This window comes from Tasmannia lanceolata, unplaced genomic scaffold (assembly GCF_043159265.1).
Source record: "Tasmannia lanceolata isolate RefF3 unplaced genomic scaffold, GAP_Taslan_0.1 ptg000008l, whole genome shotgun sequence".
NCBI lineage: Eukaryota > Viridiplantae > Streptophyta > Magnoliopsida > Canellales > Winteraceae > Tasmannia > Tasmannia lanceolata.
The window spans coordinates 69109232-69181320 of NW_027518685.1; the positions used below are offsets into that span (position 1 = coordinate 69109232).

The window sequence follows — 72089 nt, forward strand, 5'->3', positions numbered from 1 at the left end:
TTGTTGAAATGCATGTGGAATCCTATTTGGCACTCTTGAGGTTGTCTTTTACTGTTTAGTTCATAGATATCTGGGCCCTCAGAAACCATCCTTGCTTGTCTTAAAGGCTAGTCAAATCCTCAAGAGGGGGTTAGGCTTAACTATCAATTCTTTGGTGGACAAGAATTCAGCCAAAGACCATCATTGTTTGTTATAGCTGCTGAAATTCCAACTTCCATGTGTTTGGCTTATGGTTTAAACCAATACACACAGCATGTTTGATCAATTCCATTGAAAGACATCCCCTCAATATGAATTCCATTCCTTGCTATTTGCATCAAGTGGTATAAACCTTGAAGCCAGATGTTCTCCGTCTGAAATCTCTGAGATGAAAGGACCGCCGTGTTACACTTCTTTAATTGGTAAGGGAGACTCTTTGGAATAAAAGAATTGCCACTAACTTTCCAGCCTGAATGCATGTTTAATGGCCTTGGATTATGTGAATGGAAAACCACTGTGAGATATAGAATTCTATGAGAGCAGATTCTTGTTTTCTCAATTTGTAAACAGCAGCACAATAAGCCTTGGACTTTGAGCTGAGACTCAGTTCACTTTCTGCATTTTGGTGATTCCCAAGCCTCTGAACAATGCTCATAGATTTAGCTCAGGTTATGGTTTGAGCTTCTAATTTGTTCTGAAAGTTGCCGCTACCAACAGACAATAGTCTTAACTGAATACCTTGGAACAGAATTAAACTTCCAAAAGGAGCTGCAACCTCTGTGATGCTCTAACCTGAGCATAGTTAATGTCCAATACAATCAGCTACAAGATACTTAACCCAAGGTCATTTGAGTTGCTGACTTCAGAGCCAATCACAAGTCATTTGAAATTTCCTTTTGTTGTCTGAATCTCAACTGAATTCCAGCAGGTGCTTCCACCGGAGTGGAGTACTGATAGCAATTACCCCTTGAAGTAAAGAGGTGCAGGTTCACTTTCAAATGAGAAATCTGTTACAGTTCCCACAAAGAGCTGCTTCATCCCATCTTGAGACTTTGCACACGTCTAATTCCCACCATTGAGAATTCTTTGGTATCTATTGACAACCAAGTATTGCTGCTGAGCATGGAAGGCATCAAGGGTATAGCTGATGTAAAGAAAACTGAGAATTCCACTTTGAATTGCTTATGGGTCAGCTGCTACAATTAAGGAAGCTGAACCTGTGAATTTGAGATAGAATCCCTGCCTTGTCTTGCGTATTATAACTACAAGTCTGAAGGGCGTACTTCATATATCTTCACCAACAAAGGGAATATTTGTCGCAGCGGGTTGTCAAAACAGAATTTCATTGTTGCATTGCAGGTTTTGATTTTCAACAAGAAAATTCAGCTACAAGAAATTTGTTTCATGACAGCACTAGACTGAATTGTAGTTAAAGAAATAAGTCATTTGCTCTCTACTCCAACATTGAGCATTGATCCACACAACCATCTATGGAGCCACCATTTGTTCCTCATGCTTATGGCTATGGTGATGTTGAAGCTGAGTGCATGAGTTGGGTCGACGCCCTCGATGCATATCACATATACTATGGCTTCAACCATCGTGAGACATTACGGCATGCCAGAGAGACTGTCAGACTAAGTGCAGAGTCTATGTGGATGCTCATAGAAAGAGAGCGTCGTGACTTGGGTAAACCTCCATTCCACCGATGGGAGCAGATCCGTGATCGCTTGTTGAGGATTTATGCTCCGGCAGAGTATCGACGACGACGTGATGAAGAGAGAGCCCAAGAGGACCAATGGCTTGGCCCAACATCGCCGAGAACGGGAGGATCACCATAAACAAAAAGTTGATCTTGAATATTCCCTCACCAGACAGTTGCAAAGACTTGAGAGACAGAGACACATACATCTCGTTCTCCATCCCTAGAGAAGGGGAGGGAGAGGTTATGGCAGATACTGAGGATTTACATGGTCAGTTAGGAGAGGTTGTTGGAACCATCATTTTAGAGCCAAGCGGTGATAGTGGTGAGCTTGACACTAGCGTTATTGTTGGTACTAATGGTGAGCCTGTTGTCCTTGATAGTGAGGCCGATGATGACGACAATAATGGGGCTATAACAGAGCATGTTGAGATAGCGTCCAGCGCATCGTTAGTGACCACAGTTGTAGATGAGGAGCGTACACTTGCAGATGTTGTAGGTGACATGACCATTACCACAGTTGCAGAGGAAGTCTTGGAAGATGGTGTTCATGTTGAGATGTGTTGCCTATAACTATTACACCTGACATAGATGAGATGTTTGGTAAGATTACAGCTGGTTGGCATGACGGACCACTATACCACTGCCACTTTCAGCAGATGCTTATTTTAATATGGACTACTACCTCTCCAAATTGCCACATTTGTAGTGATGATCCATTCTTGATGAGATGCATGGAACAGGCTGACTTCTATGGATTACTACTCTCCCTGAGAGAGTGGATAATCTACATTTTTTATCTTGGCGGAGTCCTTCCCCTGCAAGGCTGATGGGAACTCGAGGACGAGTTCTTTCAAGAAGGGGAGTTTGATGTAGGAGCATCCCCTAGGCATTTTATATCAGCCTTCATATCTCCTTAGGGTAGTTGCATTATTAGAATACCTAGTGATTTTCTATCATTTTTAGTTGTCTTTACAAGTCAATTTTGCATTTAGTGTATGTCCTTAGTGGTCTTTTCCATATTAAGGGTAGTTTAGGAAGTAATTTTGTATTAGGGTTGAGATATAAAGCCCCTAATTTTCTCTCATTTGCTTAGTTTTTGGATGATTTGAGTTTTAGTGAATTTTCTCTTTTGAGAGAGCTTGGCTCCTCTTGTATTTTCATCTTCTTCCTTGAGATAATGGTGTTCCAAGCTATTAAATGTAGCCTTTCTTCCATTTCCCCCATCTAAACTTGTTGAATGCAAGAATTTCATTTCGCCGACTCTGCGCTTGATTGAACCTCGTGCGTCCCCTCGCTTGTGGTAAGATCGAGCTCCTTATCCCTCTAAAAAAATCCCAAAAAAATTATAGGTTTAATTTCAGTACAATCTAGAAATTACGCCTCCGATTGCGCTCTACATCACATTTTCAGGGGTCAACAGTGGTTGATCCGCCTGAGAATGTTTAACAAAATTGGGAGTAGTTGTTATTTTATTTATGGTCTTCTTCGATGAATAAAACTGATTTTGCTTCCTTCCTATCTTGGGATAGTGCAACCATCAGCGACCTTTTAGGAAGGTTATATTGTTGAACCTTCAGAGGCAACCACATTTTCTTGTTCTCTTTTTTTTTGGGCGGATTTTGTTGGAGGGGAATTCCATTGAAAAATGGTCAATGAAGTCTCCATGTATTTTGGGCGCGTCAATTTTTCATGAGTTGAAGGCCCCGCCATATTTGACAAAACTAAGTTTTCCTCACCGTGTGAGGCTTTATGAAGTTGTTTTTTCCACAATATATGGCATTGTGAAGTTCTTTCCATATGCAGCGATTTGAAGTTAACCCACAATATGCGGCAGTGTGAAGTTCTCCACCATATGCAGTGTTGTGAAGTTTTTTTTCCCTTTACCGTACATGTTGTGGAATTCTCTCCGCCATATGCTGCATTCTAAAGTTTTCCCCCACCATGTGCCTTAGATAAACTTTGCTCCACCATTTGTCCCTCTGTGAAGTTTGCCCCCACTATATCCAAAATTGTGAAGTTTTTTTTTTCCCACCATAGCCGGCATTTTGAAGATTTTTTTTGGCAATATGCGACATTGTGAAGTTTTCTCCACGATTTGTTGCAAAGGTGTGAAGTTTACACCGTCACTTGTGGCGTGCTGCTTCCTTTGCCCGCTATGCGAGGGTAGCTCCACTATTTACGAAGTTGTGAAGTTTACTCTGCCATTTACAAAGTTGTGAAGTTTACTCCACCATTTGCCGCGACGTGAAGTTTGTTCTACCCTTCCAGGTATTTTGAAGCATTTTATTTTACAATATGCGGGTCACACAGTTTGCCTTGGTGATGCAAACGGAGTGCTTGCAGGGGCCATTGTTTACTTTTCCTACGTCTTTCTACACCAAAACTTTTGTTAGGCAAGGGAACAATCAGTTGTTTTTTAGTTAGGGAACCTCTTAGACTTCAAGATGAGAGGAGAAGTGAGTCCCACTGGGCGTGCCAAAACTTTGTTTGCAACAAATTTCATATGCATGAAAAGGAAAATCACACACATAAAATAAATTGGGATCAGATTTCCCTCTTGCGAGAAGATATTTTATTAATTTTGGTTGGGATCATACACTTCCGGCTCTATTGGCCGTTAATTACATTTTTTGAAGAAGAAAACACCTCTGATTATCCATCAAGAGGTTCCCTATCTAAATACAACTTTTGTTAATTGTCCTCCAGAAAGAAGGATTTTTGAAGATTTGATTTTTTGTGAACTTTTGGGGACATGTTATCTTTGTTGTTTTCCTCCTGGAGAAGAAAGATCTTCTCCCTTTAGGGAGTTTCTGGGAAGAGATCCTAAATGGACCTTTAGAGAGAGATTCTCTAAAGGGATTTTCCTCCGTCTTTCTTTTTGGGAGCCTTCATCTTTATCATCCTTCTCCCGGAAGAGAAGAGCTTTCTCCCTTTAGGGAGTCTCTGGGAAGAGATCCTAAATGGACCTTTAGAAAGAGATTCTCTAAAGGGATTTTCCTCCGTCTTTATTTTTGGGAGCCTTCATCTTTATCATCCTTCTCCTGGAGGAGAAGGGTCTTCTCCCTTTAGGAAGTCTCTGGGAAAAGATCCTTCCTCCGTCTTTCCTTTTGGGAGCCTTCATCTTTATCATCCTTCACCGGAGGAGAAATGTCTTCTCCCTTTAGGGAGTCTCTGGAATGAGATCCTAAATAGACCTTTAGAGAGAGATCCTCTAAAGAGATGTTCCTCTTTCTCCCGAAGGAGAAATGTCTTCTTCTTATCTCCTTTTTAGTAATCTCTTCTCACCTTTCTTTTTCCTCCTTCCTCTTTTCTTCACGTCGCTTTTCTTTCGCGAAGATCCGATCCCTTTCCTAAAGGACTTTGAGTCTATTTATAGAACTCTCTTGAAGTGGTTAGCAACTGCCCCCTCACCCCCTTTTTTCTCAACTTCACGATCCCTACTTTCTTTTTGTGGAGAGTTGCCTAACTTCTTTTTTGAAAAGTGGGTGACTCAATTCATTTTTTTTTTTTGCGAGAGTTATTCCCTAAAATTTAGGGATTTAACTTTTTATATTTATCCCTTTTTACTTTAGGGATAAGGTGATGCGTAACCACCCTTTTTCTCTCTCTTCTCATTTTTAATAAGGGATTTTACTATTTTGCGCTTGTTGTAAAATTTCGAGTCCAACAACGCACAATAATACGAATACACCATATAAAGTCAGAAATGGTGTTCCTCAATTTCGGCCCATTCTTTCTTGTGGTGATCAAGGGTGTGTAGTCAAGAATGCTGTTCTTGTAGACCATCTAGAGGCAATCCATATGGTCCTAGTCCGACATGGACATCGCATCCCTCAAATTAAGGCCAACAAATATCAAAACTTTAGCTTCTTTTAGTTGAACATCATACGGGACCTAATAAATCAAGGGTTAGGATTATCTAATCATGTTTGGGAAAACAACAACAGGCCGGATTAGTGTTAATTTTGGGTCGACGAAATTGGTTACATCTACATGGCACAAGCAGCCCCAGAAAGTGATTAAAAAAAATTAAGGGTGACTCTTTTTTTGGCATTTTTCATATGGCACAAGCAGCCCCAGAAAGTGAAATCCCGCAATTTTGGCCGAAATTCGGTAAAGACACGAAATGTCGTTTTTTTGGGCCGAAAATTTGGATGAAATTTCGGTAATTTCAGCTCAAATTTCGGAAAGGTATAAAAATTATTTTTTTTTCAAATTTCGCCGAAATTGATGAAATTTCCGAAATTTTTACCGAAATTTGGTACGTTTCGCCAATTTTGGTTTCGGAATGTTTCGGTTTCCGTCTTGACCAAAATCCTAAATTTCGGTGTGAAATTTCGGATTTTAGACGAAAGTTAAAACCTTGCATCCAATGTGGATGTTATGTGTCAGATATATAGACTGATTATATATGGCATATCACACACACTAAAGAGAGATAATATATGGTAAAAACTAGTCCCCATGTATGATCTATCATCACACTCAAAAGTAGCTTCATATCACATGATACATATCTATAACAAACAATATAGAATACCTTGCTCAAAACTTTCTACTATCTAGTCAATCCATATAACACAAACTCATCACGATATATATCATTTACCTTAGTCATTGGAATATAGTAAAGGGAGATGATAAATTTGTACCCCTTGTAGGATGATTTGCACCCCCTTTAAGGTGAATTGACGTCAAAAAGCGTCAGACTTTAACACTTTTTTGAGGTCAATTCACATTAAAGGGTGTGAATAATCCCACAGCGGGTGTGAATTTATCATCACCCCATAGTAAATCCACAAAATATGCCAAAATGGTTGAGGTCAAATTGTTAACTATCTATAGCCATCAAAATATAATGTAGGGAAATATTATCAGGACTACTGTATTTTGATGATCGCACTCCTCACTTTATTAGAAGTACGATATGGCCCGCACCATAGGATGATCCAAACCGTCCATTAGATGGGCCACAACCTAAATAGGTTGTGCCCCAAAAATCATTTCCATAGGTTCATCCTAACCCTCAATCTGACTGATCAACTTGATCTTGATCAGACGGCTCATATTAAATCTGGTAAATTTTAAGCACTCCAATTGCTCCTAGCAATGATGCGAAGTGCACCAAAAGAGCGCCACTAGCGCCCTACAGGCCACGCCACTCCTCCCTAACTCAAATCGCTAGAGAGAGAGAGAGAGAGAGAGAGAGAGAGAGAGAGAGAGAGAGAGAGAGAGGGGGGGGGGGGCAACCCATGCTCTTTGAAATTGAGAAAAGTAATAAGAATAAAAAGTCGAACCGACCCCACTCATCCCTAACTCCAATCGCTAAACGCCCTAAAAAATCAAATTGGAAGGTAAACAAAATATCTCTTGGACTTCATATCCCGTGGAGACTACTTTGAGTCATGTGGGCCTGTTATCAATGAATGTAAGGAGGAACTTACTAACAAGTGATTGTGATGGTCATGTGGCGTATATGACACGGCATTGACTATTGAATTTTAATTGTTTAAATCTCTATCAACAAGACTGCTTTTTCACTAGTAGACATTAAATACAGTCCGACCCACACTCCACGCTAGAGACTAGACACAACCGTCTCATCTTCCATCGAAGGATGATCAATCCCACAAATTAAGATTTTCAATCTTCTGGGAGATGATAAATTCGCATCCACTGGCAGACTATAACCTTTTTTTACGTGTAAAAGGGGTGCGAATTTATCATCGCCCTTCTCTTATCCTTTTCATAGGAATGAGAGTCGTCCACAGGAGATGTCCTTTCATTTTCAGTTGGGTCCCATATGCTTTTACTAGTCACAAGCCATCAACGAGGGAATATCTGGCTAAATATTTTGTACAATAATAGTACTTATTGAATTTTATTAAAAGTTAAAATTTAACCATAAGGAATTGAAAACTTAAAATACCTTTCCCTTTAAATACATCTGCTTGGCCCATCCTGCTAGCTGGCACTTGTTTTTGCTCTACCCCATACAAATTTTGTATAACTCAACAAATAGGAAATTTATTATGAAAACATAGTTCTAAATTTTAAATATGATGTATGTGCTTAGATATGAGTATTTTTCAAAAAAAGTAGGTCCCGCTTTGTTCAAAGATCCAAACCCTTCATATGGATTACCATAACATAAATATGTTGTGCCTCAATAATCATCTCAACGGGATGATCCTAACCCCAGATCATTACAGAAAATGATACAAATCAGGTGGGCTGTCCTCATTATCAAAACATTGTCGTGGAGATACCGAGATATCAGTCCCACCAGTTTTAAATATGAAGTTTATAAGAAGGCTATTGATTTTGGCACTGCTGTGTTTTGATATTTGCACTAAGTTACCTTGTGTTTTGATATCAGTCCCACCAGTTTTAAATCGTGATAGCCATTGACAGCTGGTTGAATAGTACTAGACAATGTGAGTTAGTGAAATTATCAACACATTTTCCCAACCGAAATCTTTCTTGTATGCATGCATTACAATATGTATATGCCATCTACCTTGTTCAATCTGGACCAAATCATCATGGCCCGGTTTGGATTGCAGGAATTTTATGAAAAATGAAAGGAAACACTGTCCAATTTTTCCTTCTTTTCCATTGTTTGATTTTATATGAAAAAAATAACTTGAACCTGTTCAATTTTTGGTGAAAAAAAACTTTCAATTTATGATGTATTTTTCTAAATAAGCCGTAGCGATATCATTTTCCTCTATTTTCATGAAAGGAAAGAATTCCTGCAATCTGAACAGAGCCTATATTCAAACAAATCCTAACGGTCACTTTTGTAGATAATCCATCGGTAGGTTTGACGGGATTAGTATCATGGACAACTCTGTAGTTTTTTGACGGTCTAGATTGAACAAAAGTGTCTTTGATCTAATTCTCATTTTGTAATATATATACCTGCATCTTCTTTAAATAAATAGAAGATAAATAAATAAAGGTTACACAAAATGATAATGAGTGTGAGACCTACCACCCTTTAATTATTGATGAGTGATTTAGAGTGTGAGGCACGCAGTAGAAGTATTCTCTTGACTCTCATGTTAGACGGATAGAAAAAGAGACGACCTTTCCTGTCACACTTGTGGGTCTCACTCTTTATGAGATGTCATTATTAGTACGCGTTTTTCCCTTATTTGAGAGCTCAGCTTCTACTTTAGACATTTGGACGGTCCAGATTTATGAACGGTGAGGTGGCGAAGACTGGGAAGACTTTGGATCCACCTTCCACCTTTCCTTCTCTCTCTCTCTCTCTCTCTCTCTCTCTCTATATATATATATATATATATATATATATATATATATATATATATATATATATATATATATATATATATATATATATATATATATGAGGGCTTTTAGTTTGGAGATAAACTCGTTAAAAATATGAGGGGTTTACACGCGTATAGTATTGTTGGGGTGTTGTTGTCTGTGAGTGTGTTGTAAATACCCGAATTTACCCCTTCCTTTAAAATTTGTCCCCCTTTGTTAATCATTCTCTCTCTCTCTCTCTCTCTCTCTCTATATATATATATATATATATATATATATATATATATATATATATATATATATGAGGGCTCTTAGTTTGGAGATAAACTCGTTAAAAATATGAGGGGTTTACACGCGTATAGTATTGTTGGGGTGTTGTTGTCTGTGAGTGTGTTGTAAATACCCGAATTTACCCCTTCCTTTAAAATTCGTCCCCTTTTGTTAATCATTCGGTCATTAAGAATTTAATTAGAATTAGGGCTTCTTTAGAAAGCCTATAAATAACCTCTTAAGGAGAATTTCACAACCATTAAAAATGGTTCCAAGAGGTTTTAAAAACTTTATAATGATGAGAATCCCAAAATACTAAGAAGAACCCTAAGGCGTTTCGCCAATTCTTTCCTAAAGAGGCACCAAAGGGTGTCTCGTGTTAGTAGGGATTTGCATATGCCTTATAGGAGTGAAATTAGCGATAAGACTCATGAAAATATTTATACTTTGATTGTAGGTGATTATAAAAAGGGAAGTAGTTCGATTTTAAGGTACGTAATTTCGTACTACTTTGGTGCTGCGATTTACCTTTAAAATTTTGCACCTTATTTGTTTTTAGCCGTGCATAACTCGTATATCTACTTTAGAAAAATGATCAAAGCAACTCTCTCACATAAAAATGACAAAAATACTCATATCCTAACGGTCACTTTTGTGGATAATCCATTGGTAGGGTTTGACGGGATTAGTATCATGGACAGCTCTGTAGTTTTTTGACGGTCTAGATTGAACAAAAGTGTCTTTGATCTAATTCTCATTTTGTAATATATATACCTGCATCTTCTTTAAATAAATAGAAAATAAATAAATAAAGGTTACACAAAATGATAATGAGTGTGAGACCTACCATCCTTTAATGTAAGGTGAAGGAATTATTGATGAGTGATTTAGAGTGTGAGGCACGGCAGTGGAAGTATTCTCTTGACTCTCATGTTAGACGGATAGAGAAAGAGACGACCTTTCATGTCATGGTTGTGGGTCTCACTCTTTAAGAGATGTCACTATTAGTACGCATTTTTTCCTTATTTGGACATTTGGACGGTCTAGATTTATGAACGGTGAGGTGGCGAAGACGGGGAACACTTTGGATCCACCTTCCACCTTTCCTTCTCTACATATATCAAATTGGAAGGTAAACAAATAATTATACTCTCTTGATCATACCCAAAATATCTCTTGGATTTTAGATACCGTGAAGACTACTTTGAGTCATGTGGGCCTGTTATCAATGAATGTAAGAAGAGACGAGTGATTGTGATGGTCATGTGGCGTATATGACACGACATCGACTATTAAATTTTAATTGTTTAAATCTCTATCAACAAGACTGTTTTCTCACTAGTAGACATTAAAAACAGACCGAAGTTGAATCGAACGGCTTGGGAGTTGCCGAGTTGGGACGGTGGGAGCGGGAGTTGCGAGTAGTTTCCAGACAAAGGAAAAAAGAACTGTGTTTTTTTTAGTGTGAAGTTCAAGTTAGGGTTTACTTTAGGGCAGTGATATTTTCCCAATTCCCCCCCACCAGCGTGATGGATAAAATCACCCCCCTTGAGTCATTGACATTTCCCTTTAAGTTTCATAGGTAAAGGAAAACGTCAAAAGTGGAGAATTTATCCTCGCGCAGTGAACCAATCTCACGATTATCATTGCCCTTACTTTATTTTTATATTTTGCTACTTTTCAACTGTTGTTTTCTAGAAAGGCATAGAAAAACTTTCCAAAACTTTTAAAACATGTAATTTATTTAGTTTTTTGTTTTTCAACTCATGGGGGGCAGCTGCCCCCTTATTACATATGTGGCTCCGCCCCTGGCCCCATACAAATTTTGTATTACTCAACAAATAGGAAATTTAATATGAAAACATGGTTCTAAATTTTAAATGTGATGTCTGTGCTTGACATGAGTTTTTTTCAAAAAAAATTGGACCTGCTTTGTTAAAAGATCCAAACCCTTCATTTGGATTACCATAACATAAATATGTTGTGCCTCAATAATCATCTCCACAGGATGATCCTAACCCCGGATCTGTTACATTACAGAAAATGATACAGATCTGAGGGTTAGGATCATCCTAAGGGGATGAATTTTGGGGCACAGCCTACCTACATTTAGGTGACCCAAACGAATTATTTAAATAGAGAGGAATGATAGATGCAAGGACGCTCTTGTATAAAGAGCTGGAAAGGGCCCTTGATTGGATCCACATCATTAACTAAAACCGAATTAAAGTTGAATCAAATGTAATCCACTTATTAACCACTTATTTAAAATTTTCCTCTTTCTAGGCGTGCACCCAAACAAATTGCGCACCCAACTATTCCTTACAAGCGTGCATTGCACCCTAGTTATCTATTATAATATAGCTGGATGGGGGTTTCACTGTTCACGCACACGTGGACAGTCGCACCATCCTGCTTTTGATCCTACGTGGCATCCTCTTTTGATTTAAAGCAAAAAAAATAAAATAAACACCAATCTCCTATTATCACTAATATTGGATTGTTTCTTACAATATCATGATTTAGGTATTAGTAAGAAACTCCTATAAAATTGTTTCCTAAAATATTGAAATTCCAAATCTTTTCAATCTCACCTATTTCCTATTTTTTTGTCTAAAATATTGGGAGAAAAATCTAAAATGGCTAAAACTGTTTAAAATTGGAAATTAGGACCGAATCAAAGATCTATTCTTCCACTTCCTATCATTTTCTAACTATCGTGCTGGGTTTTTAATCTTTTTGTTTCTTTTGTTTGCTTGCAGAGTGGGGAGATTTGCTATCTACATTGAAATCCAATCTCTCTTATCAAAGGAGAGATCTCAAGAAGAGGGTAAAAAACACAATGGCGATGGTGGCTTTTACACTTCTTTACCTTTTGTTTATGGTATTTCTTATCTTTTCATGTTTCTGTATTTTTATATCCCCTCTTTTGGGTTTTCTTCTTTCAGGATGCTGATAAATTCTCCCCCAAAATGTATTGGATGTGGCTGGTAATCACTTTAATCGTTTCTTACTATCTCTTTCCTGTCAAAGAACATGGATTGAATTATCGTTTCTTACACATGTATTATCGAAAAAAAATTAATTATATAGAACGAAGAAGGAATAGAATTATCATGCTAATCTTTTTTTTCCATGCAATCGTATTCACACATCAATCACTTTAATCGTTTCTTACTATCTCAACATCTCTTTTCTGTCAAAGAACATGGATTGACTCTTACACATGTATAATCGAAAAAAAATTAATTATATAGAACGAAGAAGGAATAGGATTGGTAAGCATTCAAGAAGTGCCACCATCATCATTAACAGGCAATTAAGTCATTGCACAAATAACCACCTTCTACGGTTGAGATTGATTGGGACCACCACAACTCAAAGGATTAATAGAACATCCACGGTGGTGATTGAAGGGGACACCACAAATAATAGTGTTAGGATCATCCTCTTCATAAGATGTTTGGCTAGAACCTATCTAACTAATGAATGGCTTAGATTGTCCAACTTGGTGGTCCCCACTCTAATTTTTTCTAAGTATTTTGTGTTGATCCACTAATCACATCTATGGTGGAGATTGAAGGGGCCCACCATTTTAGCTGTCTCGGAAAATTAAGGAGCTTTCTACAATTGAGCCACACCATTGGATGCATTAAAGTGAATGGCTAGATCAATCTAACAATCCAAATCATCCGATTAATGCACTTATCATCATCGAATATGATCAAACGAATTATTTAAATCTAGAGGGATGATAGATGCAAATAACCAAAGTACAGCTCCTTAAAAAAATGTAAAACCAGGTGGGTTGTCCTCATTATCAAAACATTGTCGTGGAGATATCAGTCCCACCAGTTTTAAATATGCAGTTTATAAGAAGGCTATTGATTTTGGCACTACTGTGTTTTGATATTTGCACTAAGTTACCTTGATGGGATTAGTATCATGGACAGCTCTGTAGTTTTTTGACGGTCTAGATTGACCAAAAGTGTCTTTGATCTAATTCTAATTTTATAATATAATATAAACCTGCATCTTCTTTAAATAAATAGAAAATAAATAAATAAAGGTTACACAAAATGATAATGAGTGTGAGAGCTACCATGCTTTAATGTAAGGTGAAGGAATTATTGATGAGTGATTTAGAGTGTGAGGCACAGGTGGAAGTATTCTCTTGACTCTCATGTTAGACGGATAGAAAAAGACACAACCTTTCCTGTCCAGAAGAACATAGGCAAAAATAAAATAAAGCTACCCAAAAAATACACTTTAAAATTTAACACTTTCTATCCAGCAAGGAAGAAGGAATGCTCTTATACATTGAATTCTCTTGTACAACGTTCTGAATTTTGTTGTACATGGAATTTTCTTACATGTCCATTTGTATTGATTTGAGTGCAATATATAGGCCTCAAATTATGGCATATGGATAGTTTTAGTCTATGTGGGACTAAACATCATATAATATATATGTAAAACAGAATTCTGGATGACATGGGGGCACCACATGGCACCCCTTCCATACCCAGTTTTCTTTCTCCATAGAATTCACGATTAGAAAAAGTAGCTATTCCTAAAAAAAACTCTAAAAAAAAAAAACAAAACGTTTTGGTGTTTTTATTCAATGTATTCCTAAAATAGCAGTTGCGAAGATAAAACCATCATTTCTGCAACGAATGTCTTTTGGATGGTTACGGTCATTGGCTCTATGTGCTTTTGGTAGGCCTATGACAGTATGAACGTCTAGATTTCCGAGGTGAGATTTAATGTGAGTCTAATTTATAACACGTGTAATCTTCATAGTTTCTTTACATAATTATTTTGGGAAATTATATTTTCAGCCCCTTCTGTCCTTGGCCACACTCTTTCTAGTGTATTTAGGACTACTTTTTTTAACACTAGAAAGGGGTGTGGCCCAAGGGCGAAAAGGGGGTGAAAATATCACTTCCCTTAAAAAATATGGGATACACCAAATGTTAGTTATTGAGACTATCACTCCTCACGTATGCTGAGAGGCAATATAAAAAGTGATGGGGGTTGCTAGCAAGATGGGATCCGTGCTAAAAAAAGCACAAGATCCTCTATCGTTACACGTGCTCAAGAGAGTACTGGAATAAGTACTCAAAATGCTAATTAGTGGGACTATTTTCTATGAGGGTCTGTTTGGTTGCTTGGCATAGGCTCGGAGAGTACTGGAATAAGTAGTCAACATGGAGGAGACAAGCATTGGATTTGCCTGGAATTACCTCGAAGAATAGTCGTTGAAAGTTTTCGGTTGCGCAGCATAGGCTCGGAGAGTAGGGGAATAAGGAAGGGGGGTCATTCCCAATGCATAGAGAGAGAGAGCACTGCTCTTAAGAAATTTAAAGCGAAATTCCACCTTTTTGGGTGTGTTTGATTGCACAAAGCCAGGATAGTTTAGGGGTTTTACTTTGCATTTGGGTGCCACATCAGCAAAATCTCTTGTTTGGTTGCCAATGTAGCATCGAAATCTCTGGATACTACAAGACAAGATTCATAGGTCATAATTGCATGTCTAGTGACATGGCATCCATGTCCCACCCTTATACCTTCTGAGCCATGTCTGGTGACATGGCATCCATCTCCCCTCCTTATAACTTCCAAGCCAAATTTCTCAAAAAAGGTGGATTTTGGCTCGGAGAATAATGCCTTTTCTCTTTCTCTCTTGCTCTCTCTTTCCTTTTTATACTAGTAATGACACCCCTCCCACTACTCTAAAAGGTTGGCAATCAAGCACAACTTATCACTATTCTAGGTATATCAAATGTTTGTCTCCTCCCTATTTAGTAGTCATTGTTGGAGAAAATATGTCGGTGGTGATGGTGGAAAATAGAAAAGAAAGAGATACTTCAAAGTGCGTTGTCGCTTTCCTTAAGATAATATTCGCCCCCACTAGTTTGTGTGCAAGGGTATCATGAATTTGCCTCCAACATACAATGAAGCCTGGTGTTATCTATATCTAATGTTTGTTGACGCTTTGTACTAAATGGAAACAAACTCTAAATCACCTTTGGATAAACAAGTATGTGAGACACCAGTTACTGTTTCTGTAGAAAATAGTACACTAGAATGGATTTGTGAAAAGAAAGCAAAGAACAAAGTTGAGAAACATCCAAGAGAGTAATTTTGGCTATGGATTTACTCAAACTCAAGTCCCACAAGTGTAATTTTTGTATTTTATTTCAAAGGCTGCTACTCTTTTAATAGAGTATTTGGCAACCTTTCTGTTTGATTTGCACCCCTACAAGGGCACCTTTTAAAAGCAGGTTGAAATTTGGCCGTTAGATCTCGCCAATCGACGATTCTACAGTCCAGAGCAATCTTGGAGTGATTATTGGTTTGTGTAAAACCTTTGTCCTCCCCTCTAACTGTTAGATCAATGATCCAAGGTGCGGATTGTACCCTTTGGCTTTTGATCGTTGGGACGCGATGGGACATAATCCAACAGTCATCATCACACCTTATCACCCACTAGCCGTTACACCACGATCTGACGCTTTGGATCGTACCCGCTCAAGCACTAGCCATTGGAGCGTGTTGGACCAAAAGATCAACCACCCATATGACCAAAACCATGGCCCAACCCGACCGAGTGGGACCTTGATCGATCCAACGGTTCATTCGGCCACCTATGCGACCGATCCATGGTCAATCCGAGCGATCAACTGATCTTGATTAGATGGCTCATATCAAATCTGGTAAATTTTAAGCGCTCCAATCGCTCCTAGCGATGATGCGAAGTGCACCAAAAGAGCGCCACTAGTGCCCTATAGACCACGCTGCACGTGCGGATGGTGCGTTGCACCGTGTCGTGGGTCCACCTGTTGTGCAACAAAACAATAGAGAGAAAGTGGATAACGCTATATATACCATTTTCCAACTCTTTGAACTTCCAATGTGGGCCTATCCCCCCAAAGCACTTTTAACCACTTTTCCAAAGCACCCACTTTTACAAACCAAATGCACTTTTCTATATAAAACCTTTTCAAAACACTTTTACTTCAAAAATACACTGACAGTTATACCACTAACCTGCAGCCAAGAGCCACATCTACTTGCAAAATTCTTGTATGTTGCAATGCACAAGAATGTCATATCAACATACATGCAATAATTACCCAGGCTACATGTTAGGGAGTCTCCAAGGAGTTCAATGCTATATTGCAACCAAGAATGAAGAATTTTGCCGACATGCACCCGGATGCCAAGCAAAATCCCTAAGCCTCCCCTGCTTTTGTGCAACCAAACTCACTCTGAGTGTAAGGATGTGAAGATCGAGGGGTGCCATTCTTCCCTTGAGGGTCCCACAGACTGGAGTGATTGAGACCTAGTAATGAGTGATTGAGATGGTCATATGGAGTATATGGCACGGCATAGACATTTGGTGGGGTGTTCTTTTCATGAGAGGAATATAATGGAAGAGAAATTATATGGTGCCCGAACGTCAACTAGTGTCAAGGTGGTACTTCAAAAGTACCACCCTTGATCTTTGATCCAACAGCAGCCTCTTAAAAAGTGGGCTGCTGTTGGATCAAAGATCAAGGGCGGTACATTTTTTACGCTGCTGACGGTCGGGCAACATGTAAAAACTCATAATGGAAACTGAGAAAAAGAAAGTAGATGGGTTTGTGTGTGTGTGTGTGTGAGAGAGAGAGAGAGAGAGAGAGAGAGAGAGAGAGAGAGAGAGAGAGAGAGAGCAACCCATGCTCTTTGAAATTGAGAAAAGTAATAGGAATAAAAAGTCGAACCGACCCCACTCCTCCCTAACTCTAATCGCTAAACGGCCTAAAAAATCAAATTGGAAGGTATACAAAATAATTATACTCTCTTGATCATACCCAAAATATCTCTTGGATTTTAGATACGGGAGACTACTTTGAGTCATGTGGGCCTGTTATCAATGAATGTAAGGAGAGACTTACTAACGAGTGATTGAGATGGTCATTTGGCGTATATGACATGACATCCACTATTAAATTTTAATTGTTTAAATCTCTATCAACAAGACTGCTTTTTCACTAGAAGACATTAAAAATAGTCCGACCCGCACTCCACACTATACACAACCGTCTCAATTACTCATCTTCCATCGAAGGATGATAAGTCCCACAAATTAAGATTTTCGATCTTTTGGGAGATGATAAATTCACACCTCCTGGCAGACTATAACGCTTTCTTACGTGTAAAATGGGTGCAACTCATCCTACAAGGGGTGTGAATTTATCATCGTCCTTCTCTTATCCTTTCAATAGGAGTGAGAGTCGTCCACAGGATATGTCCTTTCATTTTCAGTTGGGTCCCATATGCTTTTACTAGTTACAAGCCATCAACGAGGGGATACCTGGCTAGATATTTTATAAAATAATACTTATTGAATTTTATTAAAAGTTAAAATTTAACCATAAGGAATTAAAAAACCTAAAATACCTTTCCTTTTAAATACATCTGCTTGGCACCATCCTTTTAGCGGGCACTTGTTTTTGCTCTGCCCCATACAAATTTTGTATAACTCAACAAATAGGAAATTTATTATGAAAACATAGTTCTAAATTTTAAATATGATGTCTGTGCTTAGATATGAGTATTTTTCAAAAAAAGTAGGTCCCACTTTGTTCAAAGATCCAAACCCTTCATATGGATTACCATAACATAAATATGTTGTGCCTCAATAATCATGTCCACGGGATGATCCTAACCCTGGATCAACAGAATGACGAAATTACAGAAAATGGTACAGATCGGAGGGTTAGGATCAACCTAAGGGGATGAATTTTGGGGCACAGCCTACTTACATTAAGGAGACCCAAACGAATTATTTAAATATAGAGGAATGATAGATGCAAGGACGCCCTTGCATAAAGAGCTGGAAAGGTCCCTAGTTTTGACCCACAACATTAAGTAAAACCGGCCCTTTTCCAGCTCTTTATGCAAGGGCAACCTTGCATCTATCATTCTTCATAAATCTGTAAACAAACTTCGGCTCAACTATTTATTTTTAAAATATAAAAAACCAAACTACTCCTAAGCATTATATAAAAACTCATTCCCATCTGATAATGCTAGGTCATGTGATATGAGTGTCGCTATCTTTTCCTACTTACATGTGTGCATAATCCAGTAATCCACACATAAATATTGTCCATGGGTTATCAACCTAGCATTCTGCATTAAGATATTGAACAATCCAATGGATGGTCTGATTTTGAACAATTATGGATTATAAAATTGAATGTACGATCCGCTTTGAAACAGAATCGAGTTGACTCCCCAAAAATCAGATTGCCAGATTGAAATAGAATCGACTGTAATTTTGGGTGTTTTGTTTACAGTCGTTATCTCCTTTTGAAAAATTAAAATTTTGCACCTTATTTGTTTTTAGCCATGAAAAAAATCAGGTTGCCAGTTTTGAGCCATGAAAAAAATCCAATCATCATGTATTTCCTTTTTAGGGTCAATTTGTAAAATGGGCATAAAAGTTTACAGTCGTGAATTGTTTACTTTAAAATTTTGCACTTATTTGTTTTTACCTCGTTATCTCCTTTTGAAAAATGCCCAAAGCAACTCTCTCATGACAAAAATACTCATATCTCATAAAAATAACCAAAATACAGCTCGTTAAAAAAATGCAAAACCAGGTGGGTTGTCCTCATTATCAAAACATTGTCGTGGAGATATCAGTCCCACCAGTTTTAAATATGCAGTTTATAAGAAGGCTATTGATTTTGGCACTGCTGTGTTTTGATATTTGCACTAGGTTACGTTGTCTTTTATTTCATAATTTGCTTCTATAGCATTTTATGAAATTGTCATAGCCATTGACAGCTGGTTGAATAGTACAAGACAATGTGAGTTAGTGAAATTATCAAAACATTTTCCCAAACGAAATCTTTCTTGCATGCATGCATTACAATATGTATATGCCTGGTTTGGATTGCAGGAATTTTATGAAAAATGAAAGGAAACACTTATCCAATTTTTCCTTCTTTTCCATTGTTTGATTTTATATGAAAAAAATAACTTGAACCTGTTCAATTTTTGGTGAAAAACAAACTTTCAACTTGTGGATAATCCATCGGTAGGTTTGACGGGATTACTATCATGGACAGCTCTGTAGTTTTTTGACGGTCTAGATTGACCAAAAGTGTCATCAGCATTTTGTAATATATATATATACCTGCATCTTCTTTAAATAATTAGAAAATAAATAAATAAAGGTTACTAAAAATGATAATGAGCGTGGGACCTACCATCCTTTAATGTAAGGTGAATGAATTATTGATGAGTGATTTAGAGTGTGAGGCACGCTGTGGAAGTATTCTCTTGACTATCATGTTAGACGGATAGAAAAAGAGGGTGTGTAGTCAGAAATGGTGTTCCTCAATTTCGGACCATTCTTTCTTGTGGTGATCGAGGGTGTAAAGTCAAGAACGCTGTTCTTGTAGACCATCTAGAGGCAAAAATAACTTGAACCTATTCAATTTTTAGAGTGTGAGGCACGCAGTGGAAGTATTCTCTTGACTCTCGTGTTAGACGGATAGAGAAAGAGACGACCTTTCCTGTCACAGTTGTGGGTCTCACTCTTTATGAGATGTCACTATCAGTACTCGTTTTTCCCTTATTTGTGAGCTCAGCTTCTACTTTAGACGTTTGGACGGTTTGGATTTATGAACGGTGAGGTGGCGAAGATTGGGAAGACTTTGGATCCACCTTCCACCTTTCCAAGCCAAATTTCTCAAAAAATGTGGATTTTGGCTTGGAGAATAATGCCTTTTCTCTCTCTTTCTTTCTCTCTCTTTCCTTTTTATACTAGTAATGACACCCCTCCCACTACTCTACAAGGTTGGCAACCATGCACTACTTATCACTATTCTAAGAGGTAAATCAAATGTTTGTCTCCTCCCTATTGAGTAGTTATTGTTGGAGAGAATATGTCGGTGGTGATGGTGGGAAATAGAAAAGAAAGAGATGCTTCAAAGCACGCTGTCGCTTTCCTTAAGATAATATTCGCCCCCACTAGTTAGTGTGCAAGGGGTATCAAGAATTTGCCTCCACAATACAATGAAGCTCGGTGTTATCTATATCTAATGTTTGTTGACGCTTTACACTAAGCAGAAACAAACTGTAAATCACCTTTGGATAAACAAGTATTTGAGGCACCGATTACTGTTTCTGCAGAAAACAGTACACTAGAATAGATTTGTGAAAAGAAAGCAAAGAACACAGTTGATAAACTTCCAAGAGAGTAATTTTGGCTATGGATTTACTCAAACTCAAGTCCCACAAGTGTAGTTTTTATATTTTATTTCAAAGGCTGTTATCTACTCTTTTAATAGAGTATTTGGCAACCTTTCTATTTGATTTGCACCCCTACAAGGGTACCTTTTAAAAGCAGGTTGAAATCTGGCCGTTAGATCGCTCCAATCCACGATTCTACAGTCCAGAGCAATCTTGGAGTGATTATTGGTTTGTGTAAAACCTCCGTCCTCCCCTGTAACTGCTAGGTCAATGATCCACGGTGCGGATTGCACCCTTTGGCTTTTGTTCATTAGGACGCGACGGGACATAATCCAACAATCCTCATCACACCTTATCACCCACTAGTTGTTACACCATGATCTGACGCTTTGGATTGCACCCGCTCAACCACTAGCCGTTGGAGCATGTTGGACCAAAAGATCGACCACCCATATGACCAAAACCATGGCCCAACCCGACCGAGTAGGACCTTGACCGATCCAACGGTTCATTCGGCCACCTACGCGACTGATCCATGGTCAATCCGACCGATCAACTGATCTTGATTAGACAGCTCATACCAAATTTGAAAAATGCCCAAAGCAACTCTCTCATGACAAAAATACTCATATCTCATAAAAATAACCAAAGTACAGCTCGTTAAAAAAATGTAAAACCACATGGGTTGTCCTCATTATCAAAACATTGTCGTGGAGATATCAGTCCCACCAGTTTTAAATATGCAGTTTATAAGAAGGCTATTGATTTTGGCACTGCTGTGTTTTGATATTTGCACTAGGTTACCTTGTCTTTTATTTCATAATTTGCTTCTATAGCATTTTTTGAAAGTGTCATAGCCATTGACAGCTGGTTGAATAGTACAAGACAATATGAGTTAGTGAAATTATCAAAACATTTTCCCAACCGAAATCTTTCTTGCATGCATGTATTACAATCAAGGTTTTAAATTTCAATTTCGTTACCGGTTTTGGACCCCACAAAAATCGAAATTTCGCTCGAAATCCCGACGGACAATTAAAAAGTATATTTTATTCTTATTGAAAATCCCTGAAATTTTGGGATAATTATAAAATAGTTAGAAAATAAAAAAAATGGTCGAAATCCCTAAAATTTAGCACGAAATTTCGACCGAAATCTCGAAATTTATGTCGAAATAATAACACGTTTCAGTTATGTCCCATTTCGGTTTTGGTCTCCACCGAAACCCGAAATTTCAGACCGAAATTTTGGATTTCGGTTGAAATTTAAAACCATGATTGCAATATGTATATGCCATCCACCTTGTTCAATCTGAACCAAATCATCATGGCCCGGTTTGGACTTTGGATTGCAGGAATTTTATGAAAAATGAAAGTAAACACTTATCCAATTTTTCCTTCTTTTCCATTGTTTGATTTTATATGAAAAAAATAACTTGAACCTGTTCAATTTTTGGTGAAAAACAAACTTTCAATTTGTGGATAATCCATCGGTAGGTTTGACGGGATTAGTATCATGGACAGCTCTGTAGTTTTTTGACGGTCTAGATTGACCAAAAGTGTCTTTGATCTAATTCTCATTTAGAGTGTGAGGCACGCAGTGGAAGTATTCTCTTGACTCTCATCTTAGACGGATATAAAAAGAGACGACCTTTCCTGTCACAGTTGTGGGTCTCACTCTTTATGAGATGTCACTATTACTACGCATTTTTTCCTTATTTGTGACCTCAGCTTCTACTTTAGACATTTCGACGGTCCAGATTTATGAACGGTGAGGTGGCGAAGACTGGGAAGACTTTGGATCCACCTTCCACCTTTCCTTCTCTACATATATATCTATGTTTAAGTTTAGAGTGAAACTACAGCCGAGCTTTTAGTTTGGAGTTTGGAGTTCGGAGATAAACTTGTTAAAAATATGAGGGGTTTACATGCGTTTAGTGTTGTTGGGGTGTTGTTGTTTGTGAGTGTGTGTTGCTGCTTTTACGGGGGCAAGCATGTTTGGAGGAAGAGAGAAAAGCTCTCTTGCAATTGAAAGACTCCATCAACGACTATCCAAATAATGCTACTTATCCTGTCTTGGAAGATTGGGTTGGAGAGGATTGCTGTCAATGGGGGGATGTATCATGCTCTAATTCTTCATCTCGCGTGATAGGAATCGACCTTTTCAAAGCAAGGTATCCTTTGATACGAATCGACCTTGCAGGTGCAAGGTATCCTTATTGGTTTGAATTGTGGTATCCTAATGCTACTCTGTTTGCCCAATTCAAAGAATTGGAGTCACTAGATTTGGGGTTTAATCGGATCGGTGGATGGGTTATGCCAGAAGGTAATGCTCGTTTCCTCCAATTTTATAAAATACTTCCTGAAATTGCATAAAAACCCTCAATCTCTTTTCTTAGGCAATTCAAAGATATTGATGGATGTTTAGCAAATCAGATTTTTCTTTTAGTTCATTACCGGCATGAGGCCCATATATTTTTTATTATTATTATAAAGGGGGAGGAGATATAGTCATCAACACCTCACTCTCTCATCGTCTCTTCCTTTTTGCAGGGTTCATTCAAATGAAAAACTTAAAGATATTGCGTCTTGGGGGTAATATGCTAAACCAAAGCAGCCAATCCTTGTCAGGTATCGAGTCTAGATTGAATCTTACAAACTCACACACATACAAAAATTCCAATAAATATTTAGTGGAGTAAGAGTCGATAGAATCATATTCTAACAACATGCTTTGGATGGAAATTGAATCATGTTTATGATTTGTATGAAACATCATCTATTCTTTACTTCTTTGTTTTCTCATTTGTAAAATGCTTGTTTTCACTATAATTTGCTCATTTCTTGCATGATTATGTGGTTTGAAAAACCTACTATATTTGGATCTTAGCTACAACAATTTTGAAGCAGTTCCATCGTGTCTGCTGAGCAATCTCTCTGCATTGGAAGAATTGTTCTTATATGGGAATAACCTGAAAGGAGACTTACCTGGTATTCTGCATTTTGCCATTTCATTTATGTGTTAGTTGAAGCAGTGTGAAAAATCAAAGAGTAGATTTTTTCCATTTAGAATTAGTGATGTGGAACAGGTGAGTAGGAAATGGGTCTTAAGCTGAAAAACTTTAATCTCTATAGACTGAGGTATTTTAGGTCAAAATTCAAGTTTAATTTTTAGAGAAACACCACACTCTATCTTGGAACATTGTAATGAATGAGGATTTATCAATAACAACTCAGAACCGATCGGCCGAAAAGAAACACTTAAAACAGAACGTTAACTTCAACTCATGAAAGAACATGTTTCTATTTTTCTTGGCCCACTGACCGCTTAGGGAAATGATCGGATCTGATTTTGCTCACTATGGATGCAGAACTGATTTAGTAGGTGGAAGCTAAAGGATATTCCTTAATTTCTCTTCACACTTGTCATCTGAACATAGAAATGACATGAGATGGGAAAGATTCTTGCAGATTCAAAGTTGACTTGAAAGAGAAATTTTACAAGCGTGGGACTGATTATATTCAAAGAAATTCAAGATAAAGGAGATGAAATGGAGCACCTTACCTTTGAAAACGGCCAAAAATGAAACTCCTTATTTATAGAGGAAGAGAAGTCTACTAGAAGTTGCTGCCATCTTATGACAGCTCAAGCCAGCTGGCTTGCTGAGGTGGCATTCCACATGGCTTCTTGTAAGGCTCCCAATCATGTGGTCCCTTCTTGCCCAAAGGCCCCCCTTCTCGCCTTCTCTAAGCTCCCAATTGAGTGACACATGGTGTGTTCTTGTGCTCTAACGCCTTTTAACAATCAGTCATCCCAACCGACTATGCCCTACCATCCTTTCTACCCGATATTGCCTCTCATATGACAACATTGGCATTACTACATTTAACCCCCTGTACGCATAAAGGAAAGTAAAAATACGACTACTCTATGCTAAAAAGAAACCCGCGCTCCTCGAACTCTCCACCTTCAAAAGAGCATTCCCTAAAGCTCACGTCTTTCTCCAGGCAGACTTGACACAGGTTCTGGATGCCCTTCGCCCGGGGCCGATCTGTGTCAACACCTTGCCTCGTTGTCAATGGTGTATCGCACCACCTGGCTACTTCTGATAGTGCCTTGTCTTTATCTCCATCTTGAATTTCAAGTAAGTTTTATGTCCCAAGGCTATCCTCACGAATCAAATGTTTTTGCCATAATGTTCTATCATGATCCAGAAAAGGATCGTGAATGAAAAGCTCTATTAAGTCAAAATGGTCCCTTGTCATCCCAAGATCCAGGACGTCCACTACCCACACCCCTGGGCACAATATGGTCGTCCTCTGCAAATGCCATCCATTCTCCATCATCCTCTATGAAGTGTTCCTTGTATGTACGACATCAGACTGACAATCCTCCGAAATCTCAACTTGTGTACCACTATCCTCACAAATCTCACTTTGTGTGTCAAACTCCCCTGTCTCCACACAAGAATCTATCATCAACCTGCTCATTGTACACACATCAATTGATGTAGATTGCCACGTTTAGATCAAATTGTCATACTAGTTCCCAAAGGTTAGCGGAAAACTCTGAAGATCTGATCTTCAAGACTTGGATCTAAATGCAAAGCTTTCAACAACAGTGATGAAGTTTGATCTACTCACTCTTCATAAATGAGTTTTAGAATTCTGGTCAGGCTGAGGCTTCGCTACCACTATATTCTTTGTGAAATTAATGCTCACGAATGTATAATACTGCTCAGATTGAAGGTTCTTCTAACCAAGGACTTTTGATTCTTTGGGATTCATTTGTGTTTCAGTGATGGAAGATGCAAAGCAATCTCAGATTTGCAAGCTCCAGGTTGAAACAAACTCCTTCAATGATTGCTCCTTAGTAAACTCAATTTGGCTAGATCCATTCACTTGTTGTTTGACAATAGCTAGGTGGATTGGAGTTCAGCGAGGTTTCCTTCACTCTCTGAACTGGTTCGAGTTTATTGTGAAGAGGAGAAGTAGATCCAAAGAAGATATTAAGAAGTATCAAATTGGTAATTGAATACCTTCAGCTCTGAGTTCTCCTGTTCTAGGAAACTCAGATCTAGCACTTGAACCCAAGTATTGGAGGGGGAAAAATAAAAATCAGAGAGAAGGAGCAATAGGACCTAGAACTTGTAGAATTCCAGAGTGGAGAGCCGGAACTTGTAGATCCAGAATGCCTTTCTATCCAGGTGGACCGAGGCTCAGCTTCAGAAAACTATCGCCTCAAGCCAGGATACGACAAGCAGGTGGCAGCTCAAACTCCACATAATTGATTTTCATGATAACATAGCACGCTGTCTTTTCTCCTTCCAGCTCAAAATGGATCAAAGGTTCATCAATACCAATTCTCAAATACCTGTTTGGATCGAACAATCAAAAAGCATAGAATTTTCTCAAAAACAGAGTGTCGGTGGTACTCTGTTTCTTTGTTCTTCTAGAATATAAGAAACAAAAGTTGAATCCTTTAAGATCAAGTGGATTTGTTGTTTTGTAGAGATGTAAGAAGATAATAAGTATATGATCCACAATACTTGTTGTTAACAGTTAGCACTCTGTATTCCATTAAGACGAATTATCAGTTTTCCCAAAGACGAATTATCTGCCATTAAGTAGTGTAAAAACACAGTGGTTTTATTGCCTCCTAGATGACTCCTTTCCCCATTTCAATTCTGTTCAAGGAAGGCTTTCGAAATTGCATGAAAAACATGAATAGATTCCTTCATTTTCTATTTTGATCTATTAGATCTTTATGAGGAAAGATCTCAGAGATGAAGTCCAGCAATGAAAGCAGAGAGGACCGAATGGATTGCACGTCCAGAACAAAGCGAAAAAGAACACTTATGGAATCGAACAACGAGGCTCTCCTCCAATTGCTAAATCTCTAAAGCTCTAAGTCTAATGAAAACAAAGAGAATTCCTCAAGTATCCTAATAAGCTGCAGTTCGTGTGATGGGGATGGTTTTCCTGGTATGATCCAAGGAACAAAAACAATGGAGGCAGAGCAATGTGTGATGCTCTGTTTTTTTATTCTATGAATAAATTCAATGGAAAACTGTAAAACTCTCAATGGAGGAAATATGATCGACCAAAGAAGAAGGACTTTGTCACTCCTTGATGTGCTTGTCATGAGGCTTTCCATTTGAGTTGCTTGTGGAGTAATCTCATATTGACCTAAACTTAATCCACAATACTAACAAGCGAATCATTAGATTATAAATTTCAATCAATTTGGGTTTGGGATCAATCAAAACAGGGGTGATCGTTGAACCATTGGGCTTACAAAATTTCCGCAAATTTGGTGGACTTTTCGACAATTTCTGTGGAAATTTTGGTGGACATCTTTAAAATTTCGATGGGAATATTTAAAATCTGGGTGGAAATCTTGTAAATAAGCATGAAAATGAAATTTTGGAATTTCAATGAAACCGTGTAAAACAAATGACTCATTGTGAATTTTGTTTCGGTCTTGGCCGAATTCCAAAATTTCGGCTGAAATTTAAAACCATGCCACCAGTCTGATGTCTTGGAAAGCAACCCTCACTTCCGCTTTGTTAGATTCCTTGATACCAAAAGGCCCAGGGAAGGCTCGCTTAGTATCACCAGTCTTGTCTCTAATAAGGCCTCCGATGCCGGTCAAACCTGGGTTGCCAAAGCTAGAACCATCGAAATTTAGCTTCAAACAACCAGGGTGTGAGTGACTTTTTTAGCATTTTTCATAGAAGTGATATAGAAATTTGTGTTAGTATCTAAGTCAAATAAAAAATGTGGAAAATTGATCGTACCTCTTGCCATGATGATCATATTGACATTGCTTTATGATATGTGCTACGATTGAAAATGCTCCTATCTTCGAGTATTGTTGATCACTGGAATGATTTTGCAATATAGCCAAGTTATGATGCTCAGATCAATAGAATCTTTGGCCTTACCTTTGGATACATAAGTCCCTTTAACCTTTTGCGTTAAAGGATCGCTAAGGGGGGGGGGGTGAATTTATTGTGAAGCGGGGTGAATTATCAGTGCCCTTTCACTTTCGCCTGTATTTTCCAAAAAAAATCCTGTTTTGGAAGTGTTTTCAAGTCCTTTATGAGATGACCTAATTATTGCTAGTCCCACGCCACATGAAAATCAAATCCATAAGATAGATAAACTTTCGATCACCTACGATTGAAAAAATTTCTTTATGGAAGTTGGAGTAGGCGGTTGTTTATGGAGATTTTGGTTATAGAAAAAATTCTTAAGAGGATGAGAACAATGACCTATGATGAAGAGAGGGCTTCTTTCAATGACCCAACCGATAAAGAGATGTCGGGAGATCTTCTCCGGGAGCAATGGAAACTATTTAAGCTAAAGAGCCAAGATTGCCCTTGGAAACTTTATAGCCTCTATGGGACAGACACGGTCAAAAGACACCCACTCGCCGTTGCATAAACATCCTTTCTTCAAACTAATCTTGAACGAAGAAAGAGTGGTGAGGAGGCAGAACTGGGAAGCTAACAAGGTGGTGGGCATCCAGCTGGTGGGGGAAATGATTGCTAGCAAAAAAAATTCCTGGATTCTTGGATCGGGTTCCGGAGGATCTCCTCATTGAAATGCCGGATTTCCAAATCCAGCACATCCTGGAGGAGTTGGAGAAGTGCTCGGCATAGGTGATCCGTCTAAAGATGAGTTGCTGCTGGAATTTTCTGAAAGTAGGGTGGTTTCCATAGCGTTCGGGACATTGTCAGAATCTTAGGTCTTTTTGGTAACATAAGTGTAAGCCCAATGGTTTTTACCTTGGCATTCCCAACTTGTTTTGATGATTCCAATACACAAGTGATCATTTATCACTAATGTGTTTGTTTGTCTAAGTTGTAGATCTTGATAAAGTAAGATCAATGATGCTTGGATTGAAGGCCAAGAAGCCCACATTGGACCACTAATTGGAAGGCCTAAGTCATCAAGCAAGAAGTCATGAAGACTTGAAGACATGAAGAAATTCATATTGAAGACCATTTTTTGTCTTTTAGAATGTATTTGATCCAAACCTAGATTAGGTTTTTAGAGGCATAATTAAGTTAATCTCACACACCCTAAATAAACAAGTGATTGTATTTGTGGAGTTTCAACACCTTGGAACCTTCATAGCAATCCCATCTTGGTTGAGAATTGGAAGCCCAAAACAGAATTGAAAATCTGCTCTGCATAGGCTTCTCGGAACTCCGAGAATTTTTCTCGGAACTCCGAGAATTCTCGGAACTCCGAGAATTATTCTCGGAACTCCGAGAAATGGTCCAGTAGACTTTTTCCAATTTCTGTGTGGCTTCTCGGAACTCCGAGATTTTTTCTCGGAACTCCGAGAATTATTCTCGGAACTCCGAGAACACTCCAACGGTCTGAAAAAGAGCCGTTTGGAATTTTGCTGGAATTACCGTAATGCCACTGAACGGTCATATTTTGGTTTTCCTATAAATATGGGTGTTCTAAACATACAAACCATCAATCCTAACACTCTTAAACTTCATTTGAATACCCAAGAGTGAATCAAGCTTCAATTGTGCCTCTCATCACCAACTCTAGGATTTGGATCATAGGCTCTCAATTGTACATCTTTTGTAACCCTTGTGAAGGGATTTTTTAGTTCTTTCTTTCATCTTTCAAGATTTGTATTCGGGCGAGTATTCGGAGAAGCGGAGCCCTTTTTTTCTCCGTGGTGAGGATTGCCACCAAGGTTAAAGCAATTGTAATTGGCACCGATCTTCGCCAAGGTTAAGAAGATCAAATAGTGAAGCCATCAACGGGTTTGGTTGGTGGAGTGGAGTAGGCCTCGGGTTTGAGGACCGAACCACTTTAAATCTCGGGTGCACTCTTTCTATCTCTTTGCTCTTTCATTTGCATTGCACCATTAGATTTAACTTGTATGCTTAAAATATTGTTTTTGATCCCTTAATCGGTTTAAGTTTTTCAAATTGGTAAATTCTAGTTTTCTTAAACAACCGCATTCTCCCTCCTCATAGTTGCCATTTCTATTATAACTTGGGACCCCCTATATCGGATTTTCACTTGGTATCAGAGCATTGGCTCTTAAAAGATTTTAAAATTTTTGTGAAAGTTATTTCAAAATCTAACTAGGGAAAGATTTTATTTGGCAACTTCTAACTGTGAAATGGCACACCAAATTGGAACCGGACTTCCGGAAGGCCATTCCACAACTAGACCTCCTTTCTTCAATGGGTCAAACTATGGACATTGGAAAACAAGGATGCGCATCTATCTTCTTTCGATAGATGTGGAACTTTGGTACATTGTTGAAAATGGATACAATGTACCTTCCATACCTTTTGAAGAATGGAATGTGGTAGAGAAAAGGCAAGCTAATTTGAACTACAAAGCAATAAATTCCTTGTTTTGTGCCTTAGCTACCGAGGAGTTTAATAGAGTTGCTCTTTTTGATTCCGCCAAGACTATTTGGGATACCCTTGCAACTACCCATGAGGGAACATCACAAGTCAAGGATTCCAAAATAAACTTGTTAAAGAGCAAGTATGAAATGTTTAGAATGAGTCCAAACGAGAGTATTTCGGAAATGTATACTCGTTTTTCTATTATTTCTAACGAACTAGCTAATCTTGGTAAATCTTATCCTAACGATGAGCTTGTGAGTAAGTTACTTAGGTCTCTTCCTCCCCATTGGGATCCAAAGGTGACCGCGATTCAAGAGTCAAAAAATCTCAAGACGCTAACCATAGAGGAGCTTGTAGGATCTCTCATCACCCATGAGATGCTCCTTACTAGCCGACAAGAGGAAAAGAAGCCAAAGGAGAAGGAGAGGGAATTTAGATCCCTAGCACTCAAGGCTTCCAAGGAAGACTCATCAAGTGAAGCGGATAGTGACGAAGAAGAAGCTTTACGAAGATTCAAGAGCTTGTGGAGAAAGAAGCATAAGAAAGATAAGAAAAAGAAAGAAGAAAGTGATGTTGATGGAGCCTTAAGATGCTTCAATTGCAAGAAGATAGGACACAAAAGACCGGATTGTCCACTTCTAAAATCAACTTCCTCTAAGTACAAGGGTAAGAAGGATTGGAAGAAGCATAAGGCTCTTGCCGCCGGTTGGGATGCGTTAAGCACATCGGGCAAAAGCTCGAGTGAAGGGGAAGAAAATAAAAAAGATGATCTTTGCTTCATGACATTCACCCATGAAGTTGAGGTAAACTCTAACCCCTCATATTCTTCATCTAGTAGTAAAAGTGATAGCATACCTTATGATGAATTATGTGAAACCTTGCATACCCAAATTTCCAAAAACAAAGTTCTTAAAAAATCCATTTTAAAGTTAGAAAAAGAACTTGAATTTTTGAAAAGTGATTTATCTTCTTCCATATCTCAAGAACAAGTTACACTTGAAAATCATAAACTTGAGATTAATACCCTTAAGGGTAGTTTGGATGAGAAAACTTGCCAACTTTTAAAATTTCAAAATATGGCAAGCTCCTCCAATTCTTATGAAGATGAAAGAAATGAGCTTTTAGTTCAAACATCCCATCTTCATAATGAAAATGAAAGACTTAGATTATGTTTACATGGATTTCTAAATGGAAATAAAATTATTGACATAATCCTAAGTAAAACTAGTCTTAGACCTCAACATGCTTATCATGATAGGACTAGTGTATCTAACCCTCTTGTTAGATGCCATTTTTGTGGAATGAATGGTCATTACCAATTCCAATGTGCATCCAAGAGTAGGGCTAGATGTGGGACCAAGAAATCTTGGGTTCCCAAAACCCCCATATGATGATATTCATATTGTGTAGATTAGGGGTTTTTGAACTTAAAATTGAATATATTTCATTTGTATGTTTTTTGATAACCCCTCTTGTAATTGTAAAATTATTTTAACTAGGGGGAGTTAAAATTGAATTTTTCTTTAAAAAAGGGGGAGCTTTAAAATTGTATATTTTAAACCCTTGTTTTTCTTACCCCTTCTTTTTGTTGATGACAAAGGGGGAGAAGAATCTAGAGTAAAGTCTCTAGTGTAAGAAAAATGTGAAAATAGTATATGCCTTGATTTGTAAAATCTCTTGTGCTTGTCATCATCAAAAAGGGGGAGATTTTAAGCCCAATGGTTTTTACCTTGGCATTCCCAACTTGTTTTGATGATTCCAATACACAAGTGATCATTTATCACTAATGTGTTTGTTTGTCTAAGTTGTAGATCTTGATAAAGTAAGATCAAGGATGCTTGGATTGAAGGCCAAGAAGCCCACATTGGACCACTAATTGGAAGGCCTAAGTCATCAAGCAAGAAGTCATGAAGACTTGAAGACATGAAGAAATTCATATTGAAGACCATTTTTTGTCTTTTAGAATGTATTTGATCCAAACCTAGATTAGGTTTTTAGAGGCATAATTAAGTTAATCTCACACACCCTAAATAAACAAGTGATTGTATTTGTGGAGTTTCAACACCTTGGAACCTTCATAGCAATCCCATCTTGGTTGAGAATTGGAAGCCCAAAACAGAATTGAAAATCTGCTCTGCATAGGCTTCTCGGAACTCCGAGAATTTTTCTCGGAACTCCGAGAATTCTCGGAACTCCGAGAATTTTTCTCGGAACTCCGAGAATTCTCGGAACTCCGAGAATTATTCTCGGAACTCCGAGAAATGGTCCAGTAGACTTTTTCCAATTTCTGTGTGGCTTCTCGGAACTCCGAGATTTTTTCTCGGAACTCCGAGATTTTTTCTCGGAACTCCGAGAAGTCTCGGAACTCCGAGAATTATTCTCGGAACTCCGAGAACACTCCAACGGTCTGAAAAAGAGCCGTTTGGAATTTTGCTGGAATTACCGTAATGCCACTGAACGGTCATATTTTGGTTTTCCTATAAATATGGGTGTTCTAAACATACAAACCATCAATCCTAACACTCTTAAACTTCATTTGAATACCCAAGAGTGAATCAAGCTTCAATTGTGCCTCTCATCACCAACTCTAGGATTTGGATCATAGGCTCTCAATTGTACATCTTTTGTAACCCTTGTGAAGGGATTTTTTAGTTCTTTCTTTCATCTTTCAAGATTTGTATTCGGGCGAGTATTCGGAGAAGCGGAGCCCTTTTTTTCTCCGTGGTGAGGATTGCCACCAAGGTTAAAGCAATTGTAATTGGCACCGATCTTCGCCAAGGTTAAGAAGATCAAATAGTGAAGCCATCAACGGGTTTGGTTGGTGGAGTGGAGTAGGCCTCGGGTTTGAGGACCGAACCACTTTAAATCTCGGGTGCACTCTTTCTATCTCTTTGCTCTTTCATTTGCATTGCACCATTAGATTTAACTTGTATGCTTAAAATATTGTTTTTGATCCCTTAATCGGTTTAAGTTTTTCAAATTGGTAAATTCTAGTTTTCTTAAACAACCGCATTCTCCCTCCTCATAGTTGCCATTTCTATTATAACTTGGGACCCCCTATATCGGATTTTCAATAAGTAAACTTGCGGAGGTTTAGAGGTAGTCTTTGGGTATTCGAGGTCATACTTTAGGATACCTTTTGTTCTGTACTTAGGACTCCTGGTCGCAACCCTTGTAAAGATGTTTGAAAGATTGAAATAAATTGTCATTTAAAAAAAAAAAAAAACTTTCGGTCACCAGATAGATCAACAATATTGATCACATGCAGAAGGTACACGTGGGAGCAAAAAAAGCTATAGTTAGGAAAGATTCATCTTTTAGCGAGATAATAAATGCACCTTGTCACGCCTCGACCCCACGTTGTAAATATTGTTCGATTCTGGGTCTTCTACCCTCCTCGGTTTTATTTTCCAATAGCACTAACCGAGTCTGACCCACTCCACGGGGCCCGCCCCTTGGAGATGCTGAAAACACATCTACACATGAAGAAGGAGAATCCACATATATAGTCTAGGAACATTCTGTCGCTTTTCGATGTGGGATCTTACACACCTCATTGTTATACGAGGGACATACCTCCTTAGATCTCTGTTTTGAAAAAAAAAGGCGATGGTGGACATTGATCGAATGGAAAACAGCGGAGCATGGGCCCACTGTTTTGCACTCGTGCATAGCATGGGCCCCCGAATTCTAGTCTAATATATGTTAGAATATATCATATCCATTAAGATCTGACCGTTGGATTATTGGGTACTGATTAATTAATTATTTAGATTAAGAAACTTAGTTGATTAGGAGTACTTCGCCATAGTTCTTATCCTTATTACTTACTATATTGAAGAGAATTCAATGTATAAGAGCATTCCTTCATCCTTCCAGGACAGAAAGTGCCTGTGTTCTTGTGGAATAGAGTTAAATAACACTCGATCTTTAGAAATGTTTCCCCATTTTTAGATTGTGAATTGTAGAAAAAAAAAATCTTAGGAGTAGTCACTACAACAATAAGCACATATTTAGTTATATCTCTAAGTATATTTGCTACGTTTTCATCTTAAATTTCCATTATTACATTAGGAAACTGAGTTTCCTTCTAATTTCAATTCCTTGGGCAAGATCCATATGCTAGTTTAAATTTTTTTTCCCCTTACCTTGTTCCTCATCCTTCGAATTCTAGAGTTGGATATTGTAGACACCCCATTTTGACCGGACATAATTCCCCAAAATCGAATAAGTTCTCGAAACCCGAACCCATAAATCGACCCAAGTCGCACCCCAACCCAGGTCTTGGGTTCAAGTTGAGCATAACATCAAGAAATGCGCAAGGGGGGTGAATTACACAGCCCTAGTGTGCCTATATCAATCTCATGTGCCAAAAAAAATCTAAATGCTTCCCCTCCTTCCTACCTGTGCCACTCCTTCGTAGGGAAAACAGTGGTTATAAATACACTAAAGTTAGGTTGTCTAGGGAGGAAATTGGGGGTGGAATTTATTACTTCCCTTAAAATGGATCGAATTAGGGCTTCGAAAGGGGGGTTCCATTTTCGTTGAAAAATCAATGAGCGAGGGGTTTTATGATCTGCACAGGGAGAAATTGAGGGAGAGGAGAAGACTGAGAGATTTGTAGAGAAAATCTCGAAGAGAGATCAAAGGAGAAAGTAGAGAGAAGAAGATAGAGAGATCTAAGACAAATTTGTGAGGGAAAGAGATTAGGGTCTTTGATCTTTTTTTCTTTTTTTTTTAAAGAGTAGATCTGGAAAAAAAAAAGCTGAAGGAGAGTTTCTAATAGCGGAGAGAGTTATCTTTGATTCATCAGTGCAAGTGCTTTACAGGTATTTCTCTTGCTTGTATTGTTTGGGAGTCATTGCACATTCAGATATATGGCATTTTCTTAAGGTTTTCTGAAACTTGACTTTTATGTTTGAGAGAAAGGAAAAGAGAGAAGAGAACATGAAGAGCTTTAAACCATTGCATCTGTCATCAAATTTTATTTATTTTTTAATCTATATGATTGATGCATTTCATTTTTTTTTGAAATTCGCTTTGGATTCTATTGTGCATGTTATAAATCATTTGTGCCATTTTATTTTGTGATCATTTGAAGAGCCAAATGAGAATTTCATTTCATCATGATTTCTTGAGGTCTTTGCTGTAGATTTCCTTTATAGCTGATTATAGTGTTTTAACTTTTCGCTTGATTCTCCTTATGATTGTGGATGTTATGATAAGGGTTGTAGAATGAGAGTCATCTTTAAGATTAGAGTTTAAGAACTCTAGTTTCAGCTATCTTATCCTATATATATAAGTAAAGCGGAATCCTCTAAGCTGTGGTGGTGCCACATGTCAGCCCCTCCTATACACGCCCATCTGTATCGACGGAGTTTCACAATCTTCTCTTCCCTATATAATCTCCATAAATATAGCACAAAATCGTGAAGAGACACTTTCAATTTCCATACAGGCATTTTTTTGGTTAATTTATTACGGCACTTAATTAGAAATTTAACCTGTGTGTCTCAGTCGGAATTCCAAAAGACCTCTTTCTTCCATAAATGTCCATTGCCTCTTTGAATTCCCTAACGCATGTAAATGGGAAACACATGCAAACGAGAAAGTGTAAGAGTCGCACAATTCTTTTCGACTTTGTTTCACAATTTGCCTTTTAAACGCTAACGAAATAAACGGATTAGATCAATCAAAGGTGTGACTCTCATGACCACCAACTTCCCTGCGATGATGCCTGCATGCCTCAAAGCCCCAACTTGCCTCCATAGTAGTTTTATATTATGTGTGGGCCAATGGACCCGCGTTCCATTTCTTTTTTTGCATAATTTGTCCAAGAAAAAAATTATTTTTAATAGCATTGATCAACATATGAGCATCAGTTGAATGACTTGGATAGCCAAAAAATGGACCCCACCTTACAACAAAAATATGTTGTTTTAGCTAAAACCGAATAGACAATTTTCACTAGTTCAAGAAAAAAAAGGTAAAAGACAGCTTCTAAGTCCTAGATGGGCGTATGTGGTACGTAGAATAACATAACAAAAATATTTGGGGATGTCCTCCTACTTATGTGGAAGGAGGGAAATCACTTCTCATACAAAACATGAAGCATTAGTGTCAGATCTTTTCTTATAGTATTGAGGCAGAGTTTGTTCCATGCTACAAGACTGCGATACAGGCACTATGGTTGTAGAATTTTATTACAAGGCTTGGAGTCGTACACTCATATCTCTAGGCTATATCTTATTTATTGGGATAATGCTACAGTAGGTTTCTTCTCTAAGGAGAAAGAAGAGTGACAATGACAATAAGCATAATTACTTAAAGTATCATATTGTTAGGGAGAACGTTAGGGATCATCATTTGGGTATTAAGTACATATACACTGTGATGATAGTTGCATACCAAGTGACAAAAAAGGCTTCCATACATATCACATAAGGGGCATGTAGAGCATATGGGATTCTGTTATGTTTGAGACAATCGTGAAAGAATATACTAAAAAAATATGGAGATGCTAACCAATCAAGCCTTGTTTTAAGGATCCTACTAAAAGAAGCCAAAGCTTTGATATATATTTAGAGGCCTTAATCTGAAAAATGGGATCTCAGTTAGGCATAAGACTTGGACAGTATGGATTGACTTATGATGGTCAACTTGATCAACGGTCTTGATTACACCCCTGACCATATGTGGAACTTAATGTTGACCCTAGGCTTCTTCCTAACCATGACCACTCAAAGTAATAACATAATTAGTCCTGTAAACATGTGGAGATGATATGAGATGAGTCGAAAACATATCGACACTTTATAGATAGAGAAACGTCACTTCGATTGGTCCCAATTTTGCTATGAATTAGATTCTCAAAATCTCTATATTTTGCTCTCCCACCAACAATAAGAGGCAACATCTTCCCGCCCACGTATTCAAATGATACCACATCCTTTAGAGTGCCGTCGATGTGTAAGACAAAAGAAGCCCTTCGTTCCTCTCTCCTGTAAAGACAAAATTAAACACTGATTAGAAGTTGTTAAAAGCAATTTAAATGTGCTAAAAATGGAAAGAGAGGAGAATGGAAAGGGAAGTACATACATTTCCATGGAAGGGAGGTTAGTATTTGTTGCAATGCAATAGAATGGTACTTTGGAGTGAACCAATCGAATGGTGGTTTATGCCCCTACAAAGGAAGCAATGGAATGGGGTGTAAACAAATAATGTGTGGGGTGTAAACAAATAATGTGTGAGAAATTATTGATTTAAACCATTGATATTTGAAAAATGAGGGATTTTCTCAACTGAGTTCTAAATTATTAGGCGTTTAAAACAATGATATCTCACACATTATTGGTTTAAACAATTGATTGTGGGGTGTAAACCAATAATGTGTGAGAAATTATTGATTAAAACCATTGATATTTGAAAAATTAGAGGTTTTCTCAACTGAGTTCTAAAATATCAGTGGTTTAAACCAATGATATCTTACACATCATTGGTTTAAACAATTGATTGTGTGGTGTAAACCACTAATCTGTGAGAAATTATTGATTTAAACAATTGATATTTGAACAATTAGAGGTTTTCTCAACTGAGTTCTAAAATATTACTGGTTTAAACCAATGATATCTCACACATTATTGGTTTAAACAATTGATTGTGGGGTGTAAACCGATAATGTGTGAGAAATTATTGATTAAAACCATTCATATTTGAAAAATTAGAGGTTTTCTCAACTGAGTTCTAAAATATCAGTGGTTTAAACCAATGATATCTCACACATTATTGGTTTAAACAATTGATTGTGGTTTGTAAACCAATAATCTGTGAGAAATTATTGATTTAAACCATTGATATTTGAAAAATTAGTTGTTTTCTCAACTGAGTTCTAAAATATTAATGGTTTAAACATATGATATCTCACACATTATTGGTTTAAACAATTGATTGTGGGGTGTAAACCAATAATCTGTGAGAAATTATTGATTTAAACCATTGATATTTGAAAATTTAGAGGTTTTCTCAACTGAGTTATAAAATATTAGTGGTTTAAACCAATGATATCTCACACATTATTGGTTTAAACAATTGATTGTGGTTTGTAAACCAATAATCTGTGAAAAATTATTGATTTAAATAATTGATATTTGAAAAATTAGCTGTTTTCTCAACTGAGTTCTAAAATATTAATGGTTTAAACATATGATATCTCACACATTATTGGTTTAAACAATTGATTGTGGGGTGTAAACCAATAATCTGTGAGAAATTATTGATTTAAACCATTGATATTTGAAAATTTAGAGGTTTTCTCAACTGAGTTATAAAATATTAGTGGTTTAAACCAATGATATCTCACACATTATTGGTTTAATTGATTGTTCAAACTTTAGGGTTGTAAACCAGTAATCTGTGGGAAATTATTGATTTAAACCATTGATATTTGAAAAAGTAGCTGTTTTCTCAACTCAGTTCTAAAATTTTAGGTGTTTAAACCAATAATATCTCACACATTATTGGTTTAAACAATTGATTGTTCAAACTTTAGGGGTATAAACCATTAATCTGTAAGAAATTATTGATTTAAACCATTGATATTTGAAACATTAGGGATTTTCTCAACTGTGTTATAAAATATTAGTGGTTTAAACCAATGATATATAACACATTATTGATTTAAACAATTGATTGTTCAAACTTTAGAGGTGTAAACTAATAATCTGTTATAAATTATTGATTTAAACCATTGATATTTGAAAAATTAGGTGTTTTCTCAACTGACTTCTAAAGTATTAGTGGTTTAAACCAATGATATCTCACACATTATTGGTTTAAACAATTGATTGTGTTGTCTAAACCAATAATCTGAGAGAAATTGTTGATTTAAACAATTGATATTTGAAAAATTAGAGGTTTTCTCAACTGAGTTCTAAAATATTAGTAGTTTAAACCAATGATATCTCAACTTCTTACAAACTGTAGGTTTAAACTATTGATTTTGCAGAAATTAGGAATTTTCCAATTGATTTTCTAAAAATTTGTGGTTTAAACTATACAGATTATGGGTTTAAAAATAAATTTCTGAGAAACTATTGCTTCTTTGAAAAATTACAACTGATTTTCAATATATTAAGGGTTTCAAAAAATGATTTTTCACAAATATTGATTTAAACCATTTTTTCCAAAACTTAGTGATTTAAACCATTGATCTTTGACAAAAGTGAAGGAGAAAGTCACAGTGAGGCCATTTCCAAAAAAAAAAAAACCCATTTCAAGAAAATAAAGTTACAGTGAGAGGGGTACCAACCTCTTTTGTGCCGGTGGCAGGGAGAGAGAGGACCGGCGAGAGAGGTATAGAAGACCGCCAGAGAGAGAGAGAGAGAGAGAGAGAGAGAGAGAGAGAGAGGTGGGTGGGTGTATACTGTAAAGTGCTTTAGGTTTCTCAAATTTAAATTTCCAACAGCTGAAAGTAATCATCGTAGCCTCTAATTTGATTTGATAGGGGGAGAGAGAGGGAGAGAGAGAGAGAGAGGGAGAGGGAGAGAGAAATACGTATGTAAGGGTATTCTCGTCAAAGTCACTCTATATTGGTCATTTACAACACTCCCCGCTTGACACGTCATTATCAAATTAAAGCCCTTTTTTGGTCATTTTCTCTTAATAAAATTCAATAAGTACTATTTTATAAAATATGTAGTCAGATATTCCCTCGTTGATGGCTTATGACTAGTAAAAGCATATGGGACCCACCTGAAAATGAAAGGACATCTCATGTGGACGACTCTCACTCCTATGAAAAGGACAACAGAAGGGCGATGCTAAATTCGCACCCCTTTTAGGATGATTCGCACCCCTATTACACGTAAAAAAGTGTTATATTCTGCCAGGAGGTGCGAATTTATCGTCTCCCAAAAGATCAAAAATCTTAATTTGTGGGACCTATCATCCTTGGATGGAAGATTATGAATAATTGAGACGGTTGTGTCTAGTGTGGAGTTCGGGTCGGATTGTATTTAATGTCTTCTAGTGAAAAAGCAGTCTTGTTGATAGAGATTTAAACAATTAAAATTTAATAGTCGATGTCGTGTCATATACGCCACATGACCATCTCAATCACTCGTTAATAAGTCTCTCCTTACATTCATTGATAACAGGCCCACATTACTCAAAGTAGTCTCCACGGTATCTAAAATCCAAGAGATATTTTGGGTATGATCAAGAGAGTATAATTATTTTGTTTACCTTCCAATTTGATTTTATAGGCCGTTTAACGATTGGAATTAGGAAGGAGTGAGGTCGGTTCCAATTTGATTTTTTAGGCCATTTAGCGATTGGAGTTAAGGAGGAGTGGGGTCGGTTCAACTTTTTATTCTTATTACTTTTCTCAATTTCAATGAGCATGGGTTGCCTTCTCTCTCTCTCTCTCTCTCTCTCTCACCTACATACTTTCTTTTTCTCAATTTCCATTATGAGTTTTTATATGTTGCCCGACCGTCAAGCAGCGTAAAAAATGTACCGCCCTTGATCTTTGATCCAACAACAGCCCACTATTTAAGAGGCTGCTGTTGGATCAAAGGTGGTACTTTTGAAGTACCACCTTGACGCTACTTGACGGTAGGGCACCATATAATTTCTCTTCCATTATATTCCTATAATGAAAAGAACACCCCACCAAATGTCTATGACGTGCCATATACTCCATATGACCATCTCAATCACTCATTATTAGGTCTCAATCACTCCAGTCCGTGGGACCGTCGAGGGAAGAATGGCACCCCTTGATCTCCACATCCTTACAATCATAGTGAGTTTGGTTGCACAAAAGCAGGGGAGGCTTAGGGATTTTGCTTGGCATCTGGGTGTCATGTCAGCAAAATTCTTCATTCTTGCTTGCAATATAGCATTGAACTCCTTGGAGACTCCCTAACATGTCGCCTGGGTAATTATTGCATGTATGTTGATATGACATTCTTGTGCATTGTAACATACAAGAATTTTGCTTGCAGAAGTGGCTCTTGGCTGTAGGTTAGTGGTATAACTGTCAGTGTATTTTCGAAGTAAAAGTGTTTTGAAAAGGTTTTATATAGAAAAGTGAATTTGGTTTGTAAAAGTGGGTGCTTTGGAAAAGAGGTCAAAAGTGCTTTGAGGGGATAGGCCCACATTGGAAGTTCAAAGAGTTGGAAAAGGGTATATATAGCGTTATCCACTTCTCTCTATTGTTTTGTTGGACACCAGATGGACCCACGACACGGTGCAACGCACTATCCGCACGCGCGGCGTGGTCTGTAGGGCGCTAGTGGCGCTCTTTTGGTGCACTTCGCATCATCGCTAGGAGCGACTGGAGCACTTAAAATTTACCAGATTTGATATGAGCCGTTTAATCAAGATCAGTTGATCGGTTAGATTGACCATGGATCGGTCGCGTAGGTGGCCGAATGAACCGTTGGATCGATCAAGGTCCCACTCGGTCGGGTTGGGCCATGGTTTTGGTCATATGGGTGGTTGATCTTTTGGTCCAACACGTTCCAACAGCTACTGCTTGAGCGGGCGCGATCCAAAGCGTCAGATCGTGGTGTAACGGCTAGTGGGTGATAAGGTGTGATGAGGACTATTGGATTATGTCCCATCGCATCCCAATGATCAAATGCCAAAGGATGCAATCTGCACCGTGGATCATTAATCTAGCAGTTAGAGGGGAGGACAGAGGTTTTACACAAACCAATAATCACTCCAAGATTGCTCTGGACTATAGAATCGTGGATTGGCGCGATCTAACGGCCAAATTTAAACCTGCTTTTAAAAGGTGCCCTTGTAGGGTTGCAAATCCAACAAAAAGGTTGCCAACTACTCTATTAAAAGAGTAGATAACAGCCTTTGAAATAAAATACAAAAATTACACTTGTGGGACTTGAGTTTGAGTAAATCCATAGCCAAAATTACTCTCTTGGAAGTTTATCAACTTTGTTCTTTGCTTTCTTTTCTCAAATCCATTCTAGTGTATTGTTTTCTGCAGAAATAGTAACCGGTGTCTCAAATACTTGTTTATCCAAAGGTGATTTAGAGTTTGTTTCCGCTTTAGTACAAAGCATCAACAAACATTAGATATAGATAACACCGGTGGGGGCGAATATTATCATCTTAAGGAAAGCGACAACGCGCTTTGAAGCATCTCTTTCTTTTCTATTTCCCACCATCACTACCAACATATTTTCTCCAACAATAACTACTCAATAGGGAGGAGACAAACATTTGATTTACCTAGAATTTACCTCCTAGAATAGTGATAAGTAGTGCTTGGTTGCCAACCTTGTAGAGTAATGGGAGGGGTGTCATTACTAGTATAAAAAGGAAAGAGAGAGCAAGAGATAAAGAGAAAAAGCATTATTCTCCGAGCGAAAATCCACCTTTTTGAGAAATTTGGCATGGAAGTTATAAGGAGGGGAGATGGACGCCATGTCACCAGACATAGCTCGGAAGGTATAAGCGTGGGACATGGATGCCATGTCACTAGACATGCAATAATAATCTACGAATCTTGTCTTGCAGTATCCAGAGATTTCGATGCTACATTGGCAACCAAACAAGAGATTTTGCTAATGTGGCACCCAAATGCAAAGTAAAACCCCTAAACTATCCTGGCTTTGTGCAATCAAACACACCCAAAAAGGTGGAATTTCGCTTTAAATTTCTTGAGAGCAGTGCTTTCTTTCTCTCTCTCTCTCTCTATGCATTGGTAATGACACCCCCTCCTTATTCCCCTACTCTCCGAGCCTATGCTGTGCAACCGAAAACTTTCAACGACTATTCTTCGAGGTAATTCCAAGCAAATCCAATGCTTGTCTCCTCCATGTTAGCTACTTATTCCAGTACTCTCCAAGTCCATGCCAAGCAACCAAACAGACCCTCATAGAAAATAGTTCCACTAATTAGCATTTTTGAATTATTTAAAGAAATAGATAAAGTTGCATGTATGTTAGAAATGTATTTTACTTGTCCATCCAGCAAACAATTCAAGATTGTCCGTGTGGGATCTGAAAACCAAGACAATCAAGATAATCTCTCTATGGCATGCTACACACTCCACATGACAATCTCAATCACTCTTGGAAAACACTTCAAAACGGGATCTTGTGCCAAAAATAAATAAGGGATGAGAATAACCAAAGGATTTGGATATTTTTACCCTTTTTCTTTTGGATTTGTGGGGATACACGCTCTCTTTTTGTCTCTTGAGCACGTGTAACGATAGAGGATCTTGTGCTTTTTTCAGCACAGATCCCGTCTTGATAGGAACCCCCATCACTTTTTATATTGCCTCTCAGCATACGTGAGGGGTGACAGTCTCAATAACTAGCATTTGGTGTATCCCATATTTTTTAAGGGTAGTGATATTTTCACACCCCCTTCTAGTGTTTAAAAAAGTAGTCCTAAATACACTAGAAGGAGTGGCCAAGGACAAAAAGGGGGTGAAAATATAATTTCCCAAAATAATTGTGTAAAGAAACTATGAAGATTACACGTGTTATAAATTAGACTTATATTAAATCTCACCTCGGTCAATCTAGAGGGTCATATTGTCATAGGCCCACCTTGGCATGTAACCATCCAAAAGCACGTAGAGCCAATGACCGTAACCATCTGATTAAGACCGTACAAATGGTTGTCAAAAAAGAAAAAGAAGCAAAGATCCATATTTAGTTGACAAAAGTGTACTTTTGGATAGGCAATTTCGCGGAAAGCCATTTCACGGCTAGCTCTTGCATGTGAGAAACTCTAATTACTGCAAATTTCAAAAGTTGGTTGAAACTCTAGCAAAACTCTAGCAAAACTCTAGCAAAACTATCCATATGCCATAATTTGAGGCCTATATATTGCACTCAAATCAAAACAAGTAGATATAAAAGAAAATTCCATGTACAACAAAATTCAGAACGTTGTACAAGAGAATTCAATGTATAAGAGCATTTCTTCATCCTTCCAGGATAGAAAGTGCCTGCGTTCTTCTGGAACAGAGTTAAATAACACTCGATCTTTAGAAATGTTTCCCCATTTTTGGAATGTGAATTGTAGAAAAAAATAATCTTAGGAGTAGTCACTACAACAATAAGCTCATATTTAGTTATATCTCTAAGTATATTTGCCGTGTTTTCATAGTAAATTTCCATTATTACATTAGGAATCTGAGTTTCCTTAAATTTCAATTCCTTGGGCAAGATCCATATACTAGTTTAGATATTTTTTTCGCTTACATTGTTCCTCATCCTTTGAATTCCAGAGTTGGATATTGAGGCTAAGCTCTAGATCTTGGGAATTCAGGTTTGAATCATGTTTATAAGGGCAGGATAGACTCCTAAAAGAAAGGACAGACTCCTATTCTTTATAAGGGTAGGACAGACTCCTAAAGTCTGTCAAGGTAGGATAGACTCCTAAACTTTGCAAGGGTAGGACAGACTCCTAAAGTCTACAAGGGTAGGACAGGCTCCTAAACTTTGCAAGGGTATGACAGAACATATTAACAGCTTGAATGAAATAAAAAAACTCAATGCTTTAATAGTCATCAAATACCCTGGAACTCGCCTATATATCACAAAGGAATATGACCCAATATGTCTACCATGAACTTTTAGTTAGTTTTATTTCAACCTTACTTCAAGGCTTGATGAACTAATAAGACACAAAACTGTATAACCTATTGAATTAAGAATATCATTTACTCATCACATATCATGAAAATGCTACCCTTTTTTTTTTTTAGGAAGAAATGCGTGCATTGAATACCTTCATATCAAAGTAACTCATGTAAAAAACAAGGGAACCTAAAGTAATCATGAAAATTCTCAACTAATCAACATTTATCTTATATTAATAGAATGTGTGAAAGATTATGAAATAAAGGATTTTGTATTACAATATTCAACTGAAACTAGGAAAATTACCATAGAAATAAAGAGAGCTTATCATTTTCAGATATCCATCTCGGTAATTTTTATTTGAAACATCACACAAACAACAATACATTCCAGTAACTTAATTCAAACAAAATCATAAGTTCAAACCTTTGTCTTCTAGTATATTCTGGAAGAACTTAATAAGAAAAATTATAAGTCAAAATACCGGCTTCTATCACATTTATGAAATAATAAAAAAAATGTTGTTCGTTTAATCTTTAACTAGTTGCAGACCCGTGTGATGCACGGAGCGAGGAGCAAAATATGCTTTAAAACTATTTTAAAAAACAAAATGCATTCTTAAAAAGATCCATGAGGATAAATGTTGACAAACCTATAAAAATAAAAGAAAGAAAAACTAAATGGACAAACAATTTAGTAATTAAAAAACAAAAGAAAGAAAAGATAGAATTATCAATTCCTTAGTTATGAGGTAACACTACCAATAAAAGAATGAAATTGATACCAAACCCTCGTTTGATAGAAGAAAAACTGATCATTAGTTGTAATCTATTGGTAAAGAAGTATATTCCAATAAAACTGAGAAAATGAACAATAACTTCGTAATTACCTCCACTGGGTGCACATGCAGGCCAAATCGCTGATATAGAAATTAAGCTTATCATTGTCGGGGCGATTTCAAAGGCAATATAAAGAGACAAAGCCATTTCAACTACAATTACAAAAACCTGGAAATAGACAGTCGAAAGTGCCAATCTAAACAGCACAGCATAGCTCATTACCCAATCTAAACCACACATGAAAATAACCTAATAACCATCATGTTGTGCAACACATGGGTTGGTAGGCAAAATACCAACCTATTTTCACAGGCAAAAAGCATGGGTACAAAGAAATAATGCTACTGTGGAAAAAATGATGCAAAATGTGATTTCTAAAATTGCATATACACACTCTTGTTTTAATATGCAAATAGGGCAGTAAGGCCTTTTTGAAAGTCAATAAATATATTATTTCTAATGACTTCCTAACAGGCGTTAACCTTCCCCATTTGGAGATAAGGATCGATTTTGGTGACATCCAAAGAGGCCCATAATCTCCTATTCATGTGGAAGCTGCCCCAAATTCGTAGAGCTTGAGGGAGCTGTGGCATGATAATGTATTAGCCTTCACCCTAAACTCAACCCGTTCACAATAAGCTTAAACCAAAATTTACCCCCACAAATAGTAGCAATTAAATAATCTCAATTTCCCAGCAAATAAAGTTTTGCTATATCTATTCAAATAAAATATGAACCACTGGTGAGATTATGAACCATTGATTTGTATAGCCAAGGTTCCCCAACCCAATTGATGAGATTATGTACCATTCAACATATTAAAGAGAGAATTACACTCCCCGTTATCATGGAACAAAGTTTAGAAAAAACAAATAATACAACTCATTTGCTAAGCATGCTTCTTAATACAACTCACTTACAACTCACTTTTTTCCGCGCCTGCTGAAATAAATTTTTTTTATTGATGAGAACAATGAAAAACATAACTCACATTAGAGAGAGACAGAGAGGGGCTTCAAATAATACTGCTCACCTGGTAAGAAATGAAGAGCAAATAAAATAGCTATGTTCCTATGAAAAGCAAAAAATAAAATTTGATCCAAAATCCAAGCAAATGAAGAATAGATTGGGGGTAATATTGTACTAACCTCTCAAATGACAAGGCATATCAATGAACGGGGAAAGATGTCCTGTAGCAAGAGATGTTCGTGCATGGAAGGAGTTAAAGGCTCTAACACCCAGTCATGTAAACAGCACATCATGACAAAAAAATGGTGCAAAGATAGAAGTAGTCCTGAAAATAAGAGGCTTAACTACATACATTGTGATGATGATTTTAAATAGGATGATAAAAATATCATAACGAAATATCAAAAATAGGATTTTAACCCTAACGAAATATCAGGAAAAAAAACTGAAAGGAAATAGCTGAAGCAAAAATCTCCGAAAATTAAAAACCCTAATGAAATTTCTGGAGAGAACCAAATAAATCTCAAAAAAACTGGAAAAATTAGTTGAAGCCCCAAAAAAACCCAAAGCCCAAACAAAATAAAGGGAAAAAAAGTTAGCTATTCTTCTTGCTGGATCAGCAAACATTGGAGAGAGAGAGAGAGAGAGAGAGAGAGAGAGAGAGAGAAACAAAACAGGCTTTTCCCGAAAGAAATGAATGAATCAATGGGAAGGATTTCTTGCTTTTTATTCTTACCTATCTTTAGCGTTTAAAAGGCATTAAAGGAGCAATGGTTTCCGTCTTGACCGAAATCCAAAGCAATGCTAACGAAATAAACGGATTACGGATTAGATCAATCAAAGGTGTGACTCTCATGACCACCAACTTCCCTGCGATGATGCCTGCATGCCTCAAAGCCCCAACTTGCCTCCATAGTAGTTTTATATTATGTGTGGGCCAATGGACCCGCGTTCCATTTCTTTTTTTGCAAAATTTGTCCAAGAAAAAAATTATTTTTAATAGCAATGATCAACATATGAGCATCAGTTGAATGACTTGGATAGCCAAAAAATGGACCCCACCTTACAACAAAAATATGTTGTTTTAGCTAAAACCGAATAGACAATTTTCACTGGTTCAAGAAAAAAAAAGGTAAAAGACAGCTTCAAAGTCCTAGAAGGGCGTATGTCCTAGAAGGGCGTATGTGGTACGTAGAATAACATAACAAAAATATTTAGGTATGTCCTCCTACTTATGTGGAAGGAGGGAAATATTTAGGGATGTCCTCCTACACTGTGATGATAGTTGCATACCAAGTGACAAAAAAGGCTTCCATACATATCACATAAGGGGCATGTAGAGCAAAGGGGATTCTGTTATGTTCGAGACAATCGTGAAAGAATATGCTAAAAAAATATGGAGATGCTAACCAATCAAGCCTTGTTTTAAGGATCCTACTAAAAGAAGCTAAAACTTTGATATTTAGAGGCCTTAATCTGACAAATGAGATCTCAGTTAGGCATAAGACTTGGACAATATGGGTTGACTTATATGGTCAACTTGATCAACGGTCTTGATTACACCTGACCATATGTGGAACTTAATGTTGACCCTGGCTTCATCCTAACCATGACCACTCAAAGTAATAACATAATTAGTCCTGTAAACATGTGGAGATGATATAACTATAAGATTTGGCCCAGCCATTGTATTGGTTGTCTCTGTGTTGTGACTTGTGAGATCCAAAGATCTTAAAAGAGGGGGTGGGAATATCATTTCCCATTTTCTTTATTAAATCTATAGTTTACTTTTCTTAAAGCGGGTAGTATTATGTCAGAAAAATAACAAAATCCTGTCTAAAAATACTTCACACATCATCATTTTTGGGTGAGGAAATGCTACTGCCCCGTACCTGTTGAGATGACGCTAGATGTGAATGTCAGATTATTCTCTGATAAATCCAGATTTTCCAGGGAGGAGAGGTTGCCTAGACATGATGGAAGACTTTGATCGTGAAGATTGTTATCTCTGAGACCTAGATCCGTGAGTCTCTTCAAGCCACATAAACCTACTAGAAAAATGATCAAAAACCCAAAACCCATTTCATTTATTACTAAACAATAAATTGCTCTCATACTTTTTTGTCTTCATCATTTTCTTGTAGGTTTATGCAGCTTGAAGAGACTCAAGCAACTAGATCTCAGGGTTAACCAACTCGATGATCGAAGTCTTCCATCATGTCTAGGAAACCTTTCGTCCCTGGAAGATTTAGATTTATCAGATAATAATCTTAGAAATCCACTTGGCATCTCAACAGGTATGGAGTGGCAATAGTAGTTTTTCTCTTCACTTTCACTTATCTCATAATTTCAATGATAAGATGATGCATATAATACACTTTTGGTAGTCCTTAGGGTATCTGGGGATCTTCAGAAGCTGCACCCTTTTTCAATTTTCGAAAGGCAAACTGATCACGGCATATAATGACTGTCATAGGCCTATGAAAAATATAATAATAAAAAGTTAACATGTTTTTTCTTTTTGGAGAAACCATAAAAACGAGGATTGATTGATCAATAGGCTAGTATCATGTCTCTTGGGGAAAGTAACAAATTTTCCTTCCTTCAATTTTTAAAATAACACAAATACACGTAGATTAGATTAATTGTCTATTCGGTTTTAGCAAAAACAACATATTTTTGTTGCAAGGTGAGGTCCATTGTTTGGTTATCCAAGCCATTCAACTCATGCTCATATGCTGGTGGATCAATGCCATACAAAAAAGTTTTGTTTTTCTTGGATAAATTAGGCAAAAAAAAAAGGGAGTAAAATGGAAAGAAAGGGAAAGTGGGTCCATTGGTGTGGCGATCAGAGGAGAATCTAAGATATAGGTCAAAATCCATTAGGCCAGAGAAAGATCTTGGGTTCGATGGAGATCCAAGAACAAGATGAACCCCAAGGAATCCGAGATCAATCGCGGAGATCCTCTCAAACGACATTATTCCAAATCAACAGAACTTAAATCTTACTTGGATCACGATTTCCGGACTCCAAGATGGCCTTTCCACTTTCTCCCACACCAACACGCTACTTTAGGGCTGTTGCACGATTAGATTAGATTAGATTAAACTCTAGAAAAACCACCCAAAAGTTGCATTTATTGGTGTTTAATAGGAAGCCCTAACCCAGGTTTTGCAAACTGACAAAAACACCCACTTTGTCTAAAGAGGAGAACGAATTTGGTTAGGGTACTTTCGGGCTTTCGGTTAGGATAAGACTAGGCTCAACTTCTAATCCCATTAAAAAGGGCGGTGATAAATTCGTCCATTGGAGTCGGCATTCGCCCCCTTTATCGCCTCTCTAATGCAAGCTAAAGCTTTTATGTGGCCCATTTCCTCGTCCCCAATAGAAGCTAAAGCTTTGATAGTTGTAGGCCTTAAATCTGACATATGTGATCTCTGATTGGACTATATGGGTTGCCTCATGATAGTCCATTAAATCAACGGTCTTAATTACACCCTTGACCATTTGGAAGACAGCCATGAGGAACTACGCATATGGCCCTTTTGGATTGCAGGAATTTTCTTAAAAAGTTTGGAAAAGAAATTTTTTATAAAATTTCTTCCTTTTCCATTGACTGATTACAAAGTTTTATTTATTAGGACTTTCTTTTTATATTGGTACCCCTCTAAATAAACCGTAACCATATGATTCCCCTCTAAATTGTGAAATAAATAAAAAATCAAAGAAAATATTTTCTGTGAGAAATGTTTTTCTGCAATCCAAACAGGGCTGAAACAAATCTCATATGTTTTTCTGCAATCCAAACAGGGCTTAAACAAATCTCATAGGATGAATACTAGGCCAAGATCAGATACATTGTACATAGGCACAAGGGTGTGCGTAACCAAGGCCCTTGATATGGCAAACTATCATGAGGCAACGCATATGGCCCTAGCACCACACCCAACGGCCATCCCATCAGTAAGGGCCCATTTGGATACCCAGAAGATTTTGATTTGGATTTCTCACATTTGCAGCCCTTTTTGTGTTGTGATTTGGATCCGGATCAAATCCTTGGATTTCCAAATCAGCTACTGACAGTGAAAAAAATCAGATTTCCAAATATGCTGTGGTAGTAAGTAATTGGAAATCCAAAAATCTGTCTCCCTCAACATGAGCTGCCGGATCTATTCATTTTGTATTCAAAACTCAATTCCACATCCAAATACACAATATCAACTATCCAAACGGGCCCTAAGATTATGTCTTGTTCATTTTTCTTGTAGGTTTATGTGGCTTGAAGAGACTCACGCAACTAGATCTCAGCTATAACAATCTTCACGATCAAAGTCTTGCATCATGTCTAGGCAACCTCTCCTCCCTTCAAAACCTGTATTTATCAGGGAATAATCTGACATTCACATTTGGCGACATCTCAACAGGTACGGGGCTATTAGCATTCCCTCGCCCAAAATGATGATGTGTGGAGTATTTCTTGACAGGATTTTATTATTTTTCTTGACAGGATTTTATTATTTTTCTTGACAGGATTTTATCATTTAAGAAAAGTAAACTATACATTTAATAAAGAAAATAGCATCTGATCAAGATTGGGAAAATGATAAAGAGGCCATTTTTGTGGCTGTCAGCTAAATCAACAGAATTGATCAACTTCCACATGGCACCAGTGGGCCCAGAAAGTGATCAATAGGAAAAAAAATCTAAGGGTGATTTTTTTAGCATTTTTCATATAAGTAATATAAAACTTTTCTGTGATATAGTATAACTAAGGCAGACTGGCAGACCATATTTGGATAATGGCATTACTCACTTTGTTTTGCACCTTTTATGAGTGGATGTTTATACCATCTTGAATATTGTAGTGTCATTATCAAAATACGGTAGTGCAGATATCAGTCCCCCTAAAATAATCTTCCAACCATGTGACAATAGAATTTGGCACTACTCTGTTTTCATAATTGCAGAATCTCAGCTTGTCTTTTCTTCCTTAATTGCTTTGAGTGCTTCTGGGGAACTATAATAACCTTTGACAGCTATTTAAATGATAAAAGACAAGATGAGTTAGTGCAATTATCAAAACATGGGAGTGCCAACATTAGTAGCCTAGAATATACACTAATACAATACCTATGATGGAAGTTCAATTTTTGCACCCATAGATCAGAAAAGAATATATAACAATAATGCAGGGAAATAAACCACACTAAAAAGGGTAAAGAAGAAAAAAGAAAAAAATGAAAGATTTTAGTTGGGCTTTTGTTGATGTATATTACACAAACACTACCCAAATCATGCACCAATCTTACTCCAAGGCTTGATGACAACAACGACAATGATAACCACGATTATGAGGAGTATAATAGCAAAGCACGTCCATTTCCGTTTGTTCCTTTGCAATTTCTTAGCCTTTTGGAGAGCAACCGTCCCAGATGAAACATGATCCACCGCGCTCGAAACCTAAGTTAAAAGCATACTTAGCAAAACGTGATTCGGCACCACAAAAAGGACGGGGATGGGAAAAATTCGAGTTTAATACAATATTGGTTCAAAAAATGTAGTAAAAAATGAAAACACAAAAAAATGAGTTAAAAATTTTGTCATTTACAAAAATATAGTGGGGGTAATAAAGTTGGAAAGTTGGGCAAAAAATGTATTTAATACCATCTTAAACGTGCTTAAAACATTTTCCACAAAAAATGGGGGTTTTTACTATAAAAGTTTTAAATAGAGTGCTAACTCCATGCCAATAAAAAGAGATTTTTTTCAAAAGAAAAGAAAAACTCTCCTTAAAGAGTGTTTTGTTCACTACGGTTAAAAGATACTGTGTATATGTAATGTAACAACAACCACCCGATAACAACAACTTTGAGATGATTTTTTAGCATTTTTTTAGCATTTTTAGTTTTATATTCCATTGAGAGCAATTTATTGTTTAGTAATAAATGAAATGGGTTTTGGGTGTTTATGTCTTGATCATTTTTCTTGTAGGTTTATGTGGCTTGAAGAGACTCACCTATCTATATCTCAGAGATAACAATCTTCACGATCAAAGTCTTAAACTCCATTATCTAAAATCCATTTTAGCAAAAATCCTAGACATGGATTAATAAAAAATCTAAGTGGCAATGTCGGCTACCCTATTGACACTGCTATGTTCTGGGTAAAAAAAGACCGGGCTTTGGACACTTCAAATTTCTGAAGTATGGACTTACATCATTTCCTTTAACAAATAATCTCTATAGTCTTGTCTTTCAGGGAAAATATACATTCATGTAAAGAGAACTAAATATATAGATCATGGCAGCAAATACCCAAATAATGAGCATTACATTCCATAAAATAAAGAAATAATGATTTCCTTTTATGAGTACTTAATGTGGTGCACTCTTTATGATAAGACTAACTAATATCCATTCCATTCCAACTTTATTTTGTGCTCGTGGTTAATCTTCCTTTGACTATATCCAAATGTATACACTTTACATATGATACGAATCACCAAATGTAGTTTCAACATTAAATTTAAAAGTGTCTTGTAATCGCGATCAAACACTAAGGTCCTGTTTGTTTTAGATTTTGAGAATGGATTGTGAGTTCAAAACTGATTACTGGACTAAAAATTAAAAGTAATTTTGAGTCCAATAATCAGTTTGGGACTCAAAGGATTCTTAAAATCCAAAACAATTTTGAGTCCAATAATCAGTTTTTGTTAAACTTGCGGCATCATCGCAGGGAAGTTGGTGGTCATGAGAGTCCCACCTTTGATTGATCTAATCCGTTTATGTCGTCAGCATTGCTTTAGTTCTCCAAAAACCCAAGTGTCACTCCAAACGGACACTCCTAACATCTCATAATGTCTCTATCCAAAAGAAAACAAGGCCTGAGAATCACTTTTTTAGCTTTTTTCTTTTAAGTAATATAGAAATCTGATTTTTTTCCTTTGCATTGAAAGGAATTTGTTTTTTGGTAATAAATTAAATGTGCTCATATGTTTTTGTCTTCATCATTTTCTTGTAGGTTTATGCAGCTTGAAGAGACTCAAGAATCTATTTCTAGAAAATAACCAACTTGATGATCGAAGTCTTCCATCATGTCTAGGAAACCTTTCGTCCCTGGAATATTTAGATTTATCATATAATGATCTTAGAAACCCATTTGGCATCTCAACAGGTACGGAGTGGCAATAGTATTTTTCTCATCCGAAATGATGATGGTTGAAGTAGTTTTTCTCTTCACTTTCACTTATCTCATAATTTCAATGATAAGATGATGCATATAATATGCTTTTGGTATAGGCCTTAGGGTATCTGGGGATCTTCAGTAGCTGCACCTTTTTTCAATTTTCGAAAGGCCAACTGATCACGGCATATAATGACTGTCATTAGATTGATCAATAGGCTAGTATCATGTCTCTTGGGGAAAGTAACAAATTTTCCTTCCTTCAATTTTTAAAATAACACAAATACACATTAGATTAATTGTCTATTCGGTTTTACCAAAAACAACATATTTTTGGGTTAGGCCAAAACCGAAAGATCTTGGGTTCGATGGAGATCCAAGAACAAGGTGAACCGCAAGGAATCCGAGATCAATCACGGAGACCTCTCAAACGCAATTATATGTCCAAATCAACAGAACTTAAATCTTAAGGTTTTTAAAGATTTTTTGATGGGATCTTAGCTTGGATCACGATTTCCGGCCTCCAAGAATGGTCTCTCCACTTTCTCCCACACGAACACGCTCCTTTAGGGCACACGAACACTCTCTTTTAGGGCTGTTGCACGATTAGACTAGGTTAAACTTTGAAAAAACAACCCAAAAGTTGTATTTTTAGGTGTTTAATATGAAGCCCTAACCCAGGTTTTGCAAATAGACAAAAACATCCTCTTAAAGCTTTAGCTTCTATTAGAGAGGAGTTAAAGGGGGCGAATGCCGAGTCCAAGGGGCGAATTTATCACCGCCCTTTCTAATGGGATCAGAACCTTATGGGCTAACCAAGGCCCTTGATCTGGCAAACCATCATGACGCAACGCATATGGCCCTAGCACCACACCTAACTGCCATCCCATCAGTAAGATTAATTATTGAATACAAATATGAAAGCTTTAGCGGCTTTTGGTGTGAGACCTCCTAAATCAAGGCTCAGGATCATCTCATCAAGATTGGGAAAATGATAAAGAGCCACTTTTGTCTAGGCAACTAGACAAAAGTGATCAATAGGAAAAAAAATCTAACGGTGATTTTTTAAGTAGTTTTCATATAAGTAAATATAAAACTTTGATCATTTTTATGTCTTGATCACTTTTCTTGTAGGTTTATGCGGCTTGAAGAGACTCACGGGTCTATATCTCAGCAATAACAATCTTGACGATCAAAGTCTTCCATCATGTCTAGGCAACCTCTCCTCCCTGGTAGAACTGGATTTATCACACAATAATCTGACATTCACATCTGGCGCCATCTCAACAGGTACGGGGTAGTAGCATTTCCTCACCCAAAATGATGATGTGTGAAGTATTTTTTGACAGGATTTTGTTATTTTTCTGACATAATACTACCCGCTTTAAGAAAAGTAAACTATAGATTTAATAAAGAAAATGGGAAATGATATTCCCACCCCCTCTTTTAAGATCTTTGGATCTCACAAGTCACAACACAGAGACAACCAATACAATGGCTGGGCCATATCTTATAGGTATATCATCTCCACATGTTTACAGGACATGTTATTACTTTGAGTGGTCATGGTTAGGATGAAGCCTAGGGTCAACATTAAGTTTCACATATGGTCAGAGGTGTAATCAAGACCGTTGATCAAGTTGACCATCATAAGTCAATCCATACTGTCCAAGTCTTATGCCTAACTGAGATCCCATTTGTCAGATTAAGGCCTCTAAATATATATCAAAGCTTTAGCTTCTTTTAGTATATTCTTTCACGATTTTCTCAAACATAGCGGAATGTTTTATCATTTTCCTAAGAAGAGGGATATTTTTGTCTTAAAAAATAATTATGACTGTAACGTTACACACATGACAAAGCATGATAACCTCCCTACATATTATTGTTATGTTATTCTACGTACTACACTGGCCTTTTTATGAAGATAAGCAAAAAAAATGAAAAAGGGAAGAAATAGCGAATGGGACCCCACGTTGGAGATTTGATGTATGAGGGCGTCATCCAGAGGAAGTTGGTTGTCTTGAGGGTCCCACCTTTGATTGATCTTATCCTTACATCTTATAGGAAAATGGAAAAAACTAAAAATGACTATTATTTCCCAAAATATGACTATTTACATTTACACTAATAAATTGGAAAAAAAAGAAATTTTTTTTTTTATTAGAAACTTGTTTTTTAGCGAAGAATTTTATCTTGCCTCATAATCATACAATGGGGCTTCCTCGTTATCATTTTGCAACATCAATCTAATTTTGTCACCATTTTCTCTCTGTGGGATTTGCAAACTAAGCAACCTAAGTTACTTGTATCTCATGAGCAATTCAATTGAGGGCATTCATCCATGTATGGAAGGCATGCATAACCTGGGACGGCTTTATCTCTCCGACAATCGCATTACAGGGAAGATTCCTTCATTCATTTTCAACAACCTCTCGCAACTTTCAGAAGTTGACCTTTCAAATAATCAGTTCATGGGTGTGTTCTGATTTTCTAGTTTTGCCAACCTCTCGCAACTTTTAGATGTTGACCTTTCAAACAATGTTCAATTAGAAGTCGAAACCCAATACCCATATTGGGTTCCTACTTTTCAACTCCTGATGTTGTCCTTAGAAAATTGCAACCTCAACAAACATAGCACTCGTACCATTCCCAGCTTTCTTTCTAGCCAGGATAACTTATATGATTTAAATTTGGGTCATAACTCTCTTAAAGGGATCATCCCATCTTGGCTATTGTACAATATGTCAAGTGATTCCTTGTTGTTGACGGGTAACTTGTTTGAAGGCTCAATTCCTCTGTCTACCCTCAACACTATATCATTTCTCACTGTTCTAGATATCTCTGAGAATAATCTAAGCGGGTCACTTCCTACAAACATGGGCACTCTCTTCCCTCGGTTGCTTTACTTCAACCTATCCAAAAATATTTTGCAAGGTAGGATCCCCTCATCCATGGGTGAAATAGAACGCTTATCTATATTGGACCTATCTTCCAACAACTTTTCAGGAGAAATGCCACATCAACTCACCAAAAATTGCACTCAGCTGGTTTACCTCAATATATCAAGTAATAGATTGCAAGGAGACATTCTCCCAGTTGATGCTAACTTGATACGATTGCAATATTTATTTGCCAGCCACAATAACTTCACTGGAAAAATTCCATCTGGCCTGTTAAATAGCCCTGACTTGATGATTCTTGATATGCGAAAAAATACCCTATCCGACACTATTCCTAGTTGGTTATTCTCCCTCTCAAAATTGGTATCAATTCTTTTAGGGAATAATTTCTTTCGAGGAAACATTCCAATACAACTGTGTCAACTAAGTAACCTCCATACCTTGGATCTCTCCAACAATTCTTTTTCTGGAAATATACCTTCTTGTCTCAACAACATAAGTTCATGGAAGAAAACATATCAAATCCAAATTTCTGCTGTTTCTTTAATTAGAACAGGCTTTCTTCCTAGGCCTTCAACTTCTTTCACCACAAAGGGTGTAACTTACTTTTACGAGGGCCTTCCTTTTGGCTTGATGACTGGAATTGATTTGTCCATGAATCAGCTGCAGGGTGATATTCCATTCCAAACAGGAGACTTGGAAGCGCTTCACTCATTAAATTTTTCCAACAACCTGCTAACTGGCTATCTTCCACAATCCTTTCAAAACCTAAAAAGCTTGGAGAGTTTGGATCTTTCCCACAACAAGTTAGTTGGGAGAATCCCTTATGAATTATCTCAACTAGATTCACTTGGTGCTTTCTCTGTCGCCTACAATAACCTATCAGGTAAGATCCCTTTTGATAAACACCTTACCACATTTGGTAAGGATAGCTATGAGGGAAATCCAAATCTTTGTGGACCACCACTAGAAAGAAATTGCTCCTTGGAAATCCCTTCACAACCTCCTAGAGATGAGGGAAAAAATTCTAGGGTTCTTGATAATCCTGTGATTTTCTACTCATTCGTGGCAATGTCATATGCTTTGGGATTTTGGGCATTCATCGGCTTTCTCATCCCCAACAAAAATGGGAGGCATAAATACTTCAGAGCTATGGATGCATATATTGACCGGTCGATTGAGAAGCTCTTAGAATTCTGTAGTTAGTTGAAAACTTGTTGTTTCAAATAATGGTACAATTTTTCTTTAGCTGTAATGCAAAATGATTGTTGGAACTAATAATAAGCTTTATCTTGAGTTTTAAGTTAATAATTTGATATTTTTGCAATGAATGGCTTATGACCACAAAGATCAAACCGCCTACCCAAAACGATGGTGTTGATCACTCCATATCAACAATTATATGGTTGGGATGGCACAAACAAAATAACTGCTTGAACTTTTAATAAATTATTGTTAGATAATCATCACTTGCATTGTGAGGATGTCCCAGATTGTGTTGGTTGTTCCTAGCAATCTCTTTAGACTATAGCATCCTCTTAGAGTGATAGCTGAGATATCTTCACTATATATATAGACATTTTACTAAGTAATTACTCAAAGTTTCTGAATTTCTGGATGAATGGTAGTTTAAAAACTATTGACCTAGGAGGCGTGTCTCACGGTTCGAAAGACCATTTTGTCATCTTCTTCTCATATCATATTTCCTATCTTTTCATCTCCTGCAATGTGTTTGTTGCACCACCGACTACCAATGAAACCCGGAAGTGGAAGAAGAGGAGGAAATAGTAATATGTAGCCAATGGGTGCATATATCTAGTCCTAGACAATAAACAATTGACATTTAGTTCTTTTGTTTTAAAGTAGAAATTTTGAAAAAAATAAAATTTGATACTTTCTTTCCATAGGGCTTTATAAACCTTATAAAAAATTATTTTGATAGAGCTCAATTTCCTCATATAAAAAGTTTCCAAGTACGAAGAAAAGATCACGGTGTAAAATAGGGCTTTATAAACCTTGTTCTCGTCATGTTTCACAAATTGCCACATCCAATGTGGATGTTGTGTGTCAGATATATCGACTGAATATATATGGCACATCATACACACTAAAGAGAGATAATATATGGTGAAAACAAGGCCACATGTATGATCTATCATCACTCTCAAAAGTAGCTTCATATCACATAATACATATATATATAACAAACAATATGGAATACCTTGCTCAAAACATTCTACTATATAGTTAATCCATATAACACAAACTCATCAAGATATATATCATTTACCTTAGTCATTGGAATATAGAAAAGGGAGATGACAAATTCGCACACCCTATAGGATGATTCGCACCCATTTAAGGTGAATTGACGTCAAAAAGTGTCAAAAAGCATAAACAAGCATCAGCCTTTAACGCTTTTTTTACCTCAATTCATGTTAAAGGGTTTGAATTATCCTACAGGGGGTGCGAATTTATCATCACCCCATAGTAAATCCATAAAATATGCCAAAATGGTTGAGGTCAAACTGTTAACTATGTACAGCCATTAGAATATAGTATATCCACTACTGCACAAGATAACCTAGAGGTCGGCAGTTCAATCCCAGCTTACCTAGCGAAAAAAGGAAAGTAATAAGCTTTGCTTGCTTGTGAAAACTTTCTAAAACTTACAGAAGACTTCAAGCTCTTGCTAGCAGGCTTGGAATCCTTTAGAACCTATTTAGATGGCAAGAATTTTGAGGAAAAGTTTGGAAAGGAAAAATATTTCAAAGATTTCGTACTTGTTTTACACATGAAAAAGCTAATTGGAACCACCACTATTCAAATTTTATTAAGAGGAACTTACAATTTATAATAATATCCTTCCAAATTAACCATAATCATATCATTTCCATCTGAATTGTGGAAAGATGAAAATTTTCCAAGAAAGTTTTTTCCATCTGAATTTTTTTTCTTGCAACTCAAACAAGGCCTTAAGGTAGACTTGAAAAGGAATCTTAATGACTAGCTTAATACATTCCAAAGGAGGACTTCAAGGCACCTAAAAAATACAACACTTGCGTAAGACTAGCATTAGTCTGCTAACTAATGTTGGTTGTTGAAGGGTCAGAAATGCTACACTCTCTAACACCAGACAGTATTACTGAAAGGATATTCCAAATCAAACCATATGAAACGAAGAATCATGATCATGGAGAGCTCAAGATTAATATCGAAGGAGCTAGAATTGGTGGAATTCTTCAACATGACGAAAGAATGATTCTTGGTTTATTCTCCATTGAAATCATGAAAGAAAAGTTTTTGGACTAGAGCTCTCATCCATTTTCATGGGAGTGAAAATGGTGCAAAAATGGGGAACCCCAAATCTATAGATTAGAGCCGATTAATTATTTGCAGTAGATGTAATTACGGGGAAAATTCAAGCCCCCATGGAAAATATCCCAATGATAACCCATATTCGAAAAATCTTCAACACTTCAAAGCCTGGTGCATAACTCACATGCCTCGGCCGCAGACTTCCTCTCAAAGTGAGGTTGCCCATGCAAGGGAGAAGATATCCCTCTTCTCCTCATCCCTCCAATGCTCATGGAAATAATCCAGTCAGATAGGGAAAGAAAATTGTATTCTTGTTTGTAATTTGTTCTCTAGTTTCATCTATTCTTCTTGTATTCTTTCCTTCTATTCAATGCACTGGTTGGGGTTCCGCCAAACCCCAGCTCACCCTTAAAAAAAATCTAGTTACAATTCATTGTGGCTATCCATACCTTATCCAGCATGGTTTTCTTAGTGTGGAGATCCACACCTAAGACATACTTTCATTGTAGTTATCCACACTAGCATATATGATAGCCATCCTCACTAGCTTAGCTTTTCTCACTGAATCCATCCGCACTTTATAAAATACTCAGTGTAGGTGTCCACACTATCATAAATTTTCGGTGTGATTATCCATACTAATAACATTTTAAGTATAACTATTCACTATAGTACATATTTTCAGTATGATTATTCACATTTATGGGGTTTCCTTTTTTAAATGTAGTTTTCTACACCTATAGTGAAAGTTTTACTGCCTATAAGGTCCTACTTGTGATTGAAAATAAGCATGGGCTTTAGGATTATACTAATAAACAGCGGAAATGAAGTAATTGATCGCAAGAAAGTAATGTAAGAATCAAATGGTAAAGAAGTGACTTATTGACTGAGTTCAGGCATGAATATGGATCTGCTATCCATAAGGCAAATATTGCCCTCATAAACGACTAATCGATGGTACATATGGGATCTCCAATGTATGCCTCTAGGATACAACAACTCCGCTCGAGGATTGTGCATTCACACAACCTGGACTCCTTGGGAAAATGATTATGTTTGCCATGATAAAAAAAATAGAACAGAAAAGGGACCAAACTTTACAGGGGAAGAAGGGAGAGAACAAATATATTCTGAAATAACTTTTACGTATCCTCGATCGAATATTTCAAAAAGTTAAAGAGACGTGATTAATGAAAAGTTTTGTTGAAAACTGTTTTGAAATGTTTTCATAACGATAGCTTATGCTAAACTAACCTGACCCGGTCCGGCCCGGCTCGGAAAACTCGCTACTCAAGCCCCCGAATGATATTCCAAATCAAAGTAATTTAAAACACGCTACCCAAGCCCCGAAAAATGCGCTACCCTTGGAGATGATGTGCTCCCTTCTGCACTGGGTTGATCGGCGTTCGGCTCCCAAGATACAACAATCCATTGGGTCTCTTCCGGAAACAATCTATGGGGACGCGGGTAGAACTCACGCTTAAAAGCTAGCCGTTAAGGGGAGGATGCACATTCCCTTATAAAGTCCATCCACATCTATTACACTTCCGATGTGGGATCTTTGCTTTCATGTGGATCGCCCAACAATCTCCCCCTCCATGTGGAGACAACGTGGGAACTAGGAGATCTTCCCCGAGAGATATTTTAGCATACCGGGGTTACTGAGATCTTCCCTGAGGGATTTTTCATCCTCAGATGCACACCAGAGTTACCACGGCTTGGCATTGATACCACTGGTTGTTTGACATGGTATTGGATGCAAGGGTCCCAAGTTCAAACCTCCTTGATAACAAAAATCCGTATGCAATGGCCAAATCCAAAAGAGAGGACACATGTGCCACATGTAGGCCAACCCTAAAAGAGGGGCCACAAGTGAGGGGGTGTTAAAGTATAAAAGATTAAATAATGCCTTCTCCAGCTGCTTAAGCTTTTGAAGCAACTAGTTGTTTGACATGATCCCTCGAACTCGTCACCACCCGTGTTACAAAAGTTGATAAAAGATGTAACCAAAAATAAATCAATGGAGTTTCTGGAGAAGAAAACAGATAGCTTTTATAGAGATGAAGAGACCTCAATAGAAAGTGGTCCTTCTCCCATTTTGAGATTATCGAAACAGAGATTTTGTAGGGAAGAATAAACTTGAAACGTCTCCAACCCTCCTAAAAGCCCTCTTAACGTTTCCACTTTCCCTCATTTGTAGGTTTTAATGTCTCCCACCGTTTCAACCCATAAAAAGTACATAGTAAATAAAATCTTTTGATTTCTTTAAACATTGAGAAACATTAAAACCAAAATGTCACAGAAATCTAGCATGTAAACAAAGCAGAAGTGGGTCTTGATAAATGTCTTTTAAAAAGGAGAATAAAAGGGAAATGATAAATGCACCTATTTTCATCCCTTGGGACACCTGGCTAGAGTGTATTTATCTATGACTGCAAAGGGGCTGATGTACTTCACATTTAAGGAATGAAGTGACATGATTGCCACGTACAATGCACCCGGGAGTCCCAAGCGATGGAAAGGGGAGCATTTATCATTTCCCGAATAAAAGTGTCTTTCATTTTGCCGTTTTCCATTTCCATTAAGGTCCTGTTTGGATTGCAAGAATTTTTCGGAAAAGTATGGAAAGGAAAAATATTTCAAAAAATTCCAAACTTTTTTTACACAAACCAACCCTATTCAATTTTTACTTAGGGGCCCTCAATTTCTGATAGTATCCCTCTAAATTAACCAAACAGGGTCATAGAAAAGTTAAAAATTGAAGAGAAAATATTTTCATTTGGAAATATTTTTATTGCAATCCAAATAGGGTTTTAATGTTGGGCATCTTTCGCATGTGTATTTATTGTCGATTGAGCAGGGTTTGCTGAAGTTTTATTTCATTTACTTACATTTGCCTCGTAGTTTCCTAAATGAAGTGTTCTTTACCTACATGTATCAGAATATGTAGGTCCCACCCATATCATTTAATTTGGACCATGTAACAGATCAATACACTCAGAGAATCTTAACTATCTCTAAAAAGGCGGCCCAGTGCACGAGGTTGCCTCTATTGTGGGGTCTGTGTAGGGCTAGATGTATGCAGCCTTACCCATGCTTTACAGAGAGGCTGTTTTCGTGACTCGAACCTGTGACCACTATTGGAGCAACCTTACCGTTGGACCAAGAATCTTAACTATTTCTGCAAATGTACTTTTTCATCATTATTTCTTCTCTTCTTTTCTTGATCATTAATTTCTAGGATCTTGACCTGAAGGTTACTATGATTAGCTGTGTGTTTTCTGCATGGTTGTAGATGAAGGTGGGCCCATGATGATCTGATGAGTGATTGAGACGATGGTGTTGTATATATGAGAGATTTTCCTCACTTTTGTAGTTTCCTTTGGATTCCATGCCTGTAACATTGCCTCATGTCGGATGGGGATGAAAATGGTGGATTGGAAATGACCTTTTGTGTCCTTATATGGGAAGTGATATATTCGCCCCCTTTTCTTCCTCGGGCCACCCCTCTAGTGTATTTATGACTACTCTTTTCAACAGGGGTGGCCAGTGAAGAAAAAGGGGCTAGATATCATTTCCCTTCAAAAAGAGAATGTGGAATACACAATTGCTAATTAGTGGGACCACCACCACGAATGTAAGGTGGGAAACTTGGTAGGTAGTGTTAATCGGATGGTCGTCTGAAGTGTATAACACGTCATAGATATGGATAATTGAAATGGAGATTAAGAGACCTTTCATTGAAATTGTTGGTAATCTTTTGGAGTATATACGGGAAATGATACTTTTTCCATTCTTTTCTAATATTTTCACCCATTTTCGTTTATCTTTTCCTAAAAAAGGTGGCATTTCCAAACTTTGTTTGATTTTTAAAGGAACAAAAGGAAGGAAAAAAATGCAAGAAAACCAAGTAATTAAGAAATATGCCACCAAACCAATACTCAATTCGCGGTAGAGTAGAGTAATTGTATTGTCAATATGTTTAATTTGGGCACACCTCATTGTGTGACAATGGGGCATGCCCCACTAGGACATAGTGGGTGTCAACTTAGGTTGATCTAAATCGCCCATTTCATGTTGTGACAAATTGTAACGGTGGATGAACAAAGTGACTCTTTAGAACAAAGAATCATAATAGGAGAGAAAGAGAGGTAGGCAAGGCACAACAAAGCTTTCTCTTATTGATTCTTTTTCTCCACTTATGAAGGTGGCTACACAAAAATAAGTCCCACGAAAATTGGTGGGGTTCCACGCAAAAGCAAAATAGTCCCACATCGGTTAAGTAAGATGGATGGGGATGGATTCTAAGGGAATGGGCACCCTCCTTCTAACAGCTAGCTTTTAGGGGCGAGTTCTACCAGGTTAATTCCCTACAGATGGTTTGCTTCCGAGGGCGGGAATGTCCCTCGGAGAAGATCTCGAAAACCTCGGTTTCCCTCTGAGGGCGGGAATGTCCCTCGGGGAAGATCTTGGAAACCCCGATGTAGTATCTTGTGGTTCCCACATTGCCACCACGTGGAGGGGCGAGATTGTCCACCTTGCTTCCTTGTGGAGGGGGAGATTGTTGGGGTTCCACGCAAAAGCAAAATAGTCCCACATCGGTTAAGTAAGATGGATGGGGATGGGTTATAAGGGAATGGGCACCCTCCTTCTAACAACTAGCTTTTAGGGGCCAGTTCTACCCGGTTAAATTCCCTACAAAAATAATGCATACGCCAAGAACAAGGTCTACACCCCGAATTCCGGACAAGTATGCCCTTACATATAGGAAAAGAGCAGAGTTAAAGGGGAGAAAGTTATCTTAAAATTGAGACCGCAAGCCTTTTTTTTTTTGTTAATAGAAAATAAAAAGGATATGAAGGCACCACGTCAAATGAAAAGTACCCTTTCATTTTAAAACAATACTTTTTCACAACCTGAAGTGTCTTCTAGTTGGAAACATCATTTCACACAGAGAAATGTCTCTTTCAAATTTCTCATTGAAAAATCTCATTTTTCTATTTAAAAAAATAAAATATTTTAAAAATATCCAACATTTCAAAGGCACACCAATCATGCATTATATCTTAATAATATGTGTTTATGTCTTTGACCCCTTGATCATGAGATGAATATCACAAGATATTGTGTTTTATTTTGGATTTAAAACCACTCTCTCCATCTCTTGTGTCTTGATTTGGCTAAAACCATTGAGAGATTGGATTATGCTCGACTTGTATTATATTGTGGGAGATTTCTTCTTCATTCTTCATCGTGCAATCAGCCTCTAAAATGAGGCAAAGCAAGATCTTTCTCTTCTTCATTCATTTTCATTGTAAAGGTGGAAGGGCACCAATATTAAACCCCTTGAAGCTTCAAGCTTGTATGGGCTCGCATACGGCCTACTAGGGAGGATAGCAATAGTAGATTTCCTCAAGGAGCAAAACTCGAGAAGAGTGGAGTATGCCATGGTTTGAAGGCTGAACCACTATAAATTATTGGTGTACATTTCTCTTTCCCTTATCTTCTTTTCTTCTCTTAGTTATGCTTATCGTGTTTATATTTTCATTCTACTTGGCTAACCACTCAACTAAAGATTAATAAGCAAAAGGGTTAGGATTAAAGATCAAAGTTTAAAGAGCTTAAAATTTTAATAGCCAACCAATTCCCACCCCCTGTTTCTTGGTTGCCCTACTTGGGATTCAGATTGATTTAAGCATAAGGCTTTGGATAGATCTGAAGGCCACATCAAAACTAAGTTCTTTAAGGAGAGTATTCAACGTTTAGATAATGTGCATCATCTGCACCTTCAATTTGATCATCATGGCAGAGGTAACAATCTATTTCTGCTTAAGGTTGATTAATTTTCTAACAAATATCATCAGTAGGCTAAATAAAAATGTATAATTTAAGAAAAAAGTATAAAATAAAAAATATCATTAAGTTATCATGTTATTTTCACAATGAATTATTAAAATGAAAATATCTTGATATTTCTTAAAATCTCGGGATTATTTCGGGATTTTCTTGTTTTGTAAGACATCTTATTCCCCCTGCTCATTTAACATATCCTCCCTTCATTATCAATCACTGTCATAAAAAATAGAAAGAACCATAGGAGAATAGGATGGGTAGAAATATACAAACAAGTAACATGATCTGAATTTTTGAAATACCACCAAGTGATAAAAATAAATCCAAAATGAAGGATAGATTAATCTCTATGAATGTGTACCGAGGTTCTCGCTGTTCGCCCATCCATCTTGAACTTGAGCTGAATACTGCAAGTTCCAGAGAACATCTTCTATCGATGGACGCTGACCAATATCTTCAGATAGACAGTTTATGGTGATCTCAACTGCAGTTTTTAAGGACTCATAGGCAAAAGTACCTCTAATGGAAGGATCAGTTTCCCCCCTCAGTTTTTTCGGGCCTTCTGCTAGGCCTCTCTCTAGCTGTGAACCACAAAAAAACATACATAAACTTTAAAAAAATTACTAAAATTTCAACATACTATTATGAACTAAAAATCTATTCATGATTCAATCTTGAAGTCTAATGACGTGTCACAACTTGCAATCATGGGTTCAAAATTTCCTAATACAAGGAATTCATTTTGTTAACATACTACCAAAACCTTCTTTCTCCAGTTATTAAAGGAGTTTTTTTTTTTTTTTTGAATAATCCAAACACTTGGATATTTTTTGAAGAGATTTCTGTGTTTTTAAAAAACTAGAAATATGGCTTAGAAATAGCTTAGAAATAGTTAAAAAAAAAACATTTCAATTTCTCTCTCTAAATGCATTAATAGTAAAATGGAGGAATGGTTTGTTTACCTTAAGTTTCATGACATCCAATTCTGTCTGAGATGTGATGGGATTTCCTGTAATAATTTCTAGTAGAATAACTCCCAGCTGATAAACATCTTCTTTATCACCGTGTCCAGTACTGCAGATAAAGAAAGTAAAAACCAATTCGTACTGAATTCACCGTAACATGCGTGGTGGTCATCACTATATACACTCCCACATGTAAGAAATATAAACGCTTTTTAGGCTGACGATGATCAAACTACACTTAATTTTGATTTGGGTTTTATATAAGACACACTCCAACTATAAGCATTATATCAAAAAAGGTGGTTGTTTACCTGTCAAGATCGCCAAGTTCTGCTCCCTTGAAAGGGCTTTCAGAACCGACCTACATTATTAAAGATGAAAATTAGCTGAAATTGAAACCTTTTGGTTCAAACAAAAAAAAAAAGATCAATAAAATTAAGGGTGTATTAAGTAAATGTGGATACTTCATATTAACAAAAAATAAAAACTGAACTATTCACTCTAAGTGGAGCTGACCTTAGTAATCTTATTGATAAATGGTCTTGGAAGCTTATAATCACTAATTTTGGCTGTGAGATTTTCATCCAACAAAATATTCTTTATATTAAAATTATTTCTTAAAACACCAGGCACAATTCTTGTATGCAAGAATTGGATTCCTCTCGCAATTCCCATAGCAGCAGCTAATCTTTGTGGCCATTTCAGCATCTCTTGCTTTCGCCGTTCTGCCAAAAAAATTATAAGAATTGAAATCTTATGATATTTCAGATATTAATGGCTGAAAAGCAATAGGATAATGGTTATTCCCCTTACCAGTAAGATGACTCCTCAGTGTCCCATTTGAAACGTAATCGAAGACAAGAAAGATGGTATCAGTGGCATTAGGGGATTCCTCATAAGTGACAAAGCAGTGTCCAAGAATGCTGACCAAATGGCGATGTCTGAGCTTTGAAATTACTTCCATTTGCTGTTTTAAGATTTTAAGAGCATGCCTTTGCTTTAGTTTCAGACACCTCACCACGACCACTGATCCGTCACTGAGCCCGCCTTTGTACAACTAAAATTGCAAAAAAAGCCAAGATGATGTGAAATTATTCAGATGTCAACATTGAAAGTGAAGCAGTCTGTGTCTAGTAGAGATGATGTTTTAACCATAATTCTATCAAATTCATGGAGATATGACGATGGAGTCATCACCCAAAGTCAGAAAAGAATAATAACTTCCAGTTTTTCAAATATTATATATTGGTCCAGTAAGATACACCATAATCAGGAAAGGTTACTGCAACATATGAAAATGGGAATGTTATCCCTATTTCTGGGACATTAAATAGAACAGTCCAAATCTTTTGTCTTTTTCATTTATCTTAATTCGTGAGTACATGTATGGCATCTGAAATCCTCCTACGAGATGCCCATGTCTGAAACTCTAATGACATAGAGATTAAAAGAGAACTGTAATTTACTGTCCTCTTGAGTTACTTTAGTTCGTGAGCTATAGCTCCCAAATTTGTCTTACGTAGGTAGAAAAATCACTTGGTATGTTTTATGAATTAGGTTAAAAATATAACTAGTGATTGAAAGACACCATTTAGAGAGAGATATGGTCGTGCTTAAAGTCTTATCATTGCTCAAGAAGTCAACCCAAAGCAAAAGTGGGTTGAATCAGGCAGTCAATGATTTACCCAGCGAGTTGATTGCATCGGGTGGATCAACGAGTTTTACTGACTCAGTAGATCTGAAATCAAGTTGATTTGTGCGAGTCAATGATTGACCAAGTGAAGTTTCAAACATAGAAAAAGTAAATCCAATCAACTACTAGTGGAAATATAAAATAGAGCATTGATGCATTTTGAAGGATCCAACTTTTCACTACATGAAATTATAAAGTGTGGAAACTCAAAATGAACTGACAAATAACAAATCATACAAGTGAAAATAAACATTTTTGGATAGAGTTGAACACTATTACCGACTGAATTAAGCCTATATTGTATGCAAATAACCTATATTACTTTGAGATCTTTACCATGAGCGCGTGTGATTACTTGTTCAAATTTTGAGAAAATAAAAAATTCGGAAACCAGCTTAGTTATGTGGAATCCGTCAGACAGATTTTAACTGTAAACACCCAAAAACATTTCTTCTTTGCTCTTGATCCATTCATAACTTGGGAGTTAGGTTGCTAAGGGAATTGAGAACTGATGAGGATAACTTTATATAAAATTCACTACTTGTGGATCCCGATCCGAGAGGACGGGTGCTGAGGACATGAGATCCTCTGCAATCCTCAAAGATCTCCACATGTGAAGGAGAGCTCTACCAAGGAACTCTCAAAATAAGTGCCACTCTCATAGCCTAGCACGAGTGGTGATAAATGAGATACCTCTTGATCCAAGGATAAATCCTCAAACCAAGATGTACCTAAAACAAACTCAGAGTCGCCATCCATGGATAGGCCATGGAACCCCAAAACAAATCCTATGTACAATAGATAACCAGAAATATATATATATATATATATATATATATATATATATATATATATATATATATATATATATATGAGAAAAGTGATTCCACTCGGCCGTGTAGAGAAGCTGTCTACACCTCCCCATTTCATTAACGCAGGTGAAAACGTGACCGTTGGATGAAAAAATTTCCAGCCGTGTGATGACAACTAAATGGGTAAGAGAAAATTAGATTTCTCATAAACCTAAAAAACCCATCGCGTAGAGAAGCTTCGAAGCATCATCTTCTTCACCGCGGATCTGCAACTCTCACACGGCGCGGATCTGCACCTCTCATCTCCACCATATCATCTTCTTCCTCTCGCCTGCTTCGCTGCACGGCCCCCCTAAATCCAGGTATGATTCGTCTCCTTCTTTCATTTTTTTCTTTTTTTTTTGGGAAAAACCACTCGAACCTGTGTTCTTTGGTTTTGGGGAAAACCAATCGAAGAACACAGGTTCGAGTGATTCCACTCAGATTATTTGGATTTGTTTTGGAAACCCTAAATCCATTTGTCTTTAGGGATTCGATTTAGGGTGTAGATGAAATGGGTTTTTAGGGTGTAAATGAAATGGGTTTTATGGGAAAACCCAAATGGGTTTTTCGAAATGACATAAATATATCACGGTTCGTCACTTCCCTTCCTTTCAATTTTTTTTTTTTTTTTTTTGTTGTGAAAACCGATTCTGCTGGTTCGATTGGGTTCCTCAGCCACGATTTTTTTGGGTTTTTGAAGTGATCGAACCAGCAGAATCGAATCGTGAGAAAACCCCAATTTCACATTGGGGTTGTGAAATTGCTTCGTCACTTCCCCTCCTTTCAATTTTTTCTTTTTTTTTTTTTTTTTTTTTTGTGAAATCTGATTCTGCTGGTTCGATTGGGTTCTTCAGCCACGATTTTTTTGGGTTTTTGAAGTGATCGAACCAGCAGAATCGAACCGTGAGAAAACCGATTCTACTGGTTCGATTGAAATGGGTTTTTCGAAACAGTTAGGGAAAAATCACATTTTTCCCCTAATAATCTGAAAATGAAATGGGTTTTTAGGGACAAATGAAATGGGTTTTTAGGGAAAACCCAAATAGGTCCTTTGTTTCACCCCCATTCTATCATGATTTTAGGGAAAAAATGAAATGGGTTTTTAGGGGAAAATGAAATGGGTTGGAAAAATCACATTTTTCCCCTAATAATCTGAATTTTTCTCATTTTACGAGAAAAATCACAGTTTTCCCCTAATAATCTGATCTTTTCTTTCTTCTCATGTTTTCTGGGTGAAAACTGACCCATCTTTTTTTTTTTTTTTTTTTTTTATCTTGGGAGTTGGAAGTTTCAACTGAGATGGTAAATTTTTTTTTTATCCTCTGAGTTGGAACTTTCAATTTTCTGGGTGAAAACCGACCCATCTTATTTTGAATTTTTTTTTTTTTATCTTGGGAGTTGGAAGTTTCAACTGAGATACTAATTTTTTTTTTATCCTGTGAGTTGGAAGTTTCAATTTTCTGGGTGAAAACCGACCCATCTTATTTTGATTTTTTTTTTATCTTGTGAGTTGGAAGTTTCAACTGAGATAGTGCTTCTGAGTTGTATATGATCACCTAACATCCCAATAGCCAATGCCCTTCGCAGGTAATGGATGATACTATGTCAAATGTTTGTGGGTTATCCATTGATGATGTTGATGCTAATAGGTTAATTATTGTTGATGATACGTTATCACAAGCTGCTGGTGGGTTAGTAAATGATGAAGTTGAGGGGAATGGATTTCTTTTGGTTGGTGAGGAGGAAAATCTTAATGAGGGTACGTTGGTTTCTGTTGATAACGAAGAAGGTTGCAGTGGTAGTTTGCAGACTCCTACTAAGGATAATGGTAGGAGCAACGTAGCTCAGAAACCGGTGAAAAAGCAGCAGTTTGATAGCGAGGTGGCTGCCTACGACTTACAATGTATATGGTTTGTCTACAGGGTTTGGGATAAGGAAATGCAGGACCAGTAAGTCGAAGAAAACAGGGAAAGTGATATTTAGGAGGTTTGTTTGTGATAAAGAAGGAGAGAGATATCCTAAAGATAAGAGACTGGAGGGTAGGGAAGGCGAGGTGAAAAGGCGTCGTACTGTAAGAGAAGGGTGTAAAGCGAAGATGGATATTAAATTTAGAGATGGAATGTGGGAAGTGAGCACTTTTGTGGAGGATCATTGTCACGATCTCACATCTCCACCTAAAAGACGCTTGCATCGCTCGCATAATAATTTCCATAAGAATGCCGCATGTAAGAATTTGATAAACGTCCTCAATAAAAGTGGATTGGGTCCTAGTGGAATTGCAAGGACAATTAATATATCACGTGATGGATCAGGTAGTGCTGTCACAACCAATCAGGTAGTGACCCATTTGAGATCAGAGAGGGTTAACAACATGGGACGAGAAGCTGTCGAAGTAGCCCTAAGATTCCAACAGAAACGATCAGAAGATCCAAACTTCCATTTCTGCATGGAGTTGGATATTTCAGGAAACTTGAGATCCATGTTTTGGGCAGACTCAAGGGTGAGGGATGCATACCTTAGATTCAGTGATGTGATAGTATTTGATGTCACGTATAAGACCAATCGGTATAAGATGCTATTTGCACCATTTACTGGTGTCAACCACCACCGGCAATCTACTCTTTTTGGTTGTGCCCTCTTAGCAGACGAGACAGAGGAGACATTTACTTGGTTGTTTAAGGAGTGGCTGAAATGCATGTGGGGGAAAGCTCCTAGTTGTATAATAACCGACATGGACGGGGCTATGCGAAATGCAATCAGAACAGTTTTTCCGAACACCCGTCATCGGTTTTGCTCGTGGCATATCAGTAGGCACCTAGTTGAGCATATTCCAGCCATGCGAGATTCGACTAGCGATTTCGCTAAGGATTACACTCATTGGTATTTTAGGAAAAACATAGCCGACAGTGAGACAGAATGCCAGAAATTGGTGGAGAAATACCCATTTGTTGAAAATAGTTGGTTAGGAAAAAT

At 37.2% G+C, this 72089-nt stretch overlaps 1 protein-coding gene, 1 long non-coding RNA gene and 1 pseudogene across 3 annotated transcripts in view; 2 read left to right on the forward strand and 1 right to left on the reverse strand.

Annotated features, from left to right (window-relative positions):
• Positions 1-1469: 1469 nt before the first annotated feature.
• Positions 1470-26973, forward strand: LOC143883270 (uncharacterized). Its single transcript, XM_077386616.1, has 5 exons — positions 1470-1749; positions 1854-2233; positions 22447-22834; positions 23062-23139; positions 25308-26973. The coding sequence occupies exons 1-5, from the start codon at positions 1470-1472 to the stop codon at positions 25541-25543; spliced, it is 1362 nt and encodes a 453-aa protein (XP_077242731.1). The 3' UTR covers positions 25544-26973.
• A 21522-nt stretch (positions 26974-48495) lies between these two features.
• LOC143883794 (uncharacterized) lies at positions 48496-53643 on the forward strand. The gene is made up of 3 exons (XR_013252544.1): positions 48496-48644; positions 50617-50772; positions 53369-53643. It is a non-coding gene; the product is annotated as an uncharacterized LOC143883794 (long non-coding RNA).
• A 12296-nt stretch (positions 53644-65939) lies between these two features.
• The window catches only part of LOC143883271 (putative LRR receptor-like serine/threonine-protein kinase At1g14390), a 21746-nt pseudogene continuing 15596 nt past the window's right edge, over positions 65940-72089 (reverse strand). Inside the window, exons 3-7 of the transcript XR_013252345.1 lie at positions 67383-67621; positions 67086-67294; positions 66881-66930; positions 66567-66678; positions 65940-66185 (exon numbers count right to left, since the gene is read on the reverse strand). The product of XR_013252345.1 is annotated as a putative LRR receptor-like serine/threonine-protein kinase At1g14390 (transcript). The remainder of the gene's footprint in view (positions 66186-66566; positions 66679-66880; positions 66931-67085; positions 67295-67382; positions 67622-72089) is intronic.

Bases quoted from the DNA above. Each gene is read 5' to 3' on its own strand.
- LOC143883270 (XM_077386616.1), top strand. From the start codon at position 1,470: ATGGAGCCACCATTTGTTCCTCATGCTTATGGCTATGGTGATGTTGAA. The intron at 1,750-1,853 runs GTGATGAAGAGA...TTCCCTCACCAG, and splicing joins GGCAGAGTATCGACGACGAC to ACAGTTGCAAAGACTTGAGA. The intron at 23,140-25,307 runs GTATCGAGTCTA...TTTGTGTTTCAG, and splicing joins AAGCAGCCAATCCTTGTCAG to TGATGGAAGATGCAAAGCAA.